Source organism: Phacochoerus africanus, chromosome 4 (genome assembly GCF_016906955.1).
Source record: "Phacochoerus africanus isolate WHEZ1 chromosome 4, ROS_Pafr_v1, whole genome shotgun sequence".
In the NCBI taxonomy this organism is placed as follows: domain Eukaryota; kingdom Metazoa; phylum Chordata; class Mammalia; order Artiodactyla; family Suidae; genus Phacochoerus; species Phacochoerus africanus.
In genome coordinates this window covers 93,181,774-93,253,862 of record NC_062547.1, presented here as the reverse complement: position 1 = coordinate 93,253,862, position 72,089 = coordinate 93,181,774, and positions in this window count along the sequence as shown.

Sequence of the window (72,089 nt, the reverse complement as noted above, 5' to 3'; positions counted from 1 at the left end):
TTTCCAAGGAAGGTAAAGAGGGCACAGTTGGAGCCTGCAACTTAGGCAGTGTGTCTTCTGGTGTGTGTTGGTAGAGTGGAGGTGGGAAATAAGATAGGCTAGGGTGACCTGAGCAACATGGCTTGGATCAGAGAAGTTGCAAAATCACCTGTAAGTTGCTCTCGCTGCAACCCACACTCCCCTCCCCCACACTCAGGAAGGCTGGTCTCACGAGGTTTCAGAGTTTCACGGAGCTTCCAGGGAATTCAAGGATGAGAAACACCCAGGTGCCCTTAATACTGGAGCTTCTTTCTCCCAGTCTCTTCCACAAGTAGTCTGACTCACACAATCTATTAAGCAAACCACAATTCTTGTACAGGTCTCAATATCCCCTACGCCACTGAGTCCCTGAGAAGGAGTTTTTGCCCAAGGGCCTGGCCAGGTAAGTTGGGGAAAAGGAGTCCGGCTCCAAGGTGGTGGCAAACAAGATAAAATACTACCTCCCTCTACCCTCCTGCCCCCGGAAGCTAGCATATCAGTACATGTCTGTGGATTGAATGCTGCATTGTTTACACTTCCAGTGAGAATTTCTCAGATTAACTCAGACGACATATTTCAAAGTAGACAGTCCTTATATATAATTAATGTAAGATTTTAGCACAGCAGTTTTGGAGGAATAAGTGAGAAAACTAGTAATTGCTCCAGTTTATTTAAAAATAGAAATTTAAATATTTATATTGATTTGATTTTGTACAACTTGAGTTTTGTTTTTGAGAAAACTGATTGCTATTATTCCAATGTAAGCTTTCTAATGAAAAAAGGTATCAATACATCAGATTTCGCTAGATGATATTGAATGATAGTGATAATTTCCTTCTGCTCAATGTTTATTACCTTTTAAGTGTATGTTTATTATATAGAAAAATAGTTTGTTGAAATGAGTCCTTCTAAAACAAACAAAAAAATTAAATGGGGTCCTGTAACACTAAAATTCCATATCTCAAATTTGCATCATGATGAGAATCTGCTCTGTATACTGATTATGAGGTACTTGGGAAGGGCCATCTCCTGGTGAGTAGTGATTTATTTACTTTTAATGCACAGAACCTGAATCCAAATCTTCACGTTGTATTTTTTTAAAGGAAAACACAGTACATACCTGGTATTATATTAATCTTGTTTTTCTGTTTATACATGATTATTTAATGAATCATTTGTTTATCTTCTTTCTCCAACTAAGCAATTGTAAATTGCCAACTGATTAGTCAGGGGATAAAACAACATTTGATGAAGTGATCAAGTGAGCTTATGGAGAGTATGAAGATGAAGGTAGCGCTTGAAGAGTGTTTAGATAGGCAAAGAGGGAATTATTTAGACTCTCAGGAGGAGAGCAACACTGTATGCCACTGTGCAGAGTTTTATATGAAAATCAATAGGGTTTTTTTCTATGGTTTAATTTTATTCATTCATTTACACATACATCCATTCAACAAGTATTCATAGAGTGCATACCATGTCCCAGGCACCATGCTAAGCCTTTGGGATACAGAATAAAATAATGCACAGTTATCCACAGTTGTTTCCAAACAATTCCATTGTGTTGATGACATATGTGTAACAGATTTAATATACACCTGCATTATGTATTAAATCTTCACAGTCTATAGGAGCTCATCCATAAAGCAGGCTATTGTTGAGCAGATGCTGTAAACAAATGATGTAAAGCTAACTGAGGAAACACTGACAACTCTTGTGACTTACTGAGCCTTTTAGAATGAGCAATGAGCCAAAGCAGAAGTCCTACAGAGGAAGAATCAATAATGAATACATTATCATACATATTTCCCTAAGACAAGGGTAATAATCATGTGGCATTCACTTCTGTTACTAAATAATTTTAAGGAGCCTTCCCTCCCCTCCTCATTGACTCTAGGATACCTAATACTTATTTCTGGTACAAAATAGAGAGATCTTGACTGCTGTTAACACCATAACTATGCTAGACTTCAGCTGCCAGTGTATTTTTCAGACTCCATCAGCTCACTTAAACCTTTAGAAGGAAAATAGCAATTGAGCATGTTTGACACAAAAGCAATGCTGCACTGACTAGAAGCAATGTAGCCTCTCACCATTTCATCAGCTGTGCTGTAGCCTGAAATCTTTCAGAGAATAAATAAGTAAATTCCTTGTCTTCTCTTCCACCTTACTTTCCAATCCCAAATCAAACTCTAATTTTGTTATGCTGTTAAAAGTTATTCTCATATCCTTTTAAATTAGATTATTGCATAAATTAAGCTTTATCTTTATCCTTCTATCCATGATTTTTATTACTCACTATTGTCCTTCTCTAGTATTTCCTTAATATATCATTATTTAGTAGCAAAGTTACATATATTGAATAAATGATGGTTTCATAAAATTCATTTATATTCACTAGGCAAAAAAATTAAAGGAGAAAGAAAACAATAGTGCAGGTTATTCTGGACAGGTTTTTACTCACATGGTTCATCCCCTGGGTTAAAATGAAAAACATAATTCTGCTACCCCTTTAGCTGTGTTCCCTAGGTTGCAATTCAAATCCAGGCAGAAATACATCCTAGTGATTAAAGATATGTGTGTGTGTGTATACACATATATATTAGGTTGGCAAAAATGCTGATGATTGTTGATGCTAGATGATGGGTACATTGGCCTTCATTGTACTATTTTCTGCACTATTGTGTATGTTTGAAATTTTCCACAATGCAGGTTAAAACTTGAAAATGTACGTATACTTAATAGGATCCTCCAAAGAATAAATGATCATTACAAAAAAAGTCTAGGGAAAAATGAAACTGTTTTTCATCCTACATGTTCTCTATAAAAAAGTCATCCATATCTTTCAGTTGCTTTTCAGAAAAAATGTAATCCATTCTATTGTTGAAGGAAGTAATGGTTGTGATGGTTAGGTTTATGTTTCACCTTGGCTAAGCTATAGTATTCAATTTTTCAGTAAAACACTAATCTAGATATTGTTGTGAAGGTATTTTGTAGATGTGACGATTTATAATCAATTGACATAATAAACAAGATTACATTAGATTTTCTGGGAGGAAAGTTGATTTTATCAGTTGAACAGCCTTAAAAGCAGAACCGAGGCTTCCCTGACAGAGAAAAAATTCTGCCTGAGTGCTCCTTCAGCTCATGCCACAGAGGTCTAGCTGTACTTTTAGATGGCATGCTCTATGGATCTTGGAGTTTCCTAGCCATCTCTTAAAATTATGTAACCCAGTTCAGTGATTTCTAGGATTGCAAAAGTAAGCAATCATTACAAAGCTTTAGAGATTTTATGAAATTGTTAGGTTTTTGTTTCCAGATTCACAGAGCCTAGACTGCATTTTTTTAGATGGAGTTCAGCTAAGAAGTGTGCATATTGCACAAAGTCAAGCTTTATCAAATCATATAAAGTATAAGTGATTTTTGTAGCATAGCTTAAGTGCATGCTGGAATTTAAGAATCATGAGCTAGAAAGGAAGAATTTTTAAAAATGTCTCTTGACAAAAGAGATATCATTTTCAAATAATTTTGCCTTTAAGATAACTTTTTATTAAATTCCAAATAGTGACTAGGAGATGTTTAGGGAATTATAAATTTGCAAATAGGGTTCATACTACTCTGTTGTGATATTAATTCCTTGTTACATTAATGTATGTTAATAGAGTTTTATATAATGAGGGATAAACAGAGATGCATCTTATTGATACAGGATAGTGTATAATGTTAACAACAGAAGAAAAAACATATTTATAACTTGATCTTTCAGTAGCTTCTGATTTATCTGCTGATAAGTGAAATAGAGACCTTATTTTATTTTGGCATTTTAATTCCTGAAGCTGGAACTCATCAAGATGCAGTCTTCACCATCCAGTTTCAGAAGGAAGCTTTACACATTCATGTAGATCTCTCTTCAGAATTGATTGGCAGTAAAATAAAATTTAAAAAAATAAACTCCCCCCTTATCACATATGGCAGTTGACATCACTGAGGATCTATAAGCCAACATATTCTCTTTTACTATTTGGAACCTAGTTATTATAGACTTGAGAAATAAATGTCATTCTTTGATGTTGGCCCTTGATTTTACTCAATCTAGGCAGTTTTCCATCCTTCTCTTTTGGGATTTACTCCTCAGCTTGCATCCAAATTCTGGACTCAGATGAGGATAAGTCGCATTTCCTTTTACACTTCATTAGCTTTAACAAATACGTAGCTGGCACTTACACAAACACCATCTTACCTGCTGTTCTGTTCCTCACTATATTGCTTTCCTGCTGTTTTTACAGGTGGCATTTAGGCAGTGCTATTCTGAGATATATCATCTTTACTACATCATTGTCACAGACTTGCAGGCTCAAATCTGGGAATAAAAGTTAACTTGTAAAAAATTACAGTCGAAATAGCCAAAGTTCACAAGGCACAAAATGGAAAATAGTGAATATTTATGACCACCATAACCTTCCAATATCATTAGAAAGAAATCACTGTTGTCTCCTTCTTACCCACATTATCTTTGCACTATTAAGTAATTTAGTGTGATATTGGCATTTTTGTTAATGGACTGAAGTTGTTCTCCTCCCCCCCCAATAAAGGTAGAGTATACTATTATCAGTACTAAAATAGATGGCATTTTGCTCCACCTTTACACATCATTTTGATGGAGCTGTTTGGACTTCTGTCTCTGCTTAGTGTTAACTGTGGTGGTTATCACCAGTTGAAAATAGAGTTTAAGGTGTCTCTTTTAGGGTTATAATGAAAATGTGAAACCAGACATTTAACTGAAAAAGAAAAATGAAGCCAAATGCCAAGTTAAATATGGAACAACCTTTTATAAAACAAAAAAGCAACAAAATAAACTCTCATTTTTTCTTTGATCAGTTAAAAAAAATGTATTTATTAAATAATTATTCCTACCAGGCCCTGAGCATACAATATCTTATAAGGGTTCATTGTCCTAGTCTTGCTCGTAAAACAGTGGTCATTTCCATAATTAACTTCAGGGTTCGGTTTAGGTTTCTTGATAGCAAGCCATCTGATGCAGAAATAAATGAAGCTCTGGATAGAGGCTGAGGCTCAAAACAAAAGAAAACAAAAAACAAACAAAAACGCCCTTTTCACCATTTCCCACTCCCATCCTTTCTCTTTCTTCTCCTAAACCCTCTCCCCTGGGATTCGCTATCATTAGCATATGGGGAATATTGCATGGCCAGCAGTATCTTGCCCCTGACAGGGGGTATCTGGATAGAGATCATGAAACTCAATTTAACTTAATCACCTTCACTCCCCAATTGTTGAAATCTTTGTCATTGTCTGTTATTAGAAATTTAGATAATATTTCTTTCACTCTGTGTAATGTCTCGGCTTTCTTTTGTACCCTATGCTGCATATGACACTAGTCACTCTCATTAGGGGAAAATACCCATTTCTCCATTATTTTAAATGCTTCTCTAACAATGAAATAAAAAACAAAGGGATGAATGAAAAATTGCTCAAAATTTCCTTTGGCTAATTTGGTTAAATTAGCCAAAGGAAAAAATTGACATGGTGGAGCATGGCAACAACTGGCGTCAGATGACCATATTAAAAACCCCGAATTGCTTCATTTCCTCTGTTTCCAGGCAATTTTGGCTGCAGTTAAATTCTAATTAAAATAAATTAAATAAACAAAACACAGAATTGTCACTGCTAGTTAATGAATGTCATATTGAAAATTATTTTGTTTTTTATTCATAAATGAAGTTTTGGTCTTTAGGGAGAAAAATAAAAACTCCCAGTATGTAACTGCTGACTTGCCACTTAAAATCAGGTGGTCCCATAGTTAGAATCTACCCCTCTCCTCTACTCTGCTCCGCACCCCAGTATCTCCAAAAAATCAAGCACATATCCTCCTCTTTTCGGGAAGGAAGGAGCATGTCATTTTCAGTGTGAGTTATTTCTTCCAGAGAGCAATCAATTATTGATTGTGCAAGTTCATAAATAAAGCCAAATGTAAGTAGGTGATTAATCATTCATTTCTGGTTCACCTTGAGAGAACAATGCAATGATAAGAAAAGTAAAACATTGCCTGTGTTTCCTCTTCATTCTGTGCAAGATCAGCAAACATGTGCCCTTACAGTTCATAAGGATTCTTTCATTCTTAGCTGGGACATTTGGTGTGTTAAATTACACAGACACCCCACCCCCCAAAATGATGTCTTGAGTACCTACTATGTGTCAGCAACTTTATATACTTAAATGGGTTACTGTGCCAAATATTCTTTCTCCCCTTATCTAGCTGGTTCTGATCCTGATTGCATTATTTGCTTGCCATGTAGTTAAACCTAGCCAAGCTGACACATTAAGGGCATATGCCACATATTTGAGTTTTCTTTGACAAACTCATAGTGTCTTTTGTATTATTTCGTTTTATAATTTGCTTATTTTCACACAGGAATTCAGTAAAATTCAGGACAGATTTTATGAGTAAAAAAGGTGGTGGAGAAAACAGCCTGTCAAATTAAAATTAGGTAGTTAGAACAAGTGTCAGTTAACATAAAGTCACAAATTATAATGTATTTGAGACAAACTTCAAAATTACCCAAAATTTCATTAAAGTTGCAATTTCTGACCTTTGTAAATCTGAGCCACAATCTGTGTCTCTACCAATTAAGATAAAATGTACCCAAGAATATCCCATTTTGAGCTCTCTTCCATAGAAAGTCCAAGAATGTGGTTCCACCTTCTCTGAGAACTTACTTTATTGGTCATCTTCTAGGAGGATAGATCTTATTTTGAGATAAAGATTCATTTTGCACATGGATTCTGTTCAGGACCACTTTATTCTAAGGAGAAGATTCCTTCGCTGTTAGGGATAGAGTAAACGTAGCATCAACTTACCAATTCATCTTCAGCTGAATAAGTTTAAATCAGGTACTCTGAGAACATGTTAAGTATGTTTAACCTTTCATGACTATTAGTTTTATTGTTGCCATCGTGGCGCAGTGGTTAACGAATCCGACTAGGAACCATGAGGTTGCGGGTTCGATCCCTGCCCTTGCTCAGTGGGTTAACGATCCAGCATTACAGTGAGCTGTGATGTAGGTTTCAGACGCGGCTCCGATCCAGCGTTGCTGTGGCTCTGGCATAGGCCTGTGGCTACAGCTCCCATTCGACCCCTAGCCTGGGAACCTCCATATGCCGCGGGAGCGGCCCAAGAAATAGCAAAAAGACAAAAAAAAAAGTATTAGCTTTTGTTTTTTAATAGTAATATAGTGACTGTTTAATTAAGTTCTTCTAATTTACTCTTAAAACTGATGCCTTTTTGCCCATTGTGCCTTGCGATCTTCATGGGACTGAGGAAACTTCGTAGTCACAAGCTCTAAGTGCTTAGAGCAGAGTCTCAGTGTCATCTATATAATATTAAACAAGATGTTTTTGAAAATGTATTCGGCTCCTGCAGAATGGTATTAAGATTTATTGTAAGCATTGTTGTGGAGACCAGGATCTGCATTTTTTGACAAATCATATTTTTCAGGATTTTGAGAACATCATTTTAGAAAATACTTTAAGTTTGGGCTGGGTACAGAAAGAGAATGATACATGTAGATGTGTATAGGTTCAAGAGAAGGAAATCCCCAAAGGTAGTGGGACGAATGTTGAAGAAAGAGCTTTCTCTATCGCAGACTTCTGCCTAAGAACATTTGACATCTGCTTGCTTAGTGCATTTTGAGTTCCAGAATCAATTGGTAGTAAATAAGACTTGGTTTCTGGGAGTTTACTAAGAATAATAACTCAGACAATATTTGTTCCTGAATGATATTTGCTCCTAGCATTTTATAGAAAATATATTCTTGCAGAGGCCAGGGTTGTTGAACTATTGTGTGAGAAATGAAATAATCATCATATTGAGATAGTTAGGGGTCATTTAGGTCAAAACAGAGTTACTCAGGGGCTTCAGTTATGTTTATTTCTTGAATATAGTGACTTACCATGCAATCTTTGTGTACCTTACCGAACTTTTTCATGAGATCTATTGTTTTCTTAATTGTGAAGTTTCAATATATTTGCCATCACTCTTTAATTTCTACTCACTCCTGATTTGAGGAGAAATATGGTATGAAAATATAAAACGAAGCCATTTGTAAATACAGACTATTTACTTATTTATCGAGATCGTAGTAGTGAAGAAAAATAACAGCAACAAAAAACATGCAAGCAGATATCATCACAATATATTGTTGTTTTAAAAATCCATTGGAAGTGTTGCTTAAAGAACTGATTTTTAGGCAGCATATTATGACTTAGATAATAGAAATGACAAACACCATTAAATGAAAATCATTGTGCACATTTGGAATGTTTCATTCATTAATAATTTCAATTATGCTCTTATAGATTTTTAAATATTGGAACTAGTCAGACACTTAAATTGTAAAACAGGGCTAAGAGATTATATTATCTGTGACTTAAAGCAAACATTTTAAAAAGATTTAATATAGTTGCATTTTACTTTTTTAAATTTCCTTTATTATTGTATTTTTTATATATCCAATATTTTTGAATGTTCATCATTTTAAACAATTGTTAAGTGTTGTATGTGTGTTCCTTTGATCTTCACAGAACCCCAGAAGTTTATATAAAGAAGTAGTTTCACCCATATTCAGGGTATAAATAAATGATAGAATAAATTGAAATAAAATTGATAAATACCATATAAGCTTTCAGAGTCTTAAAAATAAGTATTTTTAGGAGTTCCCGTCATGGCTCAGTGGTTAACAAATCCGACTATGAACTATGAGGTTGTGGGTTCGATCCCTGGCCTTGCTCAGTGGGTTAATGATCCAGCATTGCCGTGAGCTGTGGTGTAGGTTGCAGATGTGGCTCAGATCCCGAGTTGCTGTGGCCCTGGCGTAGGCTGGTGGCTAAAGCTCCGATTCGACCCCTAGCCTTGGAACCTCCATATGCTGTTGGGGCGGCCCAAGAAATAGCAAAAACGCCAAAAAAAAAAAAGTATTTTTATCCTATTTCCTTAAATGTAAGGGTATGGGTGGTAATCATCTAGTTAGGGTAATGATTATCTTTGCTCTTTTCTTTAGTATTTTTGCCTCAAATACCTAGTGCACAAAGTTGTGTTAATCTTACTCCTCAAAATATACCTTGTTATGAACATTGGTCTTAACAAGGCTTTGCTTTTATTTATCTCTTCCTTTTTATTTCCATGCTCTATTCCTATTTTCCTCTGTTTCTTTAGGCATTTACTCTATATTTAATATTGTCTTTTAGTTTGTGTATATGCTTGTAAAAGTTTGTTGTGTATCCTATACACATGCGTTTATTATGGTAAATAAATTACAGATTTCTTTTTTTCATTTTTCCCACTTAGTATTAAGATAAAAACTTCTATCCACCTCATATTACTATGTGCAAATCTAATTGTTGTCCATAATACTCCATAGTATTTATCCACCATATTTTACCTTTCTGTCCACATATTGGTGAACACAAGTGTCTTTTTTTTTTTTAAACTCCCCAATCCTAAAAAATAACTTTGCATTGTATATGTTCACTTTTGTGATATATACTTAAAATCCAAAATGCTGGGTCACAGACTATCTTACAAAATGGTACTAGATAGCTCTTTAGATGACCGGCCTGTTCTCCCATCTGCAATCTATGCTAGTGTTAATAGTCTCACTTATCTATAATAAATGCTATTCTTAAACTTTATTAGCTTTACCTTCTAAGGAACATAAACTGTTCTCATATTTGTTTTGATTTGCATATTTACAGTTATTAAAACTTTAAGTACTCCTTCATGTTCTCATAAGCCTTTTGGGGTATCTTCCCCTATAAATATCTTGATCTTATTTTTCACTTGATTTTCAGTAGTGTTTCCTATTTTATTCATGTTGATTTGTAGGAGTTTTATATATATATTCTAGATATTAATCTTCTATTAATTTTGTATTTGACAGTTATGCCCATCCATGTTCAATTAGTTAAGAATTTTCTGTTTTCAATGTATTAAAATTAAATACTCCAGGTCCCTGTTGTGGCCCAGTGGAGTACAAATTGACTAGTATCTATGAGCATGGGGGTTCATTCCCTGGCCTTGCTCATTGGGTTAAGGATCTGGGGTTGTCGGGAGCTATGGTGTAGGGTGCAGACATAGCTCGGATTCATCCTGTTGTGGCAGTGGCGAAGGCTAGCAACTATGACTCCAATTTGACCCCTAGCCTGGGAGCTTCCATTTGCTGTGGGTGTGGTCCAAAAGAGATAAGAAAATTTAATTAATAAATAAATACTTAAATTTAAATGTTAAAATTTTACTATGTAGGTTAAATTTTTTCTTCTCTTAGCTAGCAGGGACTCTATGTCTGAGGTCTTTCAAATGTATCTGAATCTAAGAACTTTTACTCCATTATTATACTCTTTCCTTCTTTCTATTTTTATTTTTCTCTTTAATATGCCCATATTATTTGGATATTCATAGTTTTATTTTCTATATTTCTTAATTTTCCTTTTGTTTTCTCTGTCTCTTTAGTCTTTCCGAACATCTGTGAAATTTACCCCATTTGATTATTCAACCGACACATTGATTTTCAGCTATTTACATTCATAGCTTATTTCTTCTATTGTATCCTTTATCTCATTAGCATATAACATGGTAATGTTTTCCTTTTCTTGGTGAAATATACTTATCATGCTTACTTTAATATTTACTTTTTCACTAATTCTTTGGATGATAAATATTTTCCCATTACTGTTTTTCTTTTGAAGTATTTCTGTTCTTCAATTATTTTGCCTTTTGGCCTGTGAGCTCCTAGTCTGGGTAGCAGCTTTTCTCTTTTGGTAATGTATTTGGGAAGGACCAATGACCCACCTCATTCATTTTGTTCAAAAACATTTAACATAAATATGTGTTATTAAGGAAAACTAAATTTTAATGTATTCTAGGTGTTTATATTTTGTTTGGCAGTTTTAACTCTCTACTAAAAAAAATCAGAGTACCTCTATCAGTTCATATGATTTAACCTACAATTTCAAATTCTGTTGTAGTCAATGGTAAAAATCAAATAATTGACCAGTAATGACATAATAAGGAAATTGTTTAACACAGCAATTCTGGAGATAGTCTGTTTAGGGCTTACACACACTGCAAAAATGTCAAAAGGAGACAATGTTCCTTCATTCTTATTCCAGTTTAGCTTGTGGCTTGCATCCACAGGATGATAATATAACTTCTGTACTTCTATTAATCAAAACCATTTTTGATATTACACATAGGAATCATGGAGTAGATGAAAGGATAAAGGGCTAAGTGAGATGCCGAGTTAGTTGATGCATTATATAAATTTCCCTGGCAACCTGACTTCCTGTCTTTCTCATATCATATTGGCTAAACTTGAGTCACAAAGCCACTCATACTTGTAAAAGAGAATTGGAGGACCCAAACAGCAAGGGAGCATCCTCACTTATATCACCAAAGTAAACACAAGAGACAGGGGCTTTGGAAGACTTCAGACACATTACCTGAATGGATCATTATGCAAACTCGGTGAAGTATGTATGTGGCACCAATGCTGATGCTATGAATTTTGAGCATTAGAATATTATTATTTCCCATTATTTTCCTTTCTTGAGACTGTCAGTAGGAAGGATGCATTAAATATTAAACTTTTAGTCGTGCATGCATCCATATAGCAAAGAATAGAAGCAGGAGAGACTGATTTACCATAGGAACCATGGAGGAGCCTCTCTTAGATTTGCTTTGAAAACACAGCTATGAGAAGAGCTGGATAAGACAATATAACTAAAAATAATCTGCTTTCCTAGATGGGGTCCTGGAACAGAAAAAGGACATTGGGTGAAAACTAAGGAAATGTAAATAAAACATGAGTTTTATATAATAGTAATGTATTACTACTTGTCTGTTTATTGTTACTAGCATACCATACTACTGTAAGATGTTAACAGTTGACGAAACTAGGTGTGGAGTAAATAGGAACTCTCTCTATGGTACACTATCTTCTTAATTTTTCTATAAATATAAAACTATTCTAAAAATTAGATTATTTAAAAAAATAGATCTCTACATAGCTAGGGTTAAACTGTATTAATCATAAAATGTACCTTGAATTCCTCCATCTGCAGGGAAAATAGTTGACCATGGGTCCCAGCTAATGTACCCTGAAATCCATTTGAGACAGTGACAGTCATGGCAGTGATACTAAGCAGGCTTGTTAATGAGATATGAGACTCTTCTCTTGGGAATTTTTGATCTGAGAACTCCCTGATTGCCTGATTCAACTTTCTATTGACTCTGCTACATTCTGAGACATTTTTACCCAATCTTCTAGCCATCTCTTCTGCACAAATTGTCAGACTTATGTTGCCCGATGGTTCCCTAGGTCCCAGCTCCCTCTCAATTCTCTCTCACTTGTGGGTTTCCTAATAAAATCTTAGCATGTTTGATCTTATCTTAGCATTTGCTTCTCAGAAAACAAAACACAAAACCATGTGATCACTATTTTAGGTGAAAAACAACAGCACGAAGCTACAAAACTCAATGCACATTAATGATAAAAACTCTTGGCAATTTAGGATTTTAAAGAAACAACTTCACCCTGATAAAGGTCAGCTGTAAAAACTTATGCTTAGCATCTTATTTAATGGTGAAATACTGAATACTTTCCCCTTTTTATTGGAAAGAAGACAAGGATATCTACGCTCTCTACTTCTGTTCAACATTGTAGTAGAGGTCTTAGTCATTGTAATAAGGAAAGAAAATAGTATTAAAATAAAATAATGATCAACACTCTATAATTATTGCCATAATTGCTTCCATACATTATCCTTAGGAATGTACAAAATTAGGACTAATATGTGCATTTAGCAAGTCTGAGGATACAAGTTTGTATAAAATACATCAGTTGTATTTTTTATATACTATTAGTAGACAATTAGAAAACAATTGAAAAATATTTTCTTTATTAACAAAAACATAAATAGGAATAAATTTGAAAAACATTTTTAGGACCCGTATACTAAAAATTGCAGAAGTGTACTGAAATAAATTGTTAAAAACTTAAAGAAATAATGTGGAAAATGTGTGTGTAAATGCAAAAAAGCGAATAGCTAAATCAGTTTTCCAAAGAACAACGTTGAAAGATATGTTTTACCTAATTTCAAAACTTACTGTAATGGTGTAGTAATCAATGCAGTGTAGCATTGATGATAAGTATATAGATAAAACAAATGCATATTTCAAATATAAATGCAAACATATGTGATCAAGTGATTCTTGACAAGGTTACTAAGGCAGTTCCAGGGGGAAGAAAATTATTTTCAGTGTATGATATTAAAATAATGATATTCATTATAGAAAAATATATTATTCCCTAATACTGTAGATAGAATACTGGTCTCCCAAAGCTGTCCATGTACTAATCCCCTGTACCTACAATTAGGTAACTCTGTGGCAAAAGACTTTGTATGTGTGATCAAGCTTAAGGATCTGGAAATGGGGAAGTAATCTTGAATTATCCAAGTGGGTCAGTCTAATCACTTGACTCCTCAAAAGTGGATTTTTTTCTTTCTGTGTTAGAAAAAGCTGTGACATGAAAGGAACTGTACTAGCCATTCCTGGTGTTAAAAATTGGGGCTAAAAGGCCACAAGTCAAGGAATGTGAACATCCTCTAGAAGCTGTGTGTAGTCCTCACCTGATAACCAACAAGCAAACAGGGAACTTCAATTCTATAACTCTAAGAAATAGAATTTTGCCAACACCTGGAGTAGGGAAATAGATCCTCTCATAGAGCCCCCAGAAAGGACTGTAGCCCTCCAAAACTTGGGTTTCTATCCAGTGAGGTCATGTCAGATTTCTGGCATCCAGAACTTTCAGATAATACATTTGTATTGCTTAAGCCACAAAGTATGTGATATGTTACTATGACAGCTATGGAAATTTAATGCAAACATATACAAAAAGTTAATTCAAAATATATTAGAGAACTATGTATAACATTTTTAAAACACACTACAACTCTTAGAAATAGGCATAAAGGAAAATTTTTACATATTCAGATAGGTAAAGATTTCATAGAATACAACAAAGCCATGAAGCATATAAGAACAAAAAAATTAAAAAATTTGAATTTATCCAAATTAGAAATGTTTGCCTTTTAGTAGTCACTATTAAGAAATCAACAAGATAAATCTCAGATTGCTAGAATATATTTATAATACATCTATCTTACAAAAGATAAAAGATAAAAAATAAGGTCCTAAGTCAATTAAAATAGTAAATTATTTGATCAGAATACATATGTCTAGTAGTTACACAAAAAATATGTTCAACTCCATTTAACTTTCATGGAATTGAAAATTAAAAGTACAACTAGATACTCCTATACATCTGTTAGAATGGCTTAAATTAAAGAGAGTAACTATGGCAAGGGTTGCTGATATATAGTGGACTCTAATACACTGCTGGTGAAAATGTAAGATGGTACAACCACTTTGGAAAACCGTTTGTCAGTGTCTTTAAAAGATAAACATGTACCTAGGACTCAGCCATTCCCCATTCTAGATATTTCTCCAAGAGAAATAAAAACATATATCTACACAAATATTTATGGAAAAAAGTATAAAGAAGCTTTATTTATAATAGACAAAACTAAAAATTATCTAAATGTCTGTCAGTAATTCAATGGAAAAATTTTAATTGATAAATTCATAAAGTGAATTATCCTCAGCAATATACACACAACATAGAACTCAAAATTATTATGCTGACTGAAAGAAGATACAGGCACACAAAACTATTATTATAGGATTCCATTTATATAAAAAAAAACTACAGTGATAGAAACTATATCATATATATTTAAAACAAAAAACATACAATATATAGAATATGTAGAAACTATACATATATACAACATACATATTATATAATATATTGTATATATAACATATATAAAAACTATATCATGTATATATATAAAACAAAAACTGTAGTGATAGAAACATATCAATGTTTCTTGCTGTCAGGGTATGGTGGGAATTATGGACTGCAAAGGATTATGAGTCTTTTGAGGAAGATGGAAAAGTCTATATCTTGATAGTATATGACTGTAAGAATGCAAGTTGTACATTTTAATTGGATACAGTTTATTATTTCCTCAGTAAAGCAGGTATCTCTGGACAAAAGAATTTGCCATAGTTGGGAAAGTGTGAACTTATGAATTCCATAGGCCTGGATATAGAACTTGCCACTAAAATATACTAGCTTTGAAGCTATAGAGGACTTATTTAACTCTGATTTTCAGCTTAATCATCTCTAATAACATGGAAAAATAATCTAACAGTGTTTGTTTTGTTGTCTTTTTTTTTTTAAGTGTCTCACCTGCAGCATTTGAAAGTTACCAGGCTAGGGTTCAAATCAGAGCTTTAGCTGCTGACCTGTGCCACAGCTGCAACAATCTGACCCTCATCTGCATCTACACCACAGCTCACAGCAATGCCGGATCGTTAACCTACTGAGCAAGGCCAGCGATCAAACCCACATCCTCAAGGATATGAGTCAGATTTCTTACGACTGAGCCACATTGGGAACTCCTCTAACAGTGTTGTTTTAATGTTTAAATAAGAACATGTTAAAATACCTAACAAAAAAATCATGTATTTTGTAGGTTATAACATTTTTGTAAAACTTGCCTTTTTTTTTTAAACTGGGTAGTTGATATAAATTGTAAATGATTTCAGATATCAGTTTGCTTAATAATTTATAGTTTTACATAATTTAAATCATTTAAAAATTAAGAGCTAACATACTTTCATTATAAAGCCCACTAACATTTTATCTGTGTTTAAATGAACTTGCAAATCATTCCTCTCATCTTCTAGTAATCTTACTCCTAATTTCCTCATATTCAGCTGCCAAGATCTTAATTGTTTCTAATATTTATTAGAATATTTATTATTTACACTATAGAATTTGAAATCTGCTTAGTGTCCTTGATAACTGCCAGGATCATTGTCAGCTTTTTGCTCTTTGTCTCTTATATTCAAGTCTTCTAAGTGTTGAAATTATAAGATCGTTTAAATATAGGAGTGGTTTGGATATTGTTAGTAATGTGTTAAATAGCCATTGTGTTTCCATCTGTGCTGCCGTATTTAATAAGCACATTTCTGCTCTAAGACTGTTACTGTCCTATGAACTCAATTTGTTCTACCCTATGTAGATTATTATTAGAGGACACCAGGAGATTTGCCCTTTTCACCTATGATTCAGGTTTCACAAGAACATGCATTAAATTACCTTTCAAGGCCTGATTTAAATAACTTCTCTTCAAACTTACCCTCCCTGGTCTTCTCCCCGCCCTGCTCCCCAAAAAAAAGAAAAAAAGAAAAACTGCAATTTAAGTAATAAGACCTTAACTATATCCAATTTGTTCCTTTTATTTAGGAAGTAGTTTAAAGAAGTGATAGTATCGGTACAGAGGGAAACAGCCATATCATGTCAAAGCTAGGACTGGGTAGAAGTTTATTATGCCTGTACAATCCATTATATTCACTCACACTATATTGAGATTTTTTTTTTTTTTTACATCTCCTGAAATGATGTAGCCATTTGTCTTTTCATTTATTTTTCTACTTAGCCATGTACATTATTTACACTATAGAATTTGATGTTGTACATAATAAACTCTCCAAATAGTGAATTAAGAGCTATTTGCTTTACTCATGTTTCAAGTCAGAGATGAGATTTCTGGCACAAGTTAGCTAAGGGCACAGTCCTCCCTCATGTGTGGTTTCCATTTTGGAGTCCAGTGATGGTTCAGCCATTGCTATAGCCCAAAGAGTTTGAAAGGGTAGAGGTAAGTGGTAAGCAAACAGTTTCCTTTAGAGTGACCATGCAGAAGTTGCACATACCACTGTGTCTCATATATTATTGGTTGAATGGTCACAGCTAGATGCATGGGAAGGGGCAAATAGAATCTCTATCTAGGTGACTGATTCCTGACAAAATCAGGAATTATTTCATGAAAAGAAAGAAAAGAATGTAAAGTGATAAATAATTTGCAGCATTTGTCACAGAATACTTTATATCAAGGACCTATAATCTTTTGTTCTGGCAAAACCTGAAAGAATTTTGAAAAAAGAAAATGTCCCTTGCTCACATTTTCAAGTTAACATAGAAAACTGGGAGTTCCCGTCGTGGCGCAGTGGTTAATGAATCCGACTAGGAACCATGAGGTTGCGGGTTCGGTCCCTGCCCTTGCTCAGTGGGTTAACGATCCGGCGTTGCTGTGAGCTGTGGTGTAGGTTGCGGCTCGGATCCCGCGTTGCTGTGGCTCTGGCGTAGGCCGGTGGCTACAGCTCCGATTCGACCCCTAGCCTCCATATGCCTCGGGAACGGCCCAAGAAATAGCAACAACAACAAAAAAGACAAAAGACAAAAAAAAACAACAAAAAAAACAAAACATAGAAAACTGTATCATAAGTTTACATGGTTGCAAACGTTATATACATTCCAGCACTTCACAAATGTTGATATGTTAAATTATGTTTTGATATCCAGTAACAACCATTTAAAAATACATGAAAAAAGTATCCTTTAACACTCTAATATTTTTCCTTGAATTTGTATATATATTCTGCTTTTACCATATAATTATATTCTAATATATTTTCAAACCTTTTAATAATCACCCTTTATAGTTTATAACATAAAAAACTATATGCGGGAGTTCCCATTGTGGCTCAGTGGTTAATGAATCTGACTGAGAACCATGAGGTGGCGGGTTCGATCCCTGGCCTTGCTCAGTGGGTTAACGATCCCGCGTTGCCATGAGCTGTGGTGTAGGTTGCAGACAAGGCTGGGATCCCACGTTGCTGTGGCTCTGGTGTAGGCCAGCGGCTACACCTCTGATTGGACCCCTAGCCTGGGCCGTGGAAGCGGCCCAACAAATGGCAGAAAGACAAAAAAAAAAAACTATATGCAGTATTTGAATATTCTCTGCTTATATGGTTTGAAGTTCAGTTATTTTCCTAGGGTATCATAATTACATAAGTATATAATAAAATCTATAATTATAAAAAAGTTTTAAAATGTCTCAAATGCTTGGGGTTATTTTCCTTTTTAAAATTATCTGTGGGTTAATATCACTTATTGCTCAGTTAAGATGTAACTTAGGATCAGTATAATTCCTGTTCTTGCATTGTGTATGTATAAATTATTTGCATATCTATATATAATTATAAACCAGTTTAACAAAAATGTAGATGGGGGTGGGAAGAATGTTGTTAAAAAAAATCACTCAATTTTTGGACACCTTCTAAGTTGTCATAAAATCACATTTTGACATATTACATATTCTGAGTAATCTATCAATTGAAAAGTCTATAAGATACTCTCAATTTGTTGAAAGCAAAGAATCTGGAAATCACATGATACATAAAAATGTTTGTTACCAGGCATTACTGCCATTCACTTTCTGCACACTAAACCAAAATTTTGAATCATTCCTTTTCTTTCTGCCTTCAATAAATTGTATACAGTAGGGCAACTGGCAGTTGTGATAAGAGCAGGAGTTAATATTTATTTCAAAAAATGGGTGAGGGAGACTGCTCACGAGAGAAGAAAAAGAATTAACACTGGCTTGTTCTTAGGAATGTTAAGCTTATGAAAGTGTACATTTGAGAATTAAGGGTCTAGCAATACTTATTTTGTTCCCTCAGAAAATCTTTATTTAACCCCTGGTTTCATGTACCGTAATTTGAAGATTATTGCTTCATTGTATATGTTTATTAATTTTTTAGAGTGGTCTGTTTCAAGAGGTTTGCAGAAACCCACCCTTCTACTCACAAATGCTTGCCATTTGACATTTAATGTGTTTAATTTGGCATGCCCAACCAGGATTTCCTACTAGTGAGTGGGTCATTATGTTAAGGAAATGGTTCTTTATAGCCTAAAAAAATTGAAGAGAGACTGCTGATGTAAAGTTTTCAGGATCCTTTGCTTTTCTTTGAATGGCACATTGAATTCCCATCATCTCTCTTTATTCTTGTAACCCAAACAGTGTTAAAATGGAATCAGCCAAACCCACATCTGGCCTGATGCGTGCAGTTATAGTTGAAAACAGCTTTTATATTCTATACTTATCAGTGTCATTATATTCTTTATTTTGACTGAAAAAGTAAAAAGTGGTCAGGAGTAATGTTTCAAACTCTTCAAGAACCTCAAAATTTACATAAGCCAGGAAACCGTTGGTGTTTTCAGGGTCAAGATCTCTAAGTACGTCATCTCACTTTCGCCTCTGACTGGCCATACTTATGTATGTACTAATACTCATGTAAGTATTCCTCATGGCCATTCTGCAGGCCAGAAGCTAAACCCTTGATAAATGCACAAGTGAAGTAAGACAAAAGGGTTGCTCAGTGAGACCCTGGCAATCTATCAAGTCCACTGGTATCTTTGCTTTACCTATTGGTTATCTTGTAACATGTGTTCTTTTAATTAAAAGCAATACATCTTCTCTTATTTAACTGACAAAATCTTTGCCCACAGGAAATAGAGGGCAAGGAAATAAGTGTAACATATGAGAAAAACCTAACTCTTTAACAGCAAGTCTTCTACAAGCTATAGAATTTAAAACTTGCTCCAAAAGATATTAAATTACTTGAGGAAAGAAACTGTTTTTTGTTTGTTTTGCCTTTGGTTAGTTTGTTTTGTTTTCCTTCATTTGTTTGTAAATTTTTACATATTCAAGAAATACTTAATGACCCAGGACTTATTAGAAGCTGAGAATATGGAGTTCCCATTATGGCTCAGTGGAAACAAATCTGACTAGTGTCCATGAGCATGCAGGTTCAATCTCTGGCCTTGCTCAGTGGGTTAAGGATTTGGCATTGTTGTGAGTTGTGGTGTAGGTCACAAACACAGCTTGGATCTAATGGAGCTGTGGCTGTGGCATAGGCCAGCGGGTACAGCTCCGTTTGGTCCCCTAGCTTAGAAACTTTCATACGCCACTGGTGCAGCTCCCCCCCCCCAAAAAAAAGAAACTAAGAATATAACAGTAAACAAAACAGATGAAGTTCCCTATCCCACAGAGCTTGTACTCTAGAAGGAAATTCTCAGTGTGACTTTATGGAGGCAGCAGAGAATTTAATGAGTGGATCCATGGATAAATAGTTGTATATTTAACAAAAACTGCATTTCTTGTCTATGAAATTATTTAATGGCGAAGGCTAGTACTATTTTACAAGGATAAAAAAGAGTGATGCATAGGAGTTTTTCAAACAGTTTTATTAAAATATTTTATCACTTCTATAAAGATATAATATGAAGATAAAATGTATCATGTTGACATGAATATATAGTTAATATATTTGCATAAACACACATTTAAAGTATATGTAATATACACATATATGTGAAAGAAAAAATTACCCTGATTATCTCATTTCTCTGTTGAAATCTGCATTTTCCACCTCTGGTGATCATGTGTAAATTCCTAAGTTTTATTTGTTTTTTTTGTTTTTTTTCATTACATCAAGTTAGAAGTCAACACTATGTCCTATTATATGGGTGCTACCTACCTGTATCTTTGATAGCAGTGTGAAGAATGTAGAATGCTCTATAACTGTACTTATTATTGTGTTTACATTTTTTGTACTTAAATGTATCTCCCTGCTTCAAATAACCTTAACATCAGTAAATAAAAATGAAAAGAAAAAAGTAATAGAAAAATATAAAACAAGTACTTTATATTTAAATTAATTCCTTAATGTATTTGTTTAGAAAATGCTATTTTTAAAAAGTGATAATAGTTGAGTGGGGAAAATTTAGTTCTTTAAAAATATTTTTCAAATTTCTTTTTCTAAGATTTCATATGAAACTTTGTGTTTTACTAGTCACTGACTGTATATAGTAATTCATCTACAGAGGAGGAATTTCATGGTTCATAATATTTTTCTTTAGAGGAAATATATGAAATATTTCAGGCAATTTCCTTGTCTTAAAGCTAGACTTTTTTTTTTTTTTCATTCCTTTATAAGCATTGAAGTAACTGTCCTTATCCCTGAGCTATTCTCAAGGAAAAAATAATACTTTGGTTAAATTAACTATATAAGCTAAAGGAAAATTTATTCTCCTTTTACTAACCATGGAAAATATTCATTCATCCTACTATCTGGAAATGATAAACCTATACTATTGTTGAATTAATATAAGGCTTCATACAAGTTAAAACAGCTGGCTTTAACCTTGCTTATAACTTTCCAAAGTTTCATATCATGTGTGAAGATCTTCTCACAGATATTCCTATTCATCCAAGGTTCAGTTATATTGACCCAATAACTGAGTAAATTTTACTACTACTTCAAATTTTGCATTCTACAATGGATTAGCACATTGAGGATGTTTTCTAAGTCTTAAATGTGACATGCTTTATTGCATTTACTCTTGTATTCTGAGTTAAACTTATCTTGTTGATACATTAAAGTTTAAGATCAATGTTATATCATGAGAATCAACCTATTTGTGATAATATATTGTTTTTCTTTGTTTTAAGTCAATGATCTAAGTGAATGGTATCAGTTTTAGTAAAGATACAGGCTTAATTACCTTAATGTTTTCTTCATAGGTTAATTATCAGCTTGTCATGTTCACAGTTTCCTTTTGCCATCTGTCATTATTTATTTCATTCATATAATTTGAGAACTCTGCTATATCAATTATAGCTTTAGAGAAATAATACAGTGGATAGTCTCCAACATATGACTGGAATGCTTTTCAAAAGTATATTTCAAATCCATTGTTTGAACTCAGCACACATTTTTCATAAGTGGGGAAATGTTAAAATTGGTAGTCAGGAAACATTATGCTTAAAAATATGATTTAATGCATAATACAGCTAAAATCTACTTTTGCTATGAAAAACACTAATTTATTTTCTTCTACTTTTATCAGCTAGAAGTCACATGTTAAAGTTCCAGGTTGATTCAGTTCCTGCTTAAGGGATGACTTCCTGGCTTGTGGACATCCACATTTTCATGGTGATCTCACCAAACCTCTTGAGTTTGTGTGCAGAGAGCTAGCCAGGGAATTCTCTGTTTTCTCTGATAAGGACGTTAATCCTATCAGATCAGGGCCACATCCTTATTATCTCCTTTAACTTTAGTTACTTCCATAAAGGCTCTATCTCCAGATATATTCAAATTGGGAATTGGGGTTTCAACATATGAATTTTGGAGGAACAAAAACATTCATTCCATAGTAAGTAGCACTAAATACCACTGAAATATAAACTTGTGTAATTACAATGTCTATCTGGTTGCTACTCGATATCTCATCTCCTGGAGAAAGGCTGTTAATGAAAATAGTTGAACAAACTAAAAACAAACCAAAAAACCCCTTAGATTTGACATATAGATATAAATTACTAATATATAAATGGTATTAGGTTTGTTTTAATTGAAAGTGAAAAGTACTAAGTAGGGAAGAAATGGTGAAAGCCTAATAAATCTCTTATGAACATAACCTTGTTGGATTCTCCCTCTCTGCTGGTTGGTGCTTTTAGGTCTCTCTTTAGGCCAGTGGAATTTCATAGAAAGAAGATGGTGATTTATCACAAAATCACAGTGTAAAGTTAATATTTACCAGCATGGATGTTTAAAATAATTATAATAATTATTACTATGATACACACACACATACACACACACATAAAGAAAAACAAAAAAGTAGTATGTCAACCTACTAGAGATTTTATTTTGTAGACATTGAAAATAATTTAAGAACACACAAAAAAATCCTTATGAGAAAGTGGCAGGTGACATAGTGTATCAGAACATATATTTATAATGTCAGTTTAGTTATGTACCTGGCATGAGGCATAACTTTCTCACCCGGAGTCACTCACTACAATATTTTAAAACTTTTTAGGGAGTTCCCGTCGTGGCGCAGTGGTTAACGAATCCCACTAGAAACCATGAGGTTGCGGGTTCGATCCCTGCCCTTGCTCAGTGGGTTAAGGATCCGGCGTTGCCGTGAGCTGTGGTGTAGGTTGCAGACGCGGCTCGGATCCCGCGTTGCTGTGGCTCTGGTGTAGGCCGGTGGCTGCGGCTCCGATTCGACCCCTAGCCTGGGAACCTCCATATGCCGCGGGAGCGGCCCAAAGAAATAGCAAAAAGACAAAAAATAAAAATAAAAAAATAAAACTTTTTAAAATCTATACCTATAGACATAGTTATAGTTTTGAGATAGATATATACATAGACATAGGTAATTAGATAAATCAAGTCTGATTCTGTGCTAATTATCAATGTATTGCTTAATTGACCTGCTTGTAATATGGAGCTAGAATCTACAGACATTTCTCTTTTTGCTGGATGACACGATGGTCATACTGAACATCCAGTGGTGCCCACCTGCATGAGTTTCAGTGCACTACCACAAACTTCCCAGTAAGTTCTGCAGGCATTGCTACCATCTTCTTAATGGCTCAGCAGCAACCTGTGGCAGCTTCTGGGAAGTTTCATTGATACCTCAGGAGGCATTTTTAACTTTCTGCATACAATACCACAGAGAGCTTTTCTGCCAGCAGGGGCTACAGCCACACCCCCACTAGTGAGATCAGAATCTAAGCCCTGTGTAGAAGGACTTACTTCAAAAATTTTCCTTCCTTTGGTATTCTGTTAGCCATATTGATTGTTAGTAGCTGATCCCCCTATATCTGATATTTATTTATTTGTTTTAATATTTATTATAAACTCTCCCTTTTCAAAGGTACTATGTGGTTTCTGTCTTTCAGTGGGAATCTGACTAATGCAGATAATAGTGGCCTCAGGAGGTGGACCCACAGAGATGGGATTTGGGGATTGATATGCTGTATCTTTGGGTTTTCACACATTGCTAAGTTTCTTGTTAATTGGAAAAGGAATGCTAATAATTCTGGATATTCAGTGGCATCATAAGTAATCAAGTACCACCAGAGTTTGATCGTGGTGAAATACCAACTAAACCTATATGACATGGGGGGTCCAGTGACTGTTCACTTGACTATTATGGCAGTAGTAATGACTACAAGAGCCCGTGAGAACTACGGTGTCAAGTTCTTTTGTGTCCGCTGCAGGACTTATAGAAAGCAAATGCTAAATTCAGGTTTCTTAACTTCAATTGAAGTCACAATATGAAACATAGAACAATTCCTTGAGTGACTACAGGTCTGATATTGTCAAAAAAATCAAAGACAAATGTAGAGAGAGAAATCAAAGATAAAAAAAAAAAAATTGTGTGACCTATGGAGTTAACAATGTTAGTTGAGTTCAGTCTCACAAGTTTCCTATCTTAAAGTCAGAGTGTAGATTGGGAAAGACTAAAACTTAAAATGGCAACACCTGGTAGACCTAGGTAAAATGAACAGTCTTTCCCCTGTGCCAATATGAGCCTCACTGGTTAGTGGAAGTGAACTTACCAGGGATTCTGAATTTAATGCATTGCCTTGTGTACTGGAAGTGACTCAAGTGGTGCAGTATTTGGTGGACTGAAACTTGAACTTGGTGTAGCCTATATTTAATGAGTTTGAGATACTACAGCTTACTTGGTATCATTTAAGGGAGGAAATGCAAACGCTTAGGAATATAAGAATATGGGAGTCATAATTCATGTCCTTCATACTCACTACATTTTATTAGAAGGAACAGAGGACAGTCCCCTTCACGAAGGTATTAATAATTCATAAATGAGGAGAACCCTTACGTCTTTGAAAAGCCCACTAATAGTTCCCCTTCAGCCAGATAGGACCATTTGTGATGCTGGCTATTTGGGATTCTGGCCAGATAAGGTTTTCCTGATTTTAATTGTCATCCTGAGTTCCCGGAACAGCAGAGACCAAGTGACATTACTTAACTGCCAAAATCAAAGTGGTCATATCTACCATAGGAACATAAGAGTAATAAGAATGCCTCAACTAGGAGTTGCCGTCGTGGCTCAGTGGTTAACAAATCTGACTGGAAACCATGGGGTTGTGGATTAGATCCCTGGCCTCGTTCAGTGAGTTAAGGATCTGGTGTTGCTGTGAACTGTGGTGTAGATTGCAGATGTGGCTTGGATCCTGCATTGTTGTGGCTCTGATGTGGGCCAGCAACTACAGCTCTGATTTAGACCCCTAGCCCAGGAACCTCCATATGCTGTGGGTGTAGCCCTAGAAAAGACAAAAAAAAAAAAAAGAATGCCTCAAATAGAAGATATTTTCCAGTGTCTAATCATTGTGTCAATAAGAATGAAATAGATGGCAGCCAACTGGATAGATGTTTATTAGTAGGCTAATAAATTGATTTATTTCTATTTATTCTGGTAATATTGTTTATAGATGTAAATTAAATCAAGATCTTTCAGGTATTCTACATTTTCACAAAATTATTCTTGCTTTAAAAATTATGTTGGTTATAAAAAAAGAAAAAACTCACCCTAGTCAGATTTTTGATACCATAGTTGTATCATCAGTTGCATAACAATTACTGGAGCAAACAATGAACCAATTCAAATTCTATCTGAAATAATACAGCTGTCATACTGTAGTCAGATTCATGTAGAGAGCCAGATTGATTGAAGTGAAAAAAAACTCTAAGTTATTTACAGTCTTAAGACCCTAATCCTGATTCCATATATATATATTGTTTCACGTTTATTGTAAAGTGTTTAGAATTAAATTAATTTTGTGTTTTATCTTCCCAGTCAGATATTTGTAATAGTGGAGACTATGTTTCATAAATATTTGCCTACCGCAGTAATACTTTAAGCAGTAAATTTCTTTAGACAGATTCAGTACATTTCCTTCATTTACTGTGTATGATTATTTGGCAGTGAAATGGATATACTAACAGTCTTATTTAAAATTGTATAAACTTTTAGTTACTGGATTGATAACTAAACAATTGGATAACAATTGGATAGCTCAATTCTAAGTATGAAATATTTAATGATAATAATTACTATTGCATTTCACAATAAAGTATAAAAAGCAAACTCAAAACCAAGTATTTTATAGCTTGTCATCATGCTAACTTGGAAGGTTTCCCATCATAGGACGTCTTTCTTTCTATTTGGGATTTTTAGGTAACAGGAATGAACATGTGAATATCAACAATATCTTATATGTAATGAAAAGTACATATTAGCTTTATAGAAAAAAGTTTGAAGACATTCTTAAACAGCATTGTGTGGTCTTAAAATTTTCTTGTTTTCAGGAAGAACTCCTCAAGACCTGAGACTTTCTCTAAAGCAATTCAGTAGAGTGACCAAATACCTCTCATTTTAATGGACTGTATCAGCCTCCCAGGAATTTTCACTGGAACATTAACTTGTTCCTTTATAGCCCAGTTCTCAAATAGAAGTTCTTATCCTCTTTCAAAAAGTCAGCAATTCTGAAAGCATTTTCTTATTACGAGTTTCTCCCTATTTTGTGGAAACAATATTTTTAAAGCCACATTCATTCTTTTACAGTATTTAGTTTGTTGTGATAGAACAAAAATATTTTTAGAGTAATTGTTATACAAACACCCCCATTTATATATAGCTGTTTAATATTTTTTTAAAATAGTTGATTTCCTGGTAATTAATAAATTTTACAAATGTTGATTGTATATCTGATTTGTCTTCAGAGTGCTTGATACTGACATCATAGAGACAGATTAAAATAAATGTTCTGAAAATGTAAAGAAGTGAAAATAGAACACATCAAGTGTGAAAAAAGAAGTAGAGAATATTTGTAACTGAATCACAATAAAAGGAATGAAATATAACTTGCCTTGGAAGTAAAGTACCATCAGAGTATGTTAAAGAAATAACTGAAATACATCTTGAAAAGCGAGTGAGAATCATGAAGAGTATTAAGAGAAAACTATATTCTGGGCAAAAGGTCAATGTGTTAAGAAGACTCAAACAAAGACCAGTGAGAAACTCTGAGCACAATTCAATAATAGTGTCATATGGGAGGAGGGAAGCCTAATAGCTATAATATTTTATTTATTAGGATAAGATATTGAAACGCTCAGCTCTAAGTAACAGAAAATCTCAATTCACACTTCTTTAAAATAGTGTGTGTAATGTACTATGTAAAAGAAATTCCGTTTCAGAAAAAAAAAGCATTTCTTCAAGCATCAGTATCATCATAAAGAAGCTTGGGACATTATTTCCAGATACAGCAACAGCAACAGAGTGTAGAGAGAGGAAAATACAGTGTTTTTTTTTTCTTTTTAGAGCAGCATCTGAGGCACATGGAGGTTCCCAGGCTAAAGGTAAAATGGGAGCTACAGCTGCCGGACTATGCCACAGCCATGGCAGTGGGAGATCCAAGCCACATCTGTGACCACAGCTCATGGCAATGCTGGATCCTTAACCCATTGAGTGACTCCTCATATCCTCATGGATCCTAGTTGGGTTTATTAACCGCTGGGCCCTGGAGGGAACTCCCAAAATTTCTTTTTTTTCTTTTTTCCCCTTTTGGCTCCACCCAGAGCATGTGGGTGAAGTTCCTGGGCCAGGGTTTGAACCTGCACCACAAGAGTGACAGGGCCAATCCTTAATAGCTAGGCCACCAGGAACAGAAAATACAGAATATTTGTGGTATTCCTTTAAGACATATGACATGTGGTTACCATGAATAAAAACCAATTTTAAACGAGATAACTTGAAAAATAAAACATACTCCTAGAAGTATATAAAAATGGAAATTAAAGAATATTGTTTTAACCCCCACTGTGTGTGTATGTGTGTGTGTGCATAATAAAATTGTTGAAATGAAAACAAAATCACATCCAAAGATAAAAGGAGTCTTCTCTGCTTCAGTGTCATTCTTAGCAGTAGAGAATCCTTCTCAAGGATTTCTTAGCTGGTCTTCCTAATTCACTGGACATAATTTGATTACATGCCTTGGTAGATTTGTTACTGAGAAAAGAGTGAAACCACCAGACTGATGGAGATTAATCAAAGAGGATAACCTAGAATTTTGGTGGCAGTCACTTCCTCTGGAGGGACACAAATGAGTAGTTCAGCAAAATTGTATGTTTTTGTTGGTTTTGGTTTTGGTTTGCTTTAGGAGGGAAAATTGAGAGAGGATTGGGTGGGTAGTCAAATTGATCTTTACTTAGAACAAAGAAAAATACCCATATGTTTAATGAAGCTTATATATGTATATATAAATAAAATCATTGAGACTTAGACTTACAGCATCAAATGAGCAAAAATGTGTGGGTGCTAGGTTCCAAGGTTAAATTCTCAGACCGGTTTATGCGGTTTGTGAAGGAATAAATAGTCCCCATGGTGGCTCAGCCGACCATGGACCCAACTAGTATCTGTGAGGATGTGGGTTCTATCCCTAGCCTCTCTCAGTGGGTTAAGGATCAGGCATTGCCGTGAGCTATGGTTTAGGACAAAGACATGGCTTGGATCCCACATTGCTATGGCTGTAGCGTAGTAGTCTGTAGCTCCATTTCGACCATTAGCCTAGGAACTTCCATATGTCACAGGTGTGGCCCTAAAAAGCAAAAAAATAAAAATAAGTAAAATTAAATAAAAAAATACTTCTAGCTCTTGTTTTTTTCAGAAATTATGCTCTAAGTTGGAATTTAACAAATAAGAAACCATCAGAGTTTCCTTGTAAGAAAATGCGATGAATTTTTCTTTAGAAGCCAATGCTGAAAAAGATAATGGATGATGTAAGAACCCGTAATTAGAAGAACGAAAGCCATATTTGAAATATTGGAATATATCAGGAGAAACATTTTGTAGGGCTTTTAAGAAATCAGTAATGGTACTGGAAAAGAGTGGAGGTTTTCCTCATGTATCTGGGTAAATATTTATAGGATTTATGAACAATGAAATGTTGAAAGAAAGAGAGAAAAACTGCAAGAATGATAACCAAATTGTACTAGGACAACCTTAAATAATAGCAACAACAGTAAACAAGGTAAGACATTGAGCAAGAAACATTTTTGTTTTATTTTGAGAATATTGAGATACTCGGGAGGCCCCTTTTGAGGGTAAGTAACATTAAGCATCAGAAGCGCAGGAAACAAAATCAAAGCAGTCATGTTTGAATATGGGAGCTCACATGGAGAAATTGTACGGCATGGAGATAAATGAGGTCTCCTGGTACCTGGCAGGTTTTTAACAGCTTTATCATTTGACCCCTTGGTATTTGGGTAGGTCTTTACAGTTTTTTCTTTTTTCCTCATGCCACTGGACACATAAGAAAAACCCAAATATGCTGAATTCTAGAAATCACAACTTTTCTAGACTTTAAATCTTTTTAGACAAAAGGACCATACAGCAGTATTAACACTGTTAATTCATATACAGTCTGTAAAAACAGTAGTCTCCAAGGTAGATGAATACACCTTTTCGTTGCAAGAACTCTGTGACATCTATTTTATCTGCTTGAATGTTACATATCCTTCGTTCTGATGTTCTAAAGAGGTGCTCAATGAATGATTTTACTTTAAATGATGTATTTTTGTATTTTATTTGAAAATTACTCCTTTGTATGATAATGCTGCCTATTTTTAAAGGAAAGCCTCATCAAAATTATTATATTGAGCTTATTATTTTGTGGTTTTAAAAAAGTTCAGAATACCAAATGTTTAGCATCTTGTATTTTATGGATCATTTGCTATATATTTGCTAATGCTATAGGGTGTTGTAAGTATTCTTCTATGACAGACAACTTGTTGAAAACAAAACTTTACAGCATTTACTTCATAAAAGTTTCACCTAAAAATATATGAAAATAAAATGCAAGCAATGTTCACCCCAGTGTGAATAAGTGTCTCAATAAGTATATAAAAGCTATATCAATAAATCCCATATATATAAATTTCTTTTGTATAATACACAAAACAGATGGAATAAAACTACAATTTATTTTCCTAATTTGCTATGTCATTCCTAAATAAAAATAAGTGAATACAGGTCTAATCTAAAAACTAAGAAAACATAAAAACTAAAAATATGTTAAAAAAATTATTCAGATGGACTCAGTAAAGAAAAAAATTACTTGTAAATATTTCTTTTTTTTCTTATTTTTTTTAGAGCTGCATCCATAACATATAGAGGTTCCCAGACTAGGGGTCAAATTGGATCTGTAGCCACTGGCCTACACAGCCACAGCAATGCCAGATCCTTAACCCACTGAGCAAGGCCAGAGATCGAACCTGGGTCCTCATGGATTTGAGTCAGATTCATTTGCACTGAGCCATGATGGGAATCCTGTAAATATTTATTGATACTTGACTCATTATTCTCATATTGGGATTGAGCAGAGACCTAAAGGAAATTCAAGGATTTCCTGAAGAAGAGAATGTATTGTTATATTCCAAAGATGACTATGAAAAAAGACTTTATGGATGGGGTGGAATAGTGAGTTCATGAGGCCAAAATAGGCAAGAATTTTTGAAATTCAGAGAATGGGAGAAGCAGAGAATAAGATACTATAAAGGGAAATAAGGGCGAGACCATAATCAAATAGAGCTTAATTAATTGATTGTGTTTTTTATATGAAGAGTAACAGAAGGTCCTTAAAATGGTTTAAGTTTAATATGGTAAGACATGCACTTGGAAGACATGATTCATTTTTTCCTAGAGAAATAATTGGAGAGTCTTTCTTTATAAGGGAACCAGACTGATGCCTATGCTGTTGCCTACATTAAGTAATGGCAATAGCTTCATCAGTTTGAAGGCAGTAGATGTGAAGAAAAGAGATAGATTTGTGAACTATTCCAATCATACAGCTCATAACAGCTCACCTGTTAGTAATGAATTGTCCTTTGGAAGCACTGGGCAGCCAGGTTAAGTGACAGCCCCTAGGTATCTGGCTTCTGGAAAGGAATGAATAATGCCATTCTCTAAGAGGAATGAAAGTAGAAAAGAGTTAAATTTGAAATGAACAATTATAAATATGCTTTTGGATATTTTGATTCTGAACTGCCTAGATTGCAAAAATTGAGCAGCTGAGTTTAGGAAAAAGAGCCCACCAAAGAAAATTATAGGTTCATTTTTCTCTACCCAGGCCTTTAGTATAGGAGGCTTTTTGTTTGTTTGTTTGTTTTTACTTTGGAGTGCTTAAGATTCTTCCCATCTCATTGTTTAATTTCTGTATATAGCTGCAATTAAAACAAATATGCAAAGATTCACAAATTTATAGTTCAGGTTAATAGTCTTCTATATCATTCTGCATTTCCTCCTTAGGCAATCTCAGTCATACATAGCCTTAATAACCACAAACTTTCAAATGACTCACAAAATTATAGTTAAATTTGAGACTACTCTGCTGATAATGACCTAAATATGTCCAGTTGTTTCTTGATGTTTCCTTTCAACTGTCTCAAAATCACCAACTTTTTTTTCTTTTTTTGCGTGAAATACAAGATGATTTCAGGAGGGAACAAGTAACTATTGACAGGATAATTTAAAAAAGTAAAAATGATTCTGGTACTTATATGAACTGTGACATTCAAGAAAAATTTTAGTGCTTGATGAGGATGGAAGACAGATTTTGGGGGGTCGAGTAATGAATAGATGAAAAAAGACAGCGAGTTTTGAAGTTTGCTTGTAATAGGATACTTACTACTTTTTTAATAGAGGGAAGGATAAAATGTGCAAAAGCTAGCTACAGATACATAGTAGCAAGAAGGTGTTTTCAAAAGCGTAAATTTGGTCAAAGAGTTAGTAGGGCATAAAAATGAAAGCAAACATGGAGGAATGAAAACACAGACTGCGGGGCTCCAGGCCTGAAATTTGTGATTTAGTAGCTCTGGGTGAAGCCAAAAATGTGCATTCGGAATGTTTTTCAAATTGATACAGTTGTTGATGGTCCAGGGACCACACTTTGCAAATCACTGCAGGGGAGAATAGGGATTAAACTGAGCAAAAAATGTAGCAGTGTTACTGGATATTTCTCTAGCAGCCCTTAACTGCTAGGGTGCTGAATTACCCAAAACGTAGACATTTTGGTATAGTCAGGGTTAGGGCACAATGAAAAGGTAGAGTGAAAAATGCTCAAGGATGGGTAAAAATATGAGTAAAATGGTAAACTTCAAAATCCTAAAGATTTTTAAATTATTCTGATTTTAGATTATTCTGTGATAATATAGTGTGTGTACCCACAGTTTATTTTTTTAACACATGTCCATTATCCAGCATATGCAGAAGATAGTGCCTTAAGTCAAAGATACCAGAGCAGATCACAAGGAGAGTGAATTCTGTAAAAGGAAGATTTTACACTGTTTTACACTAGACCTACAAACCCATTTAACTCACTTTTTCCAAAAATTGCTTTATCAATTGTTTTGTGACTGTTGGAGGATTATATCGCTATTTATTTTATTAACATATCTTAAGGCATTTTTAAGAAATATTTAAGGCTATTTTGTAATCATTTTTTTCTTTAAGCAAAATGCAAACAGTAAATTGAACATATTTAAATAATTTCTGTAGCAGTATTTAAAGAAAAAAAAATCAAGACTAGATATTTTTAGTCGTAAGGTCTCCTAAAGCCATGCTAATATGGTTATCTTAAAGTTGAGTGAATCATTTAATAAACACCTGTAATTAATTTGTGCGTCCTTTTCTATTTTTACCTGTTAGCAAAAATTTTAAGTTTTTTTTTTAGCAGAAAAACTTACTACATTTTTAAGAGAGAGAATTCATTGGAGTCCTTTCTAGGATTAATGTAGATCATTTTTCAAAAAAATTTCTACAAGTAAGAGTTCCCTTGCTTACTGGGTTAAGGATCTAGCATTGCCCGTGAGCTGTGCTATAGGTCGCAGACACGGCTCGGATCCCGTGTTGCTGTGACTGTGGTATAGGCCTGCAGCTGGAGCTCCAATTTGGCCCCTGGCCTGGGAACTTCCATGTGCCACAGGTATAGCCATAAAAAGATAAATACATGATGTAGTCCCAATTACATACATGCATACATACATAAAATTAGCGCTATAGTCGTTTGAAAAAGCATAAAAATTAACATGGAAAATTGGAAGAATCTAGAGATAGATTAGTAATAGACATGTGATAATGTGAATAAAGTTAAAACTTTTAATGATGGAATCTAAGCTGTTTATTTGAGTACTCCTTTAAAAATACTTTCAATTTGTCCAATATTTCATGGCAAAGTTTTGAAAATGAGAGTACTCATGCCAGGAATAGTTTATCCCTCTTTTATTTTTTAATTTTTTCTTACAGCTTTATTCAGATATAATTGATATATGGCACTGTATAGGTTTAAGGTATACAGCATAATGATTTGACCTACATTCATCATAAATTGTATGTATGTGTTTGTATATACAGATATATATACACACACTCACACCTTTCATCTTTAGCCATTTACCTACTAGGTTGCTTCCTTATCTTGGCTGTTATAAATAATGTTACAAATAACATACAGGTATGTGTATCTTTTTCTAATTAGTGTTTTTCATTTTCTTCAGATATATACTCAGTAGTAATTGCTGGATCAAATGGTAGTTCTGTTTTTTAATTTTTGAGGAATCTACATAATGCTTTAAGTTATGCTGCACAATACATTAACAGTCTTTTTGATAATAGACATTATATAAGTGTAGCGTGATGCTTAGTTTTGGTTTTGATTTACATTTCTCCGATGATTAGTGATGCTAAGCATCTTTTCATGTGCCTGTTGACTATCTGTATGTCTTCTTAAAAAAACTCTCTATTAAAGTTCTCTGCCCATTGTTTGTTTTTCTGATGTTGAGTTGTATGAGTTCATCACTTTTTTTTTGGACTTTAACCCCTTAGTGGTTATAATGTTTGCAAGTATCTTCTGTTCGGTAGGTGTTCTTTTTGTTTTATTGATAGTTTCTTGATGACAGAGCTTTTTATTTTGATGTAGTCCCAATTACTTATTTTTCCTTTTTGTGTCCTTTACCTAAGAAATATATCAATAAAAATATTACCAAAACTGATGTCAAACAGCTTATTGCCTGTGTTTAATTCTAGTCGTTTTATGGGATTCAGGTCTTATATTTAAGTGTTTAACTTGAATTTATTTTTTGTGCATGATGTGAAAAAATAGTTGTTTGATTTTTTTGCATTTAGCTGTCATTATTCCCAACACTGTTTATTGAAGAGACTGTCTTTTCCCCATTGTATATTCTTAACTCCTTTGTCAGAGATTAATTGGCAGTATAATTGTGAATTTATTTCTGTGCTCTCTGCTTTGTTCCTTTGATCTATGTGTCTGTTTTGAAGCCGGCTCTATGACATATTGATTGCTGTAGCTTAGTAGTATACTTTGAGATCAGGGATCATGACACCTTCAACTTTGTTCTTCCTTCTCAGTATTGTTTTGGCTATCCAGGGTCTTTCATGTTTCCACACAAATTTTAGAATTATTCTAGTTCTGTGAAAAAATGCCCTTGGTATTTTGATAAATATTGCATTGACTCTGTAGATTACCTTGGGTAGTACAATGATTTTAACTATTAATTCTTACAACCCATAAACATGATATATCTTTCTATCTGTGTCATCTTCAGTTTATTTCATCAGTGTTTTTAAGTGTTCTGTATGCAGGTCTTTTACCTCTTAGTTAAATTCATTCCTAAATATTTCCTTCTTTTTGATGTGATTGTAAATTGGATTGTTTTCTTAATTCTCTAATAGTTTATTTTTAGCGTATAGAAATGCAACAGATTTAGTATGTTAATTTTATATCCTGCAACTTTTACCAAATTCATCAATGAGTTCCAGTAGTTTTTTTTGGTGGCAACTTTAGAGTTTTCTATGTTATAGTGTTGTATCATCTACAAATAGCATCTTTGCTAATGATATTGGCATGAGACTAGAAACCAACTGCAAAAATAAAATTAAAACAAACAAAAGACATACACAGAAACACATGGAGTCTAAAAAATATGCTACTCAACAATCACTGGATCAGTGAAGAAATCAAAAGATACTTGGAGACAAGTGAAAGATAAAATGCAGTAATCCAAAATGTATGAGATGGAGCAGAAGCTGTTCTAAAAAAGAAATTGATAGTGAGGGAACCTTTTTTAAGGAAGCAAAAATCTCAAACCACCTAACCTAACAACTGAAGAAACTAGAAAAACAATAATAAATCCCAGTGTAAGCAAAAGGAAATAAATAATAAAGATCAGAGTAGAAATGAATGAAATAGAGACCAAAAAAAGAAAAAATCAATGAAACTAAGAACTGGTTATTTTTTTTTTTTGGAAAACATAAACAAAATTTGTAAACCTTTAGCCCATTTCATTAAGGATAAAAGAGAGCCCAAATCAATAAAATCATAAATGCAAATAACCAACACCACAGAAATACAAAGGATAAAAGATTACTATGAACAAAATGAATAGCTTATAAGAAATGGACAAAATTCTAGAAAGTCTACAATATCCCAAAACTGAGCCAGGAAAACAACAAAAAAATAACAAACTAATTCCAGTAATGATAATGAATCAAAAAACAAACAAACAACAGCAACAAAAAATCCTAACAAACAAAAATCCAGGACTTCCAGGGAAATTCTACCAAAGATTTGGAGAAGAGCTAACATCTATCCTTCTCAAACTATTAAAACAAATTGGAGAGGAAGAAACACTTCTGAATCAGCATCACCCTGATACCAAAACAAAAGTTATCACACAAAAAAGAGAAAACTATTAGGCAGTACAACTGTTGAACATAGATACAAAAGTCCTAAACAAAATACTAATAAACCAAATTCTTTGATACATTAAAAGGATCACATACCATGATAAGGTGAGATTTATCACAGGAATGCAAGTACAGTTTAATATCTGCAAATCAGTCAATGTGATATATTAACAAAGAATAAAAATCATATGATCATCTCAAAAGATATAGAAAAAGCTTTTGACAAAATCATCATCCATTTTAGATTAAAACCTCTGAACAGAGTAAGCATAGAGGGAAGATATTTGAACATAATAAAGGCCAAGTCCACATACTCAAAGGTGAAAAGGCTGAAGCCTTTTCTTCTAAGATCAGGAATAAGACAAGGATGCCAACTCTCTCCATTTTTATTCAACATAGTTTTGGAATTCCCAGTCACAGCAATCAGACAAGAAAAATAAATAAAAGGAACCCAAATTGGAAGGGAAGAGATCAAACTGCCACTCTATGCAGGTGATGAGATGTTATACATAGAAAATTTCATTGTGATTTTGATTTGCATACACCTGAGGATTAGTGATATTGAGCATCTTTTCGTACGCCTCTTGGCCATCTGTATTTTCTTTGGAAAAAAATCTTTTTAAGGTCTCTGTCCATTTTTTAATCTTTTATTTGTCTTTTTTGTCTTTTCAGGGCAGCACCCGTGGCATATGGAGGTTCCCAGGCTAGGGGTCTAATTGGAGCTGTAGCTGCAGGCCTATGCCACGACCACTGCAACACAGAATCGCAGCCATGTCAGCCACGTACACCACAGCTCACAGCAATGCTGGATCCTTAACCCACTGAGCGAGGCCAGGAATCAAACACACAACCTCATGGTTCCTAGTTGGATTCGTTTCCACTGTGCCATGATGGGAACTCTGTGTATTTTTGATATTAACCTCTTATCAGTTATATTGTTTGCATATATCTTTTCCCACTCAGCAGGTGGCCTTTTTGTTTTGTTTATAGTGTCTTTCACTGTGCAAAAATTAAATAAAAAATAAAAATTAAAATAAAAAAATAAAAATTAAAATAAAATTTTTTTATTTATGCTTTTCTTTACCTTGTTGGAGGAGATTTATATAAAAAATTGTTAAGACCGATGTCAAAGACCTAACTTCCTGTGTTTTCTTCTAGAAGTGTTTTATCCCTCTTTAAAAATATTCTTGAAAGCGTGGACCAAGAAACACCTAAATTGTAAACTCATGCCTAAAAAAGAAATGAAAATTATACTTTATTCTTGTAAAATATAAAAACTATATATTGTGTTTAAAGTCTATTTGGTATGGAAAGTAAGGTATTTGAAATAATTCTCAATTCATATTGCATAAACCCAACAAAAGCTTATTTAACAAATCAGGAATTAAATTTTATTTGCAAATAATTACAAAAGCTGGGCAAGGATTTGCTGATTTTCTTTCTGGAGGCTGAGTGGAGGTGTAATAGTTTCTTAAAAATACAGATATCATTGTGAAAGAATACCATATTACTATGCAATATTTTTATTTCTCTTTTTTTGTGAAACAGAGGATATATAACTAGTATTTGAACATCAAACAAATCAATAATGATAGTAGAAATAAGATGAGTAAAACAGAAAAAAAATCATTTTTCTACATATTAAAATTTTTTCGTCTAAGACAAGGAATAAGACAAGGATTCTATTCTTGACATTTTCATTCAACACAGTAATGAAATTTTGGAGTAAGTTGTCAATAAAAAGTAATAAAAGGCATCAATACCAAAAAGAAACAAACGTATTCCTGTTTATAGATGACATATAGAGAATTTTGAGAAAGAACAACAAAACCATGGACATCACACTACCTGATTCCAAACTATATTACAAAGCTATAGTGATTAAAACTTTTGGCACAAATCAGACACATATGTCTATGGAACAGAATAGAGAGCCCAGAAATAAACCACACTTCTGTATTCAATTAATTTTCAACAAAGGATCCAAGAGTATACAGTATGGATAAGAAAATCACCTTAATAAATGGTATTTGGAAAACTGATCAGCTACATATAAAATAATCAAACTGGATTCCATTCTCACACTATACACAAAAATCAACTCCATATGGTTTAAAGAATTAAACCTTGACCCACAGTTTTTAATTTCAATTTTTAGAAGTAAACAAAAGTGTTGGCTTCTTGATAATGGTCTTTTTAATTTTTTTTGCAATTGATAATAAAAGCAAAGGCAATAAGATAAAGTGAGACTCTACCAAATTAAAAAGTTTCTGTACATCAAAGATAATAATCAGCAAAAAGAGAAGGAAAACCTATGAAATGGAGGAAAACATTTGTAAAACACCTATCTTACAAGAGTTTATTATCTAAAATATACAGGAATCTCTATAGGAAATAAATAATGCAGTTGAAAATAGGCAAAGAACCTGAATAAATATTTTTCCAGGAAACACATACAAATGGACAACGAATCCATTAAAAGTTGATGGACATCTCTGATCATTGTGAAAATGCAATTCCAAACCACAATATTACCTCCTATCTTTAGGTTGTTTGTTATGAAAAAGACAAGAGAAGGAAAATGCTAGAAAGAACATGTAGAAGAGAAACCTCTTGTACACTGTTAAGGGGGATATAAACTGGTATAGCCGCTTTGGAAAGCAGTATGGAATTTCCTAAAGAAATTAAAAATAGAACTACCATATGTTCTAGTAATCCACTTTTTGGAACATATCCACAAGAAATAGAACATCAAAGAAATCTGCACTCCCATGTTTGTTGCAGCACTGAATCATTTTTCACAACAACCGATCTTTGGAAGCAACCCAAGTGTCCATCAATGGATAAGAAACTGTGATATATCATACATAAATATATAGACACACATATGTACATATGGAATATTATTGGGCCTTAAAAAAGGAGCTCCTACCATTTGCGATAACAGAGATGAACCTAGGGGGAATTATGATAAATGAAATTTGATAAAGACAAATACTGCCTCGTATTACTTATACATGAAATTGAAGACTAAAGTCAGACTCACTCAGAGTAGAATGGTGGTTGCTAAATCTGGGAGATGTGGGAAATAGAGGCTGTTAAAAGTGTACGAACATTCAGTTATATAAGATGAATAAGGTATGAAGATCTCATGTATAACCTCATAACTGTAGTTGAAAATATTGTATAATCAAAACTTGCTTAATGAGTTGAACTTAGTGTTCTCACACACAAAAAAGGCAAATATGTGAAGTGATGGATAAGTTTACTAACTTGGTGATAGGAATTCTTTCAGGATAAGTACATTTATCAAAACAGCATGTTGAATACCAGTATCTTAATTTACTTATTTATAACTCAGTAAAGCTGGAGTAAAAACATTGTGTTGTCAACTTGCTATCGTAGTCACTGGCACATAGTAAGACCTCAGTGGTTTTGACTTAACCATTAACTCTTTTTAGCAAATTATTTTGTTAAATCTTCCAAATTTATAGTTTTTCTAAAAACTCTATAAAATGTTATATTAAGTGTTAAAATATATTTGATATCAGTAAGAGTCAGAGAAAACACTTTTAAAAACTCCAATGGATATCTCCCTTTCTTTTAAGAAAAAGAATAGCCTTCCACATTTAGGATTTGAATTATTTATTAGGATTAACCTTTGAAATTAAATAAATAAAGATGAATAGGAAGCTGGAGATGAATCAATTGTATACATAATTAAAAAGTACAGTAATTTTAGATTGTTTTTCTATTATTATTTTTATTTTACCTGATTTTTTAACATTTAAGAATAACCCAGTTTAATATCTCAACTTTTAAATTTTCCCTTGTATACTTAATTCATTTTCCATAAAGCCATTTATTCTTTTAAAACAGGTTCTAGGTGCTCATGGGATGGAGTCAGTTGTCTTATCTGAGTAGCTTACTGAGTAACCACCATTAGCAGAGAAGAGATATTTTATTTTGAACCAGGAGATAGTATTGTGCAGGGAACATTAGAAAATTACTTTCAGAGGAACAAATCAAAGCAGTGTAGAAATGGTATTTCAAGACTAGGGACACAAAACCAGTGTTTTTTAAGGTACATGCACCAATTTGAAATTAGAGGTTTTATGAATGACTCAAAGATTAAAGTAATTTCTGTAAGACATGTAAAGAATGCAGCTTAAGCTCACATTTTTTAAAAAACTGAATAACTGTATTTCTTAATTTTTAAATATATTTAAATAGTCTTGCTATCATAGTTTATGTGTATGTAGTCCTATATAACAGTAGGAATAAATGATCCCTTGTGTTTACTGTCATTTATGTAATTCAGTCTGAATATTCACATAAACTAGAAACAATCTATTCAGTCTCAATGATCTGTAAAAAGGACATGTAAAGCAGGAGAAAAGGACTTGAACCAGATGGACTAGTTAACAATAGAACATTTTACAAATTGCCAAGAAAATAAAAACAAGAGGTAAAATACCACAGCCTTGACAAGATCATTTCTGCTGACCCGATAGAAGCAGAGGTAACTATGATGCTATATTTCTAACAAACATAATTGTTGTGTTCACTATAAGAACCAATTGTTCCTAGCCATGTGGAACCAAAATTAATTTCTAAATTATGAACCAACAGATTGCAAAAGCTTCCCTATCATTTAGAAGTAGAAAGACCCAGATGATTGACTTTATTGTTACAATGTTTAGGAAGAATGTTTAAGGAATATAAATTTTGCATTTTATATGGCAGGTTTCAGTGATCATGATTTTTCAAGAGTACAAAAAAAACAGGGACAATGATGTCAGCATCATGGTGGCATATAACTATCCTCATTTTGTTCCCTGCTCAACAACAAAAAGTCAACATCCTTCCATGAACAAAAGCGCCTTTGAGGAAACTGTATGATCAGTTCTATACACCAAGTGACTTAGGAGAAGTCTTGTCCTCCCATGATTCAAGTAAGATGGGCAAACCTTGATACTAGCTGTGGAAACTATGCCTCTGTATTAATTCCAGCCCTTTTCAGCTTCAACCCAGGAACCACTGGAAAACACTGTCTCAATTACCCATAGATGAGGGGGCCTTTGAGGATGTCTAAATTTCTGAAGAAATGCCAGCACCCTGGCCAAAATAGAATATGAATTTAGACACATTGAAGTGGGCAAGAAAAATAGCTAGATTTTACCCGGATTATCCCTCTCACATGGCAGCACAGCTTAGGGATATGAGAGATCCTCCTCAGTCTGTGATTCATCTCAAAGGGAAGAGGAAGAAGATGTGAATGAGGACCCAGCTTCTCCAGTTGTGTGGGACACTGCCAAAAGGGCTCATTTCTCTCTTCATCCATTGAGAGTATTGAATCGTGAGCAACACCAGTAGGTATCAGGAAGAGGCTGGGAGAGTAACAGATAGATCTCTTAGAGGGTATTAGTTGTGGATACTACTATGTCATAAACTCTATCAAGAAGTCTTTCCACAAAGTATTAGGAATGCTTTACCTGCAGACCCCCACTAACTGGCCTACAGGCACCCCCAGTGCTCCATGTGCCTCACCACATACATCCCTATGCTATCATTGGCTCCCTGTGTGTGAGGAAGTGAGAGAAAACTTTGACACATGACTTGTGGGCATGAGCCTAAAATGGGCCAAAATCTGTAGGCCAGGGAGAGACCACAAACTTGAGCTTTAGTGCCATTTTTGGGGAACAAAAGAGATGCTGCCAGCACTCAGCAGATGCACTGCAAGATCCAGAGATGTCATAAAAACTTGAGAATTTTACCACAAGAAGGAGCAAGAATTATGGAGCAGGTATACCTACAGAAGGTCTGAGATAGCTTCAGAATCTCTGCTAAGGCTGATGCAAGATATCTCTCTCCTGAAGGCACTGAGTTAAGACCGGAGGACATAACTGCTACAGTTTTCAAATGTGAAGGCAGCATTACAAAACTTGAAAGAGTATGAAACTTCAACATGATACCACCAAAGGGTTATAATAATCTATCAGTATCTGCACCAAAGACATGGTGATCTTCAGTTTACCCAGTAAAGAATTCAAAACAGCTAATTTAAGGAAAAACCAATGAACTATGAGAAAACAAGAAAGACAGTCCAACCAAGTCAGGAAAACAATACACAAATGGAATGAGATTTTTTAACAAAAAGAAATCATAAAAAATAACCAAACAAATTATGGGACTGGAGAAAATGTTGAATGGAGAAAAAGACAACCTTAAAATAATAGTAGAGAATTTCAGTACTACACTTTCAACAATGGATTGATTATCCAAACAGAAAATAAGTAAAGAAATGTTGGAAATGAGCTACAATCTAGACCAAATTTCAACCCAACAGCAGCAAAATACACATTCTTCTCAAGTGTGTTTACAGTATTCTCCAGGATAGATCATAGGATAATAGGTCACAAAACAAATCTAAGCAAATTCAAGAAGATTGAAATTATACCAAATATCTTGTACCAACAACAATGATATGAAACTAGATAGCAAATAGGTGGAAAGCTGGAATATTTAAAAATATATGGAATTTTAACGACATATTCCTGAATAACAAGTGGGTTAAATAAAACAAAGAATATAAACATATATTGAAACAAATTAAAAATTGAAATATAACATACTAGCATCTATAGGATGCTTCAGAAGCAGTTCTAAAGAGATTTATAGTGATAAATTCCTATGTTAAGAAGAAAAACAGATCTCAAGTAAATAACCTAAAGCAGACAAACTTTATACCTCAAGGAACCAAAAAAAAAAAAAAAAAAATAAGCCCAAAGTGTGTAGAAAAAGGAAATAACAAGGATCAAAGCAGAAATAAATAAATATCAGAAAAGATCAACATTTTTTAAAAGATAAACAAAATTGACATACCTATAGATATTTAAGAAAAAGACTCAAACAGTGGAAGAGGAGAGTTTATAGCTGATACCACAAAAATCCAAAGGTTCATGAGAGACTATTCAGAATAATTATTTGCCAGAAATTTGGATAACCTAGAATAAACAGAAAAGTTCCTAGAAACATACACTCTACCAAGATTGAATTATAAAGGAATAGAAAATATGAACAGACTAATAACTAGTAGCAAGATTTAAATAATTATCAAAGTTATCCCAACAAAGAAAAACCCAGTGTTAGATGGTTCTCTGGTGAATTCTACCAGTTAAAAATTAATGCTCCACTCTTTATCCAACTCTTTCTCAAACTCTTCCCAGTAATCGAAGAGGAGGAAACACTCCCAAATATTTTATGAGGCCAGAATAACCTTGACACCAAAGATAGATAAGGACACCATGAAAAATGAAAACTAAAACTATCTAGATAATATAGATGTAAAAATTCTCAACACAATATTAAATTTAAAAGCACATTAAAAAGATGTGCCTTTAAAAAATGATCCAAAAGTTATCCAAAAAATAAATAAAATAATCCCATTTGCAGTAGCATAAAAACAGTAAAATACCTAGAAATACATTTAACCAAGTAGGCGAGGGAACTGTAAACTATTATCAAGCAGGGTTTAACCCTGACATTCAAAGATTATTCAATATACAATGATCAGTAAATATGATACATTACATTAATAGAATAAAAAGCAAAAATCATTATCATAGTAGATATAGATAAATCATTTGACAGAGTGTAACATTGTTTCATGTAAAAATGACTAAAATACTTGATTATAGAATGAACATGTCTCAAAATAATAAAGGCCATGTACTACAAACCCAAAGCTGATATCAAACTCAGTAGTAAAAGATTGAAAGCTTTTCCTTCAAGATCAGGGACAAATCAGTGGTACCCATTCTCACCATCCCTATTTAGTATGGTACAGGAAGTGATTCCTAGAGTAATCAGGAAAGAAAAAGAAATAAAAGGTATCCAAATAAGAAATTAAGAAACAAAATTGTCTTTGCAGGTGGCATAATTTTACATATTTAAAATCCTAAAGATGCCATCAAAAAAATGTTAAAATTATGACTTCCCTGATGGTGCAACAGAGATCTGGTATCGTCACTGCAGTGACTTAGGTTGCTTGGGTTTGATCTTTGACCCAGAAACTTCTACATGCCATGGATGCATCCCCTCCAAAAAAAAAAAAAAAAAGAAACCCTAATCAACAAATTCAGTAAAGTTGCCAGATTTAAAATCAACATACAATGACTTGTGTTTCTATAAACTAACAATGAGTTATCCAAAAAATAAATAAAATAATCCCATTTGCAGTAGCATAAAAACAGTAAAATACCAGAAATACATTTAACCAAATAGGCAAGGGATGTACACCGAAAACTGTAAGATATAATGAAAACAATTGAGGAATGAAACAGTAGATGAAAAGATATTCCATTTATATGGATTGGTAGAACAAATAGTGCTAAACTGTCCACACTACCCATAGCTATGAGTGGGTTCAGTGTAATCCACAGAAACATTATAACAGCTTTTTTCACAGAAATAGAAAAAAAATCCTAAAATTTTCTTGGAACCACTAGTCTCTCAGTAGCCAAAGCAATCCTGAGATTAAAAAAAAAAAAAAACAAAGCTAAAATTATGACACTTATTATTTCCAGCTGTTCTACAGATATAGTAATCAAAACAGTATGGACTGTTATAAAAATACACTCATAGATTAACTGAACAGAATTTAGAGCCCAGAAATAAATACTCCCATTTCAACTATTACTTGACAAGGAGGCTAAGAATAATGAATGGAAAATGATAGTCTCTTCAAAAAGTTGTATTTGGAAAATGGATAACCACATGGAGAAGAATGAAATTGGATTCCTATTTTATACCCTTCACATAGACTAACTCAAAATGGATTAAAGACAAACATAGAACCTGAAACCCTAAAACTCCTAGAATAAAACAGAGGGAGATAGCTTCTTGGTCATGGAAAACAGCTATTTGGTCATGGCAGAGATTTTTGGATATGACACCAAAAGCTTAAGCAACAAAACCAAAATAAGTGGAACTATATCAAATTAAAAAGCTTTTGCACAACAAAAGGAAAAAGCATCAAGATGAAAGTGAACTGAAGAATGGAAGAAAACAGTTGTAAATTATACATTTGGTACAGGATTAACATTGAAAATATATTTTTAAAAAACAACACACTAGCAAAAACAAAAAAAATTTAAAAATCCAATTTTAAAAAATGGAACTGAATAGACACTTTTCCAAGTAAGACACATAGATGGCCAACAGGTAGATGAAAAGATGATGCTCAACATCAGTAATTATCAGGGGAATACAAATCAAAACCTCAAAACTGTTATCTCTTATCTCAAAGACAAAAGATAAATGCTGACAAAAATGTGTGTGGGGGAAACCTTTGTGCACGCTTATGGAAATGTAAATTGGTATAGCTCCTACAGAAAACAGTATGAAGTTTCTTCAAAAAATAAAAATAGTATGACCATATATTTGTTTTACCAAATCCACTTTCGGTATATACCTAAAGGAAATGAAATAGGATCTCAAAGAGATAGCTGTACTCTCATGTTTACTACAGCATCATTTACAGTAGCCAAGATATGGAAACAACCTATGTGTCTGTGAACAGAGGAATGGATAAAGAAGATAGGATATAAATACACAATTGAATATTATTTAACAATGGTAAAGAAATATATCCCACAGTTTGCAACAACATAGGTGGACTTGAAGGCAAGATGCTAAGTGAAATAAACTAGATAGATAAAGGTAAATGTCATATGATACCACTTACCTGTGGAATGTAAAAAAGCTGAAAAGTCGTGGAAATGGAAATTAGAGTGGTAGTTATTAGAGTTTTAAGGGCTAGGGTAATGAGATTTTTGTCTAAGACTATATACTTCTGGTTATAAGATGAATAAGTTCTGGGGATTTAATATACAGCATGATGATTAAACTATAATGTTTATTCAGCAATAAACTTATTAACTAAATAAGACTGTATTATGAACTTGAAAGTTGCTAAGAAACTTAAAGTTTCTGACCACAAAAATAAATGAAAATTATGTGATGAGAGGAGGTGTAAGCTAACAGTATAGTTGCAATGTTTCAATTTGTAAGATAGCAAATCAACACTTTGTACACAAACTTAAACAGTGTTACAAGTCAATAGACAAGGGAATTTTCCCATCTTTCCAACTCATTTTCTTTCCCCTATATTTGTCCAATCTTAATGGCCAAAATTTCCAGAAGAAATTATATTTAGAATCTTATAATACGGCTATAACTACCAGAGATTTGTCCATTGGATTTTGACATGCTGAAATTAGAGAATCCTATATACACTAAGAGGTACGTTTAAGACAAAGGTATACTAAGTATTTCCATGTTACATGGTCACCTGAGTGAACATCAATTTTAGAAATATTTATCTGTCTTAGGAGTAAACATCATTTAAGAAATTTTGGAGAAGTTTTGATTGTGGCTTAGAAGGTTAAGAATCTAACCAGTATCCATGAAGATGCATGCGGGTTTGATCCATGACCTTGCACAGTGGGCTAAGAATCTGGCATTGCTGTGAGATGTGCTGTAGGACACAGACACAGCTCGGATTCCACACTGCTGTGGCAGTGGCATAGGCCAGCAGCTGTAGCTCTGATTTGACCCCTAGCCTGGGAACTTCCATTTTAATACTAAGGCATAATGACTACAAATTTCTTAATATCCTGTTACATAACACTCATTATCAAAAATTCAAAACATATACCATTTCACATCACTAGTTTATATTGATTTAAATTTCAGCACTATACCAGAAGATGTATTTTCAAAATTAGTTACACATAGGGGAATAGCAGCAACCCCTGAATATTAAACTCACCTCCCAAGTAGAAAGGTAGAATGTGCTTTGGAATATACAAGTCTTTAGCCCAAAAAGGGTCTCACTAGAGACTGATAAAAGATGAGTTCTGAGAACCAAACTTTGGGCATCCTAATAATTATAATAACAGTAATTATTACTGTGCTTTGCATTTTTTACTTCATTAATTATTCTATTTATGTTCAGTACACTTTTAGAATGAAAATTTGCAGGGTTCATTACTATATCTCATTGCTGTTGCTTTCTGGAAAATCACTTTTTTGATAAAATGGTTCTATTGTAGTTTTAACTTTAAAAATCAAAAAGGATTTTATAAGTGTTCAAATTAATGGCAACATTAAAGTAAAATTATAATATTTGTTAGGAAATTTTCAAGGAGTAAAAAGATTTCTTAATAGTTCATCATTTGTAGTTTGCCTCATATAGGCCCTGTGGCATGGACATTTATTAGTTTATTATATTCACTATGTGGCTTATATAATAGGCAAATATATCCACAAAGCTATTACCAGTTTTCAGCATCCTCAGGGATTTTTCATCTCATGTCAGTGATCAGAAGTTAAATGTTTTTAATGAAACAGTATTTAGCTTGGGTTCTTTCTCAGTGTGTGATTGCTTTGAATTCTACTCTGTGTCGTAATGTAAAAAATGATAAGAAATCCAAAAGAAAGTAAAGTCAATTCTGCAGAAGGAAAATAATGTCTTTTGAAACCTGTTTCCTTGAAAGGAATGTGCCCCTTCCAAAAGAGTTACTTCAGGAAGGTTGGTCTATAGCTTTGGAATGTTACTTAAGAGAAACATCCAACAAATTAATAATCACTCTTTCAAGAACTCATAAATAACATTTTATTTTATTTTATTATTTATTTATTTATTTATTTATTTATTTATTTTTGGCTTTTTGCTATTTCTTGGGCCGCTCCCGCGGCATATGGAGGTTCCCAGGCTAGGGGTCGAATCGGAGCTGTAGCCACCAGCCTACACCAGAGCCACAGCAACGCGGGATCCGAGCTGCGTCTGCAAAGTACACCACAGCTCACAGCAACGCCGGATCGTTAAGCCACTGAGCAAGGGCAGGGACCGAACCCACAACCTCATGGTTCCTAGTCGAATTCGTTAACCACTGCGCCACGACAGGAACTCCATAAATAACATTTTAAATAGAAGCAGCTAATTTTACAAAACTCCAACAGGTACTAATCATTGTACTAAACCTTTCATAGAAGTTCTTTCATTTAATCTTTACAAGACCTCGTACAATGAGTATTTGGAAATAGACCAGTAACTCAAAGATATTCACCTGAAGAAATTAAATGTAATTAAATTTAAAATAAACACTAGCACTGTATATTTTAATTTTTAGCATGGTGATTGTTTGTTAGTGTTATTGTCTATTAGAAATATATTACTTAGGAGTTCCCGTCATGGCGCAATGGTTAACAAATCCGACTAGGAACCATGAGGTTGCGGGTTCGGTCCCTGCCCTTGCTCAGTGGCTTAACGATCCGGCGTTGCCGTGACCTGTGGTGTAGGTTGCAGACGCGGCTCGGATCCCGCGTTGGCTGTGGCTCTGGCGTAGGCTGGTGGCTACAGCTCCGATTCAACCCCTAGCCTGGGAACCTCCATATGCCGTGGGAGCGGCCCAAAGAAATGGCAAAAAGACAAAAAAAAAAAAAAAAAGAAATGTATTACTTAAATATATTAGCCTAAGTATTTTTTAAAGGAGCCTAGGTATAGTCTTTGAGAATTCAGGCCAACATTTTATTCAAAGTAGATTATATTTTAATTAAAAAAATGAAAACTCAGCAGTTTAACTATTTGCAGTAAACATATATTATTATAGGAAAAATTTAAAAATCTTTGTGATTCTTTAATATTTTACGTCACATGCTTTTAAAATCTAAACTATTTTATTTTCCAGCATTAGATAGTAATTATTTTAGTTTTAGAAAGACATAATTTATAAGTAAACAGACCTAGGAAGTGGTATCAAAAAAACCATTGGAAGCAGTGGGATAAATACAGAGTTATCAGGTATAATAGTATTCTCTATAAAACTCTTTTTTTTTTTTGTCTTTTCTAGGATCGCCTCCGTGACATATGGAGGTTCCCAGGCTAGGGGTCTAATTGAAGCTGTAGCCTCCGGCCTTCACCAGTGCCACGTCTGAGACCTACACCACAGCTCACAGCAAAGCCTGATCCTTAACCTACTGAGTGAGGCCAGGGATTAAACTCATGTCCTCATGGATGCTAATCGGGTTCCTTATTGCTGAGCCATGATGGGAACTCCTGGTAACTAGGTTTTACAAAATCTTTTGAGTCTGTTTCTTAAAAGAAGAGGATACTAATGAACCTCTGTATTTTTAATAATTAAAAAATTTGTCTATAATTTTATGGTTTTTTTTACTTAACATGCAAGAGAAATTAGTGCACAAAAGTATCCATTGCAATTTTATCAATAATGGAAAAAAAAAACCCAAAAGTATGTCCATCAAGATAAAAATTAAGAAAAAAATGTAGTAAATCCATATGTTGAAAAAAAAAAATGAACAGAAAGCTCAATTAAATAGAGTTGGGAGGCAAAAGTAGGATATAGTATGTCCTGTGATGATAGCAAAGGCCAGTAGGGAGAAAGACTCCTCTTCTTTCCTAACAAGACTCAGCCAATGAAAAAACATGGGCTCATTGTTTACTATAACCCTCTCAACTTTTTTTTTTGTTTTCCTTTCCAAATAGTAGTTACCTACAGATTCCAAATAAACCTATCTTTGCTGGAGAAATATGTGGCAGTCTTCTGTATTAGGTCAACATTTATATAGATGCACACACATCCATTCTCTTTCAGATTCTTTTCCCGCATAGATTTTCTCAGAATGTTGGGTACAGTTTTCTGTGCTATACAGAAGGTCCCTATTGGCCAAATACTCCATATACTGCAGTGTACATATGCCAATCTGCAACCCCCAGTCCATATCCTCCTCTTCCCCTTTGGTAACTATGGCTTTTTTGTTGTTTTTGTTTGTTTGTTTTGCTTTTTAGGGCTGAACTGATGGCATGTGGAAGTTCCCTGGCTAGGGGTCGAATCAGGAGTTTCCGTCATGGCACAGTGGAAACGAATCCAACTAGGAACCACGAGGTTGTTGGTTCAATCCCTGGCCTCGCTCAGTGGGTAAAGGATCCAGTGTTGCCATGAGCTGTGGTGTAGGTCTCAGATGGCTGGAATCCTGTGTTGCTGTGGCTGTGGTGTAGGCTGGCAGCTGTATCTCCTATTAGATCCCTAGCCTGGGAATCTCCATATGGCACAGATGCGGCCCTAAAAAAAAAAGACATGGGCTCTTTGTTTACTATAACCCTCCCAACTTTTTGTTTTGCTTTGTTTTCCTTTGCAAATTGTAATTATCTGCAGATTCCAAATAAACCCATCTTTGCTGGAGAAATATGTGGCAGTCTTCTGTATCAGGTTAGCATTTTGTGGCTCATGTGGGTATGAGAAGAGACTCCTGATTGTTTTGGGGTCCTGTGATGTCCTGTGATGATAGCAAAGGCCAGTAGGGAGAAAGACTCCTCTTCTTTCCTGTGTGCAAATATGTGTGTTCCCCACAGTTGAGTCCATTGTTGCTCACAATTTTTCTCACTAGCCCTGGAGTTTGAAGATATGTTATTTTCCTGAATATGATTTCCCACCCTCTCTGCCTTTGAAATTTTCCAAGTTTTATTTAGGATTTATTTAAAGGTTTCATCTTTCTGGTAAAGGCCTTGATCAGTATGCAAGTACTCACTAAGTCCAATTTTGAGATAAGAGTGTTTGACAGTAACTGGCTAGCCACTGGTCTTTTCTCTGTGGAAAAGGTGCTGCTTCTCATGAAGTCTATCCTTTTGAGAACAGGGGTTGTTTCTCGGAAACAGTGCTGTGTTTTTAAACCTTTGGCCTATACTTTTGGAAGGGCTCTTTTCTGGAAACTGACTGAAGAAGGCTTTGGCCTGATTCTTCTGGGACTAGGCTGTTTCCTTTGTTTTTTTATTTTTGGTTCTGCTTTTGTTTTTGTTTTACTAAGAACATTAAATATTTATTTAATAATAACATTGGAATTAAATATTGAGCAAGAATTTTTAAAATATCTAATATTGTGAATTGATCCTAGAATTATGAATAGGTGTAGTCACTTATGGAATTTTATATTTTTAAGAAATTTTATAATTTTCTATTTACATTGAAATCTTTTTTGTTTTAATTATTTGAGTATAGTTGATTTAAAATGTTTTATCAGTTTCAAGTGTATATTAAAGTGAATCACTTATACATATACATCCTTTTATTCCCACATAGGTTATTATAGAATATTGAGTAGATTTCTTCTGCTATAGTTATCCTTTTTAGTTATCTATTTTATATATAGTGGTATGTTTATATGTTAATCCCATGCTCCTAATTTATTCCCCTCTCCATGCAGTTTTCCCTTTGGTAACCATAAGTTTGGTTTCAAATTCTGTGTGTTTTGTTTCTGCTTTATAAATAAGTTATTTTGTATATTTTTATTAGATTCCACATATAAATAATATAATATTTGTCTTTCTCTGACTTTATTTATTATGATACTCTAAGTCCATCCATGTGGTTGAAAATTCCAGTCTTTTTATGGCTGAGTAATATTCCATCAATGGACATTTAGGTTGCTTCCATGTCTTGGCTATTATAAATAGCACTGCAGTGCCCAATGGGGTGCATGTATCTTTTTGAATTACAGTTTTCTCTGGATATATGATCAGGAGTGCGATTGCTGGGTCATATGGTAGTTCTGTATTGAGTTTTTTAAGGAACCTCCATACTGTTCTCCATAGTAGTTGCACCAGTTTACCTTCCCCCCAACAGGTTAGGAGGGTTCCCTTTTCTCCACACCCTCTCTAGCATTTATTGTTTGTAGACTTTTTGTTGATGACTATTCTGACTGGTATGAAGTCATACCTCATTGTAGTTTTGATCTGCATTTCTTTAGTAATTAATGCTGCTGAACGTCTTTTTTATGTGCTTTTTGGCTGTCTGTCTGTCCACTTTGGAGAAATGTCTATTTAGATCTTCTCACCATTTTTTGATTATGTTGTTTGCTTTTTTAATATAAAGTTGCATGAGGTATTTGTATATTTTGGAGATTAATCCCTTGTCAGGCACTTTGTTTGCAAAGGTTTTCTTTCATTCTGTGGGTGTCTTTTCATTTTTTAATCGTTTCCTTTGCTGTGCAAAAGCGTTTATGTTTAATTAGATCTCATTGGTTTATTTTTGTTTTTATTTGTATTACTCTAAAAAGTAGATCCAAAGAGATACTGCTGTGATTTATGTCAGAGAGTGTTCTGACTATATTTTCCTCTAGGAATTTTAGTATCTGGCCCTTTGTTTAGGTCTTTAATCCATTTTGAGTTTATTTTTGTGTATGGCATTAGAGACTGTTCTAATTTCATTTTTTTCATGTAGCTGTCCAGCTTTCCTAGCACCACTTATTGAAGAGACTGTCTTTTCTCCATTGTATATTCAGGTCTCCTTTGTCAGAAATTAGTTGAACATAGATGTGTGGGTTTATTGTTGGACTTTCTATCCTATTCCACTGATCTGTATTTCTTCTTTTGTGCCAGTACCTTACTTTTTTGATGATTGTAGCTTTATAGTATATTCTGAAGGCAGGGAACCTACTTCCTCCAGTTCCACTTTTCTTTTTCAAGATTTTTTTGGCTGTTCAGTGTCCTTTTTGTTTCCATACAAATTCCAAAATATTTTATTGTACTTTTGTGAAGAATTCCATTGGTAATTTCAAAGAAATTACATTGAATCTGTAGATTGCCTTGGATTGGCTTGCAAACTGTTTGAATTGAGCCGTTTATGATATAAGCCATTTAAGCTTATATTTTTCTTCAGAGGAAAAATTCCCAGGAAATAGCATCTCAATTACTTAAATATTTTGAGCTGTAGCCCACTCCCCCCACATGCACTCTGGCTGATTTTGTTTGAAAACCACAGTCCTTCCTCATAAATGGACCACCTGACCAAAGTCAATTTAGAATGCCAGTGGCCTTTATGGGGAATTTTGAAATTCCTAAATTTAATTTTCTTAAAATCGAATTGGACTACAATAGCTCAAAAAGTTCTAGAAAAAGTGAATGTTTATTTTGATTGGTATTTTGAGGTTTTCTAACATTATCAGGAGTCTAAAGTTACCTCTCTGTAAAATAAGATTTAAGATTAACTGAGACAAATAAATGATTAATGAAAAATAAAATGGCTCACAGAGCCCCAGGCACTTTTTCCTTGGTTTCTTTATCTCAAGCTCCAGATCCAGCACCATTTTCTTCTTTCCTTTCTATATTACCTATGCTTCTACTATACTCTCAAATCCATCATACTAATTCTCCCACCAAGCTTCCCCTCTTCTTTAAGCTCTTCTCATTCTCTGTTCCTTTGAACATGTTAGAACTGGCCCTTTCAAAATTAAGCCTTCTCAGGGTCCAAAAGCTAAAATCTTACTTGCTTTTTTTTTCTTTTTTGTTTTTTGCTTTTGTTTTTGTTTGTTACTGCTGAGCTATGACAGGAACTCCCCAAACCCTTAATTTGGTAAGCTCCCTGGAAAAAAACTAAATTGTGAACCATAGACAAATATTTCCCAAAGTATTTGAAGATTCTCACAGTTTTGCTGAGGAATTTAAGGTAGTCATTCAGACTCATCAGTTCGATTTCTCTGACTTATATCGCATTGTTCATATGCTTGTAAGTGAAGGCCAGGCCCAACATTGAATGAAAACTACTAATTGTGAAAGTCCTGAAGGGTCTCTGGAATTATAAATGGGAGACCAGCTCACTAGCTTACTATATACCATTATGACTGGTCAATCACTAGGCAACTTCTTCAAGCAGTACCTAGGGCTTTTCTATCTATCTATCTATCTGTCTATCTACCTATATATCTATTTATTTATTTATATTGTTATTTCCCCAATACATTTTTTTTGAATTAGGAAGATGTGGTATATATACACAATGAAATACTACTCAGCCATAAAAAAGAATGAAATAATGCCATTTGCAGCAACATGGATGGAACTAGAAACACTCATACTGAGTGAAGTAAGTCAGAAAGAGAAAGACAAATACCCTAGGGCCTTTCAAAAGCCTATTGATTGGAACATAATTCAGGCTTGCATGCCAAAATCTGACAAATGATTCATGATTTGACATGAATTCAAATGATTCATGATTAAGACATTAGGTTTCAAATTATTTTTAAAGAAAATTCCGGTCTTCCTTCATATGTTTATTCTACCTTGGTAGCTTTAAATTCGATGTTTATTAGAACTGGAACCCTATTCTTCTGGTAAAAAGGACCAGAATGGAATGAGAAACTGTTTCCACTCCAGATTTGGTTTATCTGGCAAACCATCTCTCTCCTATTCTAGTTAGAGTCACCTCCAAGGAAGACCACCAAGATTAATCTTCAACTCCAATTTCCTAAAGAAAACCAAAACCTCCTACTTTCTGCTGTTATTGCAAAGAGCCAGAACAGTGAAAGAGGGATTGCTACAAATTCTAGCACTTTAGTCACATTAGCTTAGCTTTGAAACCAGCCTTTCTAATGCCTTGCCAATTCTCAATGACAAGACTCCTGGGAACTACAGGGGCTCTTTCGCAACCTCTTTCTTAAGCGACTTGGTAAAACATTTCTTAGGATTGGGTATGTTGATGGAAATGATCAATAAATAATATGTACTAGGAATAGAAGAGAGTTTTATTAGAGGCAGTAATAGGCACAGATTCAGAAATCACTTCAATTGTGTTCTGTTGGACTCATCAATGAGTGAGGCTTTTATAAGCAAATACCATAAAATTATTTAAGTTGTTTGTCAAGAATTATTATTTGAGCTGGCAAGAAGTATGAGTGCTTGTTGAGCAAGTATTGGTTGGGGTCTGAAATTATAGCATAGTTGTGAGAGGAGACCTTGAGACCATAAGGTTGCAACTAGCAGCTGCTAGAAGATATTGTTTTGAGGGTAGCTTGTGGTATCCTTGAGTTGGTTATAGTTCAGAAAATTCATGTCCTCAGCGGTATTGTCCACATCTACAATGGCTGCCAGGCTCCATCTTGAAAGCCTGAACCACAGGTATACCATTCCGACTTTGAAATGCATTATTTTCTTTAATGATTGAAGCAGATGTATAATGTACATTTGATCAGGCAACAAAACAGGCAGTTCTAGTTTGTGCAAAATTCATGCCAAATCATGTTTAAGCAAGAATGACTTTTCCTGTACCTCAGCATATGAAAATTTCATCTGTCAGTATGAATCTCTTCCAGTCCTATTTGACACCAGAGACACACTCTTGGTGCTTTGTCTCACTACTGTATTCCAGCTCCTGCCTTGGAGTAGCAAAACATTTCAAATAGTGTATATTTATCATGAACCTCAACAGTTTCCAGCCTCTGAACCTATTCTCTTTTGTTTAGGCCCTCTGAGAGATGCCCATTCTTGTCTCCTTGGTTCCTCTACCCTTATCCATTTATCAGGCTGAAGCTTCTTAGAATAGTATCATGCTGAAATTTCTTTTTTTCCAAAAAGGGAAAATAATTGTAGACATTGACGGTAGTTACCAAAGTAAGTCACAAGGTGAATTAAATTACCCTTTGACATCTTTTAGTTGTTCTATTGTTGATGTTACTAGAGTAGATTCTGGAAATTGTCATCATTTGTCTTTATTAAATCAGCTACCACTTTCCTTAGGGGCAAAATCTCCAACTGATGTTGGCAAAATTCATAATGTGTCTATCATCAGGATACAAAAAGATCCCCCCCCCCCAAAAAAAGCCTCTTCCCAGAATTAATCAATACCCTATACGTATTGACCCTAAAGAAGTCCTTCGAGGCAGAATAGCCTATAATAGAAGATTGTATGGCTCAAGTCCACATCCATTGTATTAGCCCCTAAAACACTTCCATATTACTGGTGAGGAAACCTAAGTATTGAGGGTGGAGGTTGTCCATGATCTCTGAGCAAGAAACAGTATTGTTATTCCTCATAACAACCATTCCTACCAAAAGTAAAAATTTAACTGTGATTGATATATGTGGTGCATTCTTTAGTATTCCAGTTGATAAAGCTTTCAGAGCAGGATTGTATTCAAAAGGGGTGATTATAAAATATAAACACAAACTTCAACTAAACAGGAAACCAGAAGGGGGAGCTCTTATGCCCTGCTATGATACTAGAACCCTACAGAAGGAATGAAGACTCATGTCCTTTCCTGGGAAGTGAAAAACTATGGACTCTGTTTACTGCAGCCTCTCCAATTTCCTTTTCCTCTCTCTAAAAGCACTCACTCTTTTCCTTGCCTCCTGGGGAGTTGAACATGGCTCACCACGATTGAAGACCTTGAATTGGAATTCTCTGTTGGTCCTGAATAAACAAACCCATGTTTGCTGGAGAACTTTCTGGAAGTCTTTTTGTTTTAGGTCAACAATATAGGATAGTCAGAAAAATAAGAAAGAAAATTAAACGGTAATATTTTGCAATAATCTTAGAGATTTCCTAGTTTTATGTAGAAGTTTACTAATTTATAGTCCAAAAATATTGGAGAGACTTTGTTTTAGATCTACCAGTTTAATTTATAATATTTATCAGATTAAGTACCTGAGAGGAATATTAATTGAAATATTTTAAAAGTAAATTTTGGGCATCTAGAACCTTAAAATTTGTAACATCAGTAAATTGAGAATTATTAAACTAAGGTAAATTTACCAGTGTTTATTTCTTTGAGCAAAACTGCCCTCTGGGTCCTCAGAATAAACAAAAGCAAAAACAAAACAAGCAAACACCCTGTTCATTTTAAATGTAACAGCGAGCAGTAAGCACAAATTCAAGTTTAAGATGAAAAGAGATCACATTCTAATAGTCCCTTGGATTTTTTAACAGATTTTTATAGGAAAGCACTTTGACCTGAAATATTGTTTAATGATCTGTGGATGCCAGCTATAGAGTTCTATCTCTTTTGACTAACTTTTTGTGCCTTTTGTAAATGTGCTCATAAATGCACAGATAATGATGCTTCACTTATTGGCATGGATTCTGTGCAGTTTAACAGTTTTTGGAGAATGTAAAAGAACTGTAATTTTCTCAGCCTTACAGTTATACAGTGAGATTTATTTTTCAAGTTGTATTATCCCCTCCAGTTTATATCTCTCCTTTTCTATACTTATATGTAATATGGTAAATAAATACAAATCTCCAGGGGATAATTTATTTTCCTTAATTATTACTACCTTTCATTTTTTTAGTAAAAGTGCATGCTGTGCTATCATAATGGTAATAATAAAGTAACATTAATTATTCACCTAGCAGCAGCCTGAAAAGCAAAGGTACATAGAAGGAGGAGAGAGTCTGAAAGATAAGTTAATGAGATCATTATCAGTATGTTTCAGTATGTTTTTACATACTTCCCACCTCCAAGCTTTATAGTTTCATAATACTTCATCGTGAGTATGAGTTACTATATTCTCCTGACAAAAAGTTTTTTCTCTTAGCAATTAGAATAAAATTAAATTTTAAATAGGAAAAGCCTTTAAGTGGAATTTAACATTCCTAAGGCTACCTCCCTGGACTCCTATTAGCATGTCTTATTTAAGTATCTGAAGTAAAAGCACATTCCTCCTTTGTTATACATTTCTAAATTTTCATTACCTCCTTATAAACAATTAAATCACAAAGTAAGCAAATCCAATTGAATGGTGGCTGAACAGCCGTCACTACTGCATGGTATTAAAAATTGAAAGTGAACACCATTTAGCTTTACCAGCTAATTTAGTTAGGTATCACCCTAAGGCATCAACACCATTTATCACTATCAATGCAGCCCGGCATGAAGGCACAATCACCGGTAGCTTTTACAAAGCAAATTAAGAACATTTAAAGTTTTATTTGCTCAGGAAAGGAAAACAAACATTTAATATTCTTTATGTATACATTTTTTTGCGGTCAATCCCATGTTATAATCAGATATTTAGAATAAATGCTAATAGAAGATATGCTGCTGCATGTTAATTATTTATGGTTCTCAGATTCCTGAATGTCATAAAAATTAAAGTCTCAAAAGGCTATGTTTATGTTGAAAAATAAATTATATTCAAAATGGAAGGGAAATTCCACTTTCTTTCTTTTTTTTTAAATAGTTATTTCCCCAATACAATTTTTTTTTCTACTGTACAGCATGGTGACCCAGTTACACATACATTCAGACATTCCATTTTCTCACATTATCATGTTCCATCATAAGTGCTTAGACATAGTTCCCAGTGCTACACAGCAGGATCTCATTGCTAATCCATTCCAAAGGCAATAGTTTGTATCTGTTAACCAAAAGCTCCCCAAACACCCTACTCCCTCCCCCTCCCCCTTGGCAACCACAAGTCTATTCTACAACTCCATGATTATCTTTCCTGTGGAAAGGTTAATTTGTGCCATTTATTTAATTCCAGATATGAGTGATATCATATGGTATTTGACTTTCTCTTTCTGATTTACTTCACTCAGTAGGACAGTCTCTAGTTCCATCCAGGTTGCTGCAAATGACATTCTTTTCTTTTTTATGTCTGAGTAGTATTCCATTGTGTATGTATACTACATCTTCCTAATCCAATCATACATCAATGGACATTTGGGTTGTTTCCATTCTTGGCTATTGTGAATAGAGCTGCAGTGGACGTGTGGGTGCATGTGTCTTTTTCAAGAAAAGTTTTGTCCAGATATATGCCCAAGAGTGGGATTGCTGGGTCATATGGTAGTTCCATGTACAGATTTCTAAGGTACCTCCATATGATCTCCATAGTGGTTGTACCAGCTTACATTCCCACCAACAGTGCAGGAGGGTTCCCTTTTCTCCACAGCCTCTCCTGCATTTGTGATTTGTGGACTTACAAATGGTGGCCATTCTCACTGGTGTGAGGTGGTATCTCATGGTAGGTTTGATTTGCATTTCTGTAATAATCAGGGATGTTGAGCATTTTTTCATGTGCTTGTTGGCCATCTGTCCGTCTTCCTTGGAGCAATGTCTATTCAGGTCTTTTGCCCATTTTTCCATTGGGTTGTTTGCTTTTTTGCTGTTGAGTTGTATAAGTGGCTTGTATAGTCTAGAGATTCAGCCCTTGTCAGTTGCATCATTTGAAACTATTTTCTCCCACTCTATAAATTGTCTTTTTGTCTGTTTTTTGTTTTCCTTTGCTGCACAAAAGCTTTTCAGTTTAAGCAGGTCCCATTGGGTTATTTTTGCTCTTATTTCTGTTGCTTTGGGAGATTGACGTGAGAAAATATTCATGAGGATGATGTCAGATAATGTTTTACCTATGGTTTCTTCCTTGAGTTTGATGGTGGTCTTGTCTTCTATTTAAGTCTTTCATCCATTTTGAGTTTATTTTTGTGTGTGGTGTGAGGGTGTGTTCTAGTTTCATTGACTTGCATGCAGCTGTCCAGGTTTCCCAGCAATGCTTGCTGAAAAGACTTTATTTTTCCCCTTTCATGTTCTTGCCTCCTTTGTCAAAGATTAATTGACTATATCTATTCTGTTCCATTGGTCCGTCTGTCTGTTTTGATGCTAGTACCACACTGTTTTGATGACTGTGGCTTTGTAATATTGCCGGAAGTCTGTGAGAGTTATGCCTCCTGCTTGGTTTTGGTTCCTCAGCATTGCTTTGGCAATTCTGGGTCTTTTGTGGTTCCATATAAATTTTTGGATTGTTTGTTCTAGTTCTATGAAAAATGTCATGGGTAATTTGATAGGGGTTGCATTGAATCTGTAGGTGGCTTTGTGTAGTATGGCCAGTTTTACAATATTAATTTTTCTAACCCAGGAGCATGGAATATCTTTCCATTTCTTTACATCTTCTTTAATTTCCTCAATTAATGTTTTGTAGTTCTAGGCATATAAGTCCTTCACCTCCTTGGTCAGGTGTATTCCAGTTATTTGATTTTTTGGGGTGCAATTTTATTTTTTTATTTTTCAAGTTTTTTGACTTTTTGTCTTTTCTAGGGCCGTTCCTGCAGCATATGGAGGATCCCAGGCTAGGGGTCTAATCGGAGCTGTAGCCAATGGCCTACGCCAGAGCCATAGCAACGCCAGATCCAAGCCACATCTGCAACCTACACCACAGCTCACCACAACATGGGATCCTTGGCTCACTGAGCAAGCCCAGGGTTCGAACCCGCAACCTCATGGTTCTTAGTCGGATTTGTTAACCACTGAGCCACAACGGGAACTCCCTGGGGTGCAATTTTAAAAGGCATTGTGTTTTTGTATTCCTTTTGTAATATTTCATTGTTAGTATACAGAAATGTGACTGATTTCTGAATGTTAATCTTATATCCTGCTACTTTGCTGAATTTGTTAATCAGTTCAAGTAGTTTTTGGGTTGAGTCCTCAGGGTTTTCTATGTATGGTGTTATGTAATCTGCATACAGTGACCATTTTTGCTCTTCTCTTCCTATTTGGATGCCTTTTATTTCTTTTGTTTGTCTGATGACTGTGGCTAGGATGTCCAGTACTATGTTGAATGACAGTGGTGAGAGTGGACATCCTTGTCTTGTTCCAGATTTTAGTGGAAAGGCTTTCAGCTTTTCTCCCTTGAGTATTATATTGCTGTGGGTTTGTCATAAATGGCTTTGATTATGTTAAGGTATATTCCCCCTGTACACACTTTGGCGAGAGTTTTGATCATGAATGGATGTTGGTCTTTGCCAAAAGCTTTTTTGCATCTATTGAGATGATCATGTGATTTTGACTTTTCTTTTGTTAATGTGGTGTATGATGCTGATTGATTTGAGCATGTTGAACCATCCTTGTGAACCTGGGATGAACCTCACCTGGAAGTGGTGTTTGATCTTTTTTATATGTTGTTGGATGCTGATAGCTAAAATTTTGTGGAGAATTTTTGTGTCTATATTCATCAAACATATTGGCTGATGTTTTTCTTTTTTGGTCGTATCTTTGTCTGGTTTTGGAATTAGGGTGATGGTGGCATCGTAGAATGTCTTTGGGATTGTTCTTTCTTCCTCAACCTTTCTAAGAAGTTTAAGGATGATGGGTATGAGTTCCTTTTTGTATGTTTGGTAGAATTCACCTGTGAAGCCATCTGGTCCTGGGCTTTTATTTGTAGTGAGTGTTTTTATGATGTATTCAATTTTATTTCTAGTGATCAGTCTGTTCAGTTGGTCTATTTCCTCTTGATTAAGTTTTGGCAGGCTGTAAGATTCTATAAAGTTGTCCATTTCTTCCAGATTGTCAAATTCGTTGGCATATAGTTGTTCATCATATTCTTGCATGGTTTTTTGTATTTCTGCTGTATCTGTTGTGATTTCTCCTTTTTCAATTCTAATTTTGTTTACTTGCATTCTTTCTCTCCTCTTCTTAGTGAGTCTAGCCAGAGATTTGTCAATTTTGTTTACCTTTTCAAAGAACCAGCTCTTGGTTTTATTAATTTTCTCTATTGTTTTTTGAATCTCTATTGATTTCCTCTTTGATCTTTATAATTTCCTTCCTTCTGCTTACTTTAGGTCTTTTTTGTTCTTCTTTTTCTAATTCATTTAGGTGTTAGGTAAAGTTGTCAATATGAGATCTTTCTTCTTTTTTGAGGAAGGCCTGTATTGCTATGAATCTCCCTCTGAGCACTGCTTTCGTGGTGTCCCATAGATTTTGAGAGGTTGTGTCTTCATTATCATTTGTCTTGAGGTATTTTTTAATTTCCTTCTTGATTTTCTCATTGACCTATTGGTTTTTTAGCAGCATGTTGTTTAGTCTCCATGTAGTAGGTTTGTTCTCATTTCTTTTCCTGTGGTTGATTTCTAATTTCATGGTGTTGTGGTCAGAGAAGATACTTGAGATAATTTCTATCCTCCTAAATTTGTTGAGTTTAGCTTTCTGCCCCAATATGTGATCAATTCTTGAGAATGTTCCATGAGCACTTGAGAAGAATGTTTATTCTGATTTTTTTTGGATGTAGTGTCCTGAAAATGTCAATTAAGTCTAACTTTTCTATTGTTTCTTTTAGGATCTCTGTTGCTTTATTGGTTTTCTGTCTAGAGTATCTGTCCTTTGGTGTGACTGGGGTATTAAAGTCTCCTACTATGATTGTATTCCCATAAATTTCTCCCTTTATTTCAGTTAATATTTGTTGTATGTATCTGGGTGCTCCTGTATTTGGGGCATATATGTTGACAATAGTAATATCTTTTTGAATGGATCCCTTAATCATTAAATAGTGTCCTTCTTTTTCTTTATGGCTTTTGTTTTAAAGTCTATTTTGTCTGATATGAGTATTGCAACTCCTGCTTTCCTGTCATGTCTGTTGGCATGAAATATTTTTTCCCACCCCTTCACTTTCAATCTATATGTGTCCTTTGTCCTAAGGTGGGTTTCTTGTAAGCAGCAGATTGAAGGTTTTTGCTTTTTTATCCAATCAGCTACTCTGTGTCTTTTGATTGGAGCATTCAGTCCATTGACATTTAAGGTGGTAGTTGATAGATTATTATTTATTGCTATTTTAAACCTCGTTTTCCAGTTGAATCTATGATTCTCCATTCTTTCTTTATTTTTTTGGTTGGATGGTCTCTAATTATTTTCTGCTTGAGTGTTTTTCTTTTCATTTTTTGTGAATGTAATGTTTGGTTTTGATCTGTTTTTGCCCTGTTTTTAAAGTATGTTAACCCCTTCCTATAATTGTGTGTTTTACCCTGATAGTCCTGTAGGTTCAAACACTTCATTACCATACTAAAATTTTAAAAAAAATAAGAAAAGAAGCTATTTCCTTACTTCCCTTGCCCACATTTTAAGATTTTGATGTATCTCTTTTTTAAATTTTATATTGTTTTAAACATGTTCATGATTAAATCTGTATGCTGGCTTATTTGAGTGACTGCTCTCTGATTGTGGTTTCCTCCATCCTGTTCTTCCTCTTTTTTTTTTTTTTTTTTGATTTAGAGAAGCTCTTTCACTATTTCTTTTAGAATGGGTTTTGTATTGCTATATTCTTTTAGCTTTTGTTTGTTGGAAAAAAAAATTTTCCCCTTCTATTTTAAATGATATTCTTGCTGGGTAGAGTATTCTAGGTTGCATTTTTTTTTTCCTTTCAGTGTTTTAAACATCTCCTGCCATTCCCTCATGGCCTGTAGAGTTTCTGTAGAGAAATCAACTGATAGCCTTCTGAGGGTTCCCTTATAAATGACATTTTGCTTTTCTCTTGCTGCCTTTAGGATCCTCTCTTTATCATTAACTTTTGCCATTTTTATTATTATGTGTCTTGGTGTGGGTCTGTTTGGGTTCAGCTTGTTTGGGACCTTCTGTGCTTCCTGTATCTTGAAATCAGTATCCTTTAGTTTTGGGACTTTTCCAGCAATGATTTCTTCAAATATATTTTCCATCCCCTTATCTTTTTCTATTCCTTCTGGAATTCCTCTTATGCGTAGATTGGCCCACTTTATATTATCCCATAAGTCTCTTATATTGCTTTCATGTTTGGTTTTCTGTCTGCTCTCCTGTTTGGGTGATTTCCATTATTCTATCTTCCATATCACTAATTTGTTCTTCTGCATTATTCACTCTGGTTTTTACTGCCCTTAGCTCAGTTTGTATCTCTGCAAATGAATTTTCTAGTTTTTCTTGGCTCTTCCTTATATTTTCTAGTTCCTTTCTGAGGGAGTCTGTATTACTGTTATATCTTCTCTTAATTCCTTCAGTATTTTCAGTATCTCCCTTTTGAACTCCAAGTCTGTCAGACTGCAGAGGTCTGTTTTATTGTTGACTGCTTTAGGTGAGTTCTCCTGTTGGTTTAACTGGAAATGGTTTCTGAGCTTCTTCATCTTGCTTGTTACTTTCTTTTTCTTGGTGCAGGTGTACTCCCTGTGGCTGGGCAGGGTTTGCCCTGGCGCTGCTGTGGAGTGTTTCCCAAGGTCTGGTGGTGTTGGCAGGTCTTCTTTGAGGCAGTGGGGCATTTCCCAAGGGTAGGTGAGGCTAGCAGGGTCACTCTGAAGAAAAGGAGGACTTCCCAAGGGCAGGCAGGACTGGCAGGTCTACACTGCAATGAATGCAGACTTACTGTGGCCGAGCAGAGCTTGCTCTGGTGTTTCTGGGCTGTGGAGTTCTTCCATGGGGTGGGCAGTTCTGAGCAGCTGCTCCACACGAGTGTAGCACCTCCCATGGGCTGGAGTAGACAGCAGGGCTGCTGGGAGACAAAGGGGCTCTTCCTCTGGGCAGCAGAACTAGCAGGACTGACACGCAATGAAGGCAGATGTACAGTGGGCCAACAGCACTTGCTCTGGTGTTTTCAGGGCTATGGGGCTCCTCAAGGTGTCTGGAGGTGATGGGCAGCTGCTCCATGGGAGTGCAGCACCTCCCGAGGGTGGGAGCAGCTAGCAGGGCTGCTGGGAGACAAAGGGGCACTTCCCCAGGGCAGCTGGAACTGGCAGGACTGCCCTGCAATGAAGGCAGACATCCTGTGGCCCAGCAGAACTTGCTCTGGTGTTTCTGGGCTCTGGGGCTCTTCAGGGGCGCTGCTCCAGGGGGTGTAGCCCCTCCAGAGGGTGGGCAGGCCAGGGCAGGGAAATCCCCTGGGGTGCTCAGCTTCCTGCGAGTGTTGAGGCCAGCCCTCCAGGATGGCAGGTGGCCTCAGGTCAGGTATGCCTGTGGAGCAGGGGGAGGGGGGATACACTGGGAAGCACTCTTTTATGCTAGCTGGCGGACAAGCTCGCTTGCTGGGGCACAAGGAGTATTCTGTGGTGGCCCACCCCTCCTCCTCTCCCCTCCCCAACACTGGCCCCTTGTCTCTCCTGCGGGTCCAGCTCTTCTCCCAGGTTCCCTCTTTTGTGGCTTTCCACTCCCCAGCCCTTAGTGTATTGCTCCCTCTACTTACAATGCACTGCTTCCTAGACCCCCAGTCTGTCTCCACACCACCAACTCCAGCCTGTTCCTGGGGACTAACCTCAGGAGCCGAGATCTCAGTGCCCAGCCCCCACCCAAGCATCTAGATTTTGGGTGACTATGCCAGTAGTTCAGATGATCTGTTCGGCTCTCACTCTGTTTTTCAGTTCTCAGACCTATTGCTTCGCTCTTCTTGGTATCTGGAGATCCCTCCAACTTAGTTGATCTTTCCATCGATTAGGTGACTTTCCAGGGTGTGTGTTCCCTTTCTCCTTCACAGTTCCTTTTTAGGAGCACCTGTCCGGTCCCGATTCCCTTTCTCTCATTCTCCTCTTTTCTCTTGTTTTACCCAGTTATGTCACGAGATTCTTGCCGTTATTGGAAGTTTAAGTTCTTCTGCCAGCATTTAGTTGCTGTTTGTGTGTGTGTGTGTGTGTGTGTGTGTGTGTAAGAGGGCAAGCACGTCCCCCTACTCTTCTGCCATCTTGCCTTCCTCTACAGGTCCTATTTTAACTTCATATCTTTATTTCGCTAATAGTACTGCGTAGTTAAAGCTACACATCACAAAATAGAAAAATGAATAGAAATGCACATTTTCACACCTGCATACATACCTAATCCTCTATGTATGTGTCATTTCTCCTATTCAGTTTGTCTGCCACTTGTTGAATTTAGTCTATTTCTAGATGATAACTCTCTGTTTTATTATCTATTTTTTCTATAATCAAATGACCTTCTTTTCATTGATTTTAAATTCCTTCATCATAGAGATTCGTAAACTTTTGAATGTGCAATAGCTGTTACTGTGTAGTGAGAACTATTCAGAATAAAACATAAATAATGTTTACTAATGGTAGGATAGTAAGGGGAAGAATATATCTAATCAATGTATCAGGTACCCTGTCAGTATATAGTCTATGTCAATGACAAAATATCTAATGCCTGATTAGAAATTGAAACAGATCAGTTGGCATGGTTACTGGTATCATTATCATCATCAAATAATTTGCAGGCTCTTTCTAGTTCTAAGCTAGTCTCTGAATATTATATTAATTCATAAAGCCTATCAGAGCACTATTCAGTAAGTAATTGCTTCACTATATTAATTTTTGTACCAGTGGCATGAATTCTGGGATAAATTTATAAGTAAACACTGGTTAATAGTTTGGAGTTTCTGCTGGTCTTCTATAAGATTTATTGAGCTCAGATGTAAAATATGATTTTATAGGTTGATTCCTTGAGACTGATTTGTTCATGATTCAAATATGGTCCAGTTTATTACTAACATTATTACCTAAATCTTCAGTGAACAAGAATTTACTGATGGATTCTATAATGATGACTTGAAACACACTTTAGTGATTACAATAAGGGATCTAATAACAAAGTAGCAAAACTTTCTATTATTATCTTTGAAAATGAAATGATCTTGGCTAAATAGAGTTTTCCTACAGTTCCAGGGACAAGTTGTGTTCTCTAGCACTTCTACCATAGCTGTGTAGAATAATAAGAAGCACTATATAATGAAATACTTTACATACAATAGAATTCTTTCTCCCACTCATTAGCTCATCATTGGCTTAGCAGTTTATTTCCCTAGGAAAGCTTGCAGCCTTTGAATGATTAACATAGACAGTTTGAGGAAGCATGTAACTCTTATTTAATTATTTGAGTGAAATCTTTAAGTTCTCACTTATTTCCTATATGCCACGCTGCTTTCTTCCTAAGAGCTACATGAAAATTCCATTTTATCTGTTAATCCAGGGATCTAATAAAAAACACCTCTGATCTCATAAATTCTAAATGTTGATGATTGCAAGTTTTCCAGGTACATTTTTGAGGAAACTAATATATAAACCAAATAATTTATAAATGTATTTGTTTGGAACATTTAATAAAATAAGAATCCAATGTTTATATAAATTCTGGCATTCTTAGAAAATAGCCTACCACTATTAAAGTGTCACATTTTGGGAGAGCTTAATTTAAGATGCCTACCAACTTAAAAATAGTTATTATTTTATAGCATCATTTTCAACACACCATATATATGTGTGTGTGTGTGTGTGTAAGTTTCATTATTTAGGGTTGTTATAGTCTAGAAAGGTGACACCAATAATTGAATTAGTAAATAAGGGCTCATGACTCCTAAGGGAAATACAGGGTTAGGATCCTGAGACACTGGTCATATTTTCATCAGCCACCTGATACATAGCTTTGTTTTATAGTTATCTCTGTTTAAAAGCATATTGTTTATTAAATAATTAATTGCATGGTCTTCAAATGATTTAAAATGAGGGGTTTTGGAGATCATTTGAATTGCATAAATCTGTTAGTCAATTTCCTCATAAAACAAGTCAGTCATCTCAGTTTTGAAAAAATTTCTCTTCCCTATAAACTTTTCCTATTAATATTTATCAAGTATTTTAAAAAAAATTCTTCCATGGCCTCTTGATCTGCAGAAGCTACCTTGCCTGTAAATTTAAGATTTTCATGCTGTATCACCTTTTGAATTGTGAAACCAACCATTATTAGCAAAGGAGAGTTTAACATTTTCCTGACTCTGGGAAATGTGTCTATAAATATCTTAGATGTTCAGCCTTGCAAGAGTGCTCTTCATTCATAGTTTTAAAAATTTGTCGTCATCTCCTAAATTCACAAATTTAGCTACTTTCCCATCTTTTCCATAGTTTCATCAAGCACCATAGGCATTAGCTTAGTACCTTCTATAATGGCCACATGTACAGACCAGTGAAGTTCCTCTTCCTTTTCCTGGATATACATGTCATCGATTCATTAACATTGCTGGCCAGCAGCCCTGTAAGATATTCCTGAGTAAAGTTTATCAAAACATTATTTTCTCCATAATGCACATTACAATCTTATTATGATTAGGAATATAAACTAGCACTTTAGCACTAAAGGGCCACTTTAAACTATCAAATCACCAAAATAAGCACCGAAATGCTTTTTTAAAAAAATGGCCCTAAATATTCCACAAAATTGTCTCTTATTTAAAGTATAAGGGCTGAAACATGAGTGAGAGCATTGCTTTGTTAAACCTAAATTGGGACAATGTGTGTTAAGTAACTCAAAATTTTTACCACTCAGCACACATCTGTAAATGACTTTGAAAGCACTGGGAATACTGATTTTAGGCTTACAAATAAATTTTAGTAAGTTCACAAATTCACATATACAAATCCATGAATAATGAATTTCTATTTAAATCATTCTGTGAATAATTTTACTGGTTTTAGCTTTAATACCTATTTTTTTAACTTCAGTTCATCCTGGTGAACTCCTAAAAAAAAAAAAAAAAACTCATTCTTCTCCTTTTTGATGTTTACCCAACTGTGTTCTTCTCAATGAAAACATTCCACTTTTGTCAATTAGAGTTCAGTGAGACAAACAGATGTACTGTTTGTCTCTGTCAGAACTCAGTTTTCACATTTGATGCTGGAACTCCATGGCTGCATTATACAAAAGTTAGGAAAGAAAGATGGATACGGAAGTAAAGATGGATGAAAGGGAGGACAAAATAAACTGGGATTCGCACACAAACTCAAACCCCCAAGATTGACTGGAACCCATTTTAGTTCTCATTTTTTTCTGACCAGGATGAAATTGATGTACTACACAGAAGCTGCTGCCCATCTTCACAGAGTGAAATATACACTGGCCCAAGAGCCATAGAAGCGGAAGGAGAATCCAGGGGAGAATATATTAATTGCAGACCTTCTGTTGCCCAGCTGGTCCAAGTTCAGTCAGCAGAAAGCAACAACAGGTATGAGCTACAAAAGTGCCTAATGAACTTAATGTAGCTTTCTGCACATAAAAAGCATTGAGTTGCTGCTTCATTCCTTCCTCCGAATCTTTGCAAGAATATTTCTTATGGCTAACTTTCATCACAAATCTAGAGGTAAGGATATCCCAGAAAAAGTAGTACAGATTAGTTAAATTAATATAATGCTTTGGCATTATAAAGCCAGTGCAGTCTACCTTTTGTCACTTAGCATCCATATACATTTCTTTAAACAGACTAATTTTCAATAAAAACAATAATAAAATATGCTTCCTTTGAGCACAATACAAATTTTCCATTGACTTTAATGGTAGGATTTGGAGGAATTAAGAGACAATTCAAGGGATCATTTGTGTTTCAGACTTATCATTCTGTTTCCACATTATGTAGTGGCAACCCACTCTTCCCTTGGTTGTTAGAGTAGCTTACCCACCCAGAAGTGTAAACTCCTTTGCCTGTTTATTCATTGGCTTGAGGAACTAAAAGTGATTACATTATCATCCCAAATTCTAGTTCATTAGAGTCATTTTTTTTTCATTGATATAAGCATTCCTCCTTTTGGATTTAAGACTTCTGTATTATTAGAAGCTAAAGTAATAGGACAGAAAATCTTTTCTGTCCACTAATGGATCATTTGTGGTGATAGCAAAGAGGTACTTTCACCCTTTGAGTCATGTATCCATTAATCCATGAATCTTGGCTATGGGAGAAACATCTTTATATATGGACTGCTGATTAACACATCCTGGAGAAAACCTTCCTACATCTATAAGACAAAACCACAGGCAAGAATTAAAAAGATCATTGCACTGTTTTATCAAGCCAGCTATTTCAATATGGTGCATGTACATCCAGTGAATACCATGGACATGGGCACATTGCCAAACAATATTTCCTAGGAAATTATTTGGTTCATCAGAAGTAATGCTGTCTGTAATACCAACATGGTACGTATGGCATTCTGTAAATTTATTGATAGTTACTTTGGCAGAAGCATTGTAGACATGGAAGAAAAATCCATATCAAGAGTAAATGTCTAATACAGTGAGATCATGAACTGCTTCTTCTACTTATTGAGCTGGCTGCTAATCCCAGGAAATCGTGTCATAACAGAGGCTTAGCATTTGCTTCTACCATGGGCATATTGGCGCTCTGCAGTGGCTGTAACCAGCTCTGTTCTGGTTAATGTAAATCCTATGTTCTGCTCTGGTGTATAATTTCTGTCACTGCTGTCATGGTCACTTTATTCATGAGCCAGTTATGCAATGACAGAACTGGGTGGAAGCAGGATGACTGACAGAGCAATGATTATATTATTTTTCTCCATACTATCTACAGCTGGCTGACATACCATATTTATTTGTCTATTGGAATTTACTGGTTTGTTGTCTGCATTAGAACCTAAACTCCATTGAGGGCAGGGTTTATTGACAATTCTGTTCTTTTGCATATTCTCAGGACATAAAAATAATATCTGAAATGTGGTACATATACAACAAGATGATAGTTGTCCAATAAAAAAATAATAAAACTTTACAAATAACTTATGTTACTATTTTTATTCATAACTATGGGTTAGAAAGCTGAGTGTCATAGAGATACATTGTTACTTGCCAAATGCTGTTCCTCTCTTAAGTAGTAGCACTGGGCGTCATATTCTGTCTTTCCCACTTAGAGGCTATATTTTTAAACAGTATGATATATTACCTCATATTTTGAAATATAGGATTACTTGATGAAGTAGAACAGTGGAAGAAAGAGTTTTCTGTTTTGAAATTTTAGTGTAATACAATAGAAGACCTGTATGAAGTCAGAACTATGACTTCAACTTAAAAAGACCCAGAAGAATAAAGCTGGAAAATTTTGATGAATACTTCGTAAAGCTATAGCAACTAACAATATACAAAGATGCAGTAATAGATAAATAAACCAAGTAAACAGACTAGTTATATGAGAAAGACCCATGCACGTATAAGCTTTTGATTTATGACAAAAATTCCATTACTATGCCCTTGGAGAAAATAATCTTTCTAATAAACAGTGTAAATTGGCTATCCATATGGAAATTTGAGATGATAAAATATTATAAATGAATTCCATATCAAAATATGAAATGTGAAACTATAAAGCTTGTAGTAGAAAATTTACAAGAATATCTTCTTGAGTTAGGATAATCAAAAATTTCTTTAAAAGGTTTAGAAACTTTAGAAAGTGGACAAGCTATACTATACATTAGTATTAATAATTCTTGGTTTGCCAAATGACACTACTATGAGTGAATATCATGTCTCTTAAAGAAGATAATTGCAGTATATATATCCAAAATAATTTACATTCAGACTTAGCATAAATGAATAAAAGTCCAGACAAAGCAATTGACAAAAATATTTAAAAACTATACTTCTCTCTCACACACATAAACACACACACACACCATGAAAGAATAATTATGTGTATATTTGTCTCTACATTAATATCTTCATCAGCAAAGTACAAATAAAATGATGAGATATTACTATTCACACAAAAAGTAACTGCTGTCTCTGAATGTATGTGTTTCCCCCAAAATTCATAGGTTGAAATCCTGACCTGCAAGGGTAATAGTATTAGTAGGTCGGGACTTTAGGTCATGAGGGTAGAGCTCTCATGAATAGGATTAATACTCTTGCAAAAGAGAGACAGCATAGCTCCCTACCCCTGGAAGGAAAGGCTATAGTGAGAACTGTCTGGCTGTGACCCAGGAAAAGGCCCCTCACTCAGCCATTCTAGTGCTTTGATCTTGGAATTCCCAGGCTCTAGAACTGTGAGCAGAACATTTCTGTGGGTTATAAGCTACCCAGATTGTGGTACTTTTTTCTAGCAGCTCAAACTAAGTGGAAAAAAAAAAAAAAACAACTAAACAAACAAACAAAAAAGAAAAGCATTACTTGAGATATTGATGAACTGAATCTCTTGTACTCTGTTTTAACGAGGTTAAATTGGTACAGTTTCTTTGGAAAATAATTTGCTAATATCAACCAAAGCTCTGTGAGCATTCATATCTTATGGCCTAGCAATTCAAGTTATAGGCTCGTACCTAATTGAAAATGTATATAAGTTCACCAAAAGGTATGTATAAGCACATTGATAGCATTATTCTTTGTATCCCCAAACCAGATATAACCCAGATATCCATCGTTGCTGGAATGTGTAAATCATGACAGATTGATTCAGGAGATTATCATAGAATGCTGAGAATGAACATTCCATTCCATACATTACAACATAGATCTCACAAATTTGATAAGCCAGACATAAGACATGGGAATGAATTATTTATATTCCATTTCTTTAAGTTTCAAAAATTAAGCACAAAATCGGGTTGTCAAATTCAGGATAGTAGTTCTTTTGAGAAAGTGTAGTGAGTGAAAACACAGGGGAGCTTCTGCTAATGTTCTGTCATACAGAATCCTGGTTTCATCACTTTAATTTTGTAAAAAATCACTGATCAGTACACTTATTTATGTATGTATTTTATAAACATAAACATAAAAATATAAAAATGGGATATTTTATGCCATAGAAAACTCTGATATAGAGCTTAGGTAGTTATTTTTAAATATATATTAAAGAGCATTGTTGAGAATAGAACATGGTAATAAACTGGAAAAGCAAAATCTATTTCAATGATCATCCTAAAGTTAATTTTTTAAAGTCAGTTTTGTCTTGGAGCTTAAAATATTGGAAAAATAAAAGGTGCCCTTTTTTCCTTAAAAAGATTGTGAAATACTCTTACTTCTAAAATTAATAGGAAAGCTTCTATACATGCACTATAA